This window comes from Phodopus roborovskii, unplaced genomic scaffold, assembly GCF_943737965.1.
Source record: "Phodopus roborovskii unplaced genomic scaffold, PHOROB, whole genome shotgun sequence".
In the NCBI taxonomy this organism is placed as follows: Eukaryota; Metazoa; Chordata; class Mammalia; order Rodentia; family Cricetidae; genus Phodopus; species Phodopus roborovskii.
This window is the reverse complement of record NW_026125043.1, coordinates 33,064-105,152: the sequence shown is the minus strand read 5'-3', so window position 1 is coordinate 105,152 and position 72,089 is coordinate 33,064. Positions and strand designations below refer to the sequence as shown.

General features: G+C 40.5%; 1 protein-coding gene across 1 annotated transcript; it reads right to left on the bottom strand.

Moving 5' to 3' along the window:
* Positions 1 to 13,792: 13,792 nt before the first annotated feature.
* On the bottom strand, positions 13,793 to 33,115 carry LOC127217025 (alcohol dehydrogenase 6). The gene is made up of 9 exons (XM_051177908.1): positions 33,078 to 33,115; positions 29,636 to 29,777; positions 27,762 to 27,903; positions 21,262 to 21,349; positions 20,942 to 21,158; positions 18,430 to 18,690; positions 17,210 to 17,345; positions 14,874 to 15,012; positions 13,793 to 13,931 (listed from the first exon to the last, which is right to left on the bottom strand). Exons 1-9 carry the CDS (start codon positions 33,113 to 33,115, stop codon positions 13,907 to 13,909), a joined length of 1,188 nt encoding a protein of 395 aa, XP_051033865.1. The 3' UTR covers positions 13,793 to 13,906.
* Between the last annotated feature and the right edge of the window lie 38,974 nt (positions 33,116 to 72,089).

Genomic DNA, 72,089 nt, shown 5'->3' with positions numbered 1-72,089 from the left:
AATTATTGTGCCTGCCTTGAGATTACAGTAAGTATTAACATGGATAGGCAGTAGTGCACCTTCCCATGTGTTTGCAATTGTCTTTGATTTCTTTTTTCCTTCCTTCGTTCCTTCGTTCCTTCCTTCGTTCCTTCCTTCCTTCCTTCCTTCCTTCCTTCCTTCCTTCCTCCCCCACCCCTTTTCCCCCGGGGCAGGTCTCACTCACTGCGTAGCCCCTGGTAGTCTTGGAACTCACTATGTAGACCAGAGTTGCTTTGAACTCACAGAGATCTATTTGCCTATCTTTTCCTCCTGAGTGCTGAGATTAAAGGCATGTATAACTATGCCAGGTTTTCAACAGCTTCTGTGAAAGTAAGTGTAAATTGAAGTTCCCAGAGCAAAGCCACTGATGTGATGTAGGGTCTTCAAATATGAGGACTAGGATTTGACTCCTAGAACTCATGTTCTAGACTCATGCTGGCCATGGTAGCATTTGCTTGTGATCTCAGCACCGGAGTGGCAGAGACAGAAAAATCCCTGGGATTCACTGGCCAGCTAGTGTGGTCTACCTGGTGAGTCTAGCCCAATGGGAGACCCTATCTCCAAGGTCAAGGAGAATAGTGTTTCAGAAGATGACATTTGAGGTGGTCCTCTATTCACCAGCTGCACACACATGGGCCCTCACCAGGTATATACATGTTCACACATGCATTAAAATAATGATATTGTTGTTCATAACAAAGAGGGGTGAATTTTTGACCTCTGACTTGGGGCAGGGCATAGCAGTAGTAGCAGGACTTAGAAGAAGAGCTCAGGGAAACTGTGGAACAGGCCTGAATGAGCTGTGATGGGGAAAAGGAAGCAGGGATTCTGTGAAGAGGGCTGGGACCAGGGAAAATCAAACCCTTTGCTTGCTTGGAAACACTATCAACACATGAGTTGTGTGGTGTGTCAAGATTCTGCTACATGTCAATATTTCATTTTCATAAATCAATAGATGTGCAGAGGGGCTAAGAAAATGTGAAGGAATGGAAAACATTTTGAAGAGCCAAGAGGCAAGCTCTTCAGAGAATGTCTCCTTTAGTTCTTGCCTTATTTTCTGAAGTCACACCTCTGTAACTGACTCCTCCGTACCTGTCCCAGTCATCCTCTGTTGCAGTATGCCAGTACCCTTGAGAAAGCCAAGCTGGGGAAGTGTCACTCACTGGATCTACCTGTTCCTTGAAGATCATTGCTCTAAGTCCATGTTGCTTGGTTTGCAGTTCTGGTGACTTCCCAAAGCTCCAGGCAATATAGGAGTAGGTTTTCAGGGTAATATTAGGAGTCTAATATTAAATCCTACCTATTAGCCTATGTATCTATGTATCTATGCATCTATGTATATATGTATGTATGTATGATCTATCTATCTATCTATCTATCTATCTATCTATCTATCTATCTATCTATCTATCTATCTAGTGCAGTACAGTTTGTGGAAGGGCAGAGCTATGTTCCTGATCCAAAAGTTCTAGGATTGTGTCTTCTATGTTGGTTCTTCTGGGTAATGTTTCTTGCAATATGAAGACAAATTTTTTTTCGTTTTGTTTTTTTTTTGTTTTCATCCATAGACTAATTTTGTCCCTTGTCATACATACAAGTATACATACACTTAAAAGATTCACAAGAGTAACCATTAATTCTTAGGAAATGTATGATATAAAGCAACATGGAAGAAAAGAGGGTCAGTTTACTCTGTAAGTAGTATGAAGCCACTATGTGGCTTCCATAATTCTGTAAGTCATTCTATTCATGCTAAATGTTTTTCTCCCTAGTGCCATCCAGAATGTTGAAAATGGAACTATTGACTCTCAGTGGCAGATCTCTGGTCCCCAGAGAATAGGCTTTGAAGTGCCTATTTTGGCAAGGACTCTATTTAGAGTGACTAGCTGGGGACCTTTGCTCCTGTTGTCTCAGTCTCAAGGGAAAAGAAAATCTTGTCTCTCTTGTGGGTCAGTTTTATAATGGGATGAGTACCTATTTTAAGTTTTTTTTTCTGTTTAGATAATTAACTTACATGGAATTAGATAATTAACTTACATGCTTGCTTTTGTTTAGTGAGCCATACCTATCTCTCTGGAGTATGAGGCATTTCATATATAAAATACAGCAATGCAGGTAACATATTTGTTCATTGGAGCAAGGGCTAGATTTGAAGTCTGTTTGATTACAAAGTTCACATCTATTACCAAGCTACTGCTTTGGCAGCTTTAAGTATTTGATAAAAATTGGACTCTGTAATTTTCCTCTCTTTTATTACTGGTGAATAGATTTCTGAACTCTGGGACATTATTCACGTCACTTTTATTATTTAAGTTAATAATTGCCTGGTGATGTTAGTATATTGGTCTTGCTTAGAACTCTGGAATAAAGATGAAATGTATCATTTATAGATCAGCGTTTACAGCTATTTTAATATTGAAATATCAAGTAAATATAATTTTCCCAATCATTCAAATTTTAGATTTTCCATTACCTTTTCTAATTTATCAGACTGGATCCAGGCTTTTTGTGCTATCAGCCCCCTGTGCCTTTCTTTCATAGTCCTCAGCTCAAATTTGACATGCTCAGTGCTACCCCTGTTTTATCTAGTGATTTCTCTTGATAGAATATTGTTTGCAGAATTTAAATGGAACCACAAGAATTTCTGTATCACTTCGTGAACAACACAAACTATTTGCTTATTGCAGGCCATAGCAAGAAACATAAACCAATACATCTGAGTTGCCTGGAAGCAGGATCAGCATCATGGGCTGTTCTTCCAGGGAAAAAAAGGTCATAGTGTGGAAGACCACAGAAAGACATACACAAGCACTAAATATCACACACATGTCATTTAGTGTTAGTGAAATACAAAGTGAGCAGTGACAGCTGAACATTTTTTGCAACCTGTGAAAGTTAAAAAACAAAACCCAGCTTGTAGAACATATAGCTAGCTGTGGATGTGAGCCTTGTGTCCAAGTCTCTTCCATCCATGTAGCACTTAATTGGTATCTAAAATTAATTTCAATATTTAAAATCTGCCTTTCAGTCCAAAATAAGTCTATTTTTAAATTCTGGCTTTTCTAATGTTTATTGCTTTTTGTGATTAACTATCTGTGTGCATGCATTTGTTACCAGTTATTCTCATGATACTCAAAGCTTTATGAAGGTAAGGATATGTCTGCTTTGTTAATATCATGCACATGATGCATGCTTAACAACAGGGCCCAGTCTTCATGAGTTGTAGAAGTTGTTTACGGAATGTTGAATGAGTGGGGTCAGATGGAAGGTCTTCAGTGAGAGGCTAGATCTGGCCTCTGTAGCAGGCCTGGGAATGGTGTTTAAAATGTCCCTTCCTTATTGCTGAAACTCTACACACTGGTTGCAGGACACAGCAATCATGCTGGAACTGGGCTGCAAGTGTCTTCCTTGATGGTTCACTTTCACCTTGAAAGTGTAGCATATCCTCCTGCAAGTCTCCAGTGTTGAGCTGGAGACCCTGAATGTTACATTATTAACTTTCTGTGCCTTTGTGTGCATTAGTGGCTGTGACCAGGCAGCCAGTTGCTTTCTGATTGGATTGACACCCACTCCAAAAGAGGGATTTCATGTGTGGTATGTAAAATAAACCTGCTGAAAGCCAGTATTTCTTACTGGGGAAGCTCCTACTGTTTTATCAAGTAGACATTCTGTGCCTGTCAGATGCCTTCTAAATAACTATCTTCATGCCTAGAGTTGCTCATCACTCTTTAGTCCATGGGCTCTGGTTTGCTATTCATCCTCTGTGCTTGTGCTAGTCAGTTTTCCTTTAGAATTATAACAACCAGGTAAGATAATAACTTTTTAAAATGAGGAAAGGTTGGTAGTCATGGTAGAGCATGGGAGTAATCTCAGTTCTCAAAAAGCAGAGGAAAGAAGACTAAGAATTTGGGGCTACTTGGTGGTATATAGTAATGTCCTAGGTGTGGGGGAGGGTTGACCAAAAGGTTTATTTTTGCTCATCACTGAAAGTTGACTGCTCTGTTGCTTTTGGGCCTATGCTGGTTGTAAATAGTGGGAGAAACCTTTCATGGTAAAAACTTAAAAGGAGAGAGGAAGAGCCAGGCACACGGCCATCCGTTCAAGGCTGTACTCTTACTCACCTGAGACCTCTCCCTCTCATTGTGCCTCATCTCTTGAATGTTCACGGGCAGGGGTCAAGCCTCTAACACACGCTCTTTTGGGAGACACTTTCCCATAGTTGCATTGTCTACTTAGATAGTTAGACCCATCTTGCTTCTGATGGCGAGCGTTGCTTCCTGGCCTCTGTTATTCAGACTGGAATCATCCCAGGAGTCTACAGAGTTTGCTTACTTGTGTCTGGCTAGTTCTAGACAAAGCTGAGCTTCTTAGTGAGCCCAGTGCCCTCTCCCCTGCCTCCTCCTGAGTCAAGACATATTTCTTACCGTCTCTGAAAGAGCTGGCCTCTTTCAAGTCTCCCAAGGAATTTAGTCATGTGCTGGGCTTTAGTTCTTCTTACAGACCATTGCCCTGTGCCTGTCTCTCAGGGGCCTCTTGACCTCTTCCTTGGTCCTGTCAAAGTGTCTCTACCTTTCAGCCCCTATTGCCTACAGGCTAGTGTTTTTATCTCAGACTTCAGGGAGCCATCTTAGTAGGACGGAAGTCACATTAGCTCTTAGGGCATTAAGTCCTCAGTTACAGGTTAGCATTCCTAGTTCAACAACCTCCCCCTTATATTCTTCTATGCTGGCCTACTGTGCTTATCAGGTCTTATAAGCCACATCTGTACTTACTTTGCTTCGAAAATTATTTTCTTAGTCCAGTTAAGACTTGACCTTTGTTTTTATTTAGTGGCCTAGAAACCATGAGGGGATGTAGGGGTCTTCTACAAGGAAAGCAAGCATGTCCTATGAGTCATTTGGCTTAGGATGGCTCCTCGTGGTCACTAGGCCAGGAGAGACTGCAATCCCATAACAAGGAGGAGAGAATCATTGTATTTTTTTTATTGGGCATATATTGTTTGCACAAAATAGTGCTTTTTATTGTGACATTTTTATGCATGTGCACAAAGTCCCTTCATCACTGTCTCTGGTCCCCTTGTCTCCTGATAATCACTTCCTCCCCAAATAGTCTACTTTCATGTCCTTTTTAAAGATTTCTTTTTGTTATTGTAAATTGTGTGTATGTGTGTATCTCTGTGTGGGTGTGTGCATGTGAGTGCCAATGTCCATGGAGGCCAGAGGCAATTGAGCCCCTGAAGCTGGAGTTACAGGCAGTTATAAGCTATGTTTTTTGAATGCTGAGAATGGAACTTGAGTCCTCTGCAAGATCTGAGCCATGTCTCCAGCCCCATCATGTTTTTAATAATTTTAAGTCATGAGAGAAAACATGTTATTGGTTTTTCTGTGCCAGTCTTTCCAGTTTATCCATTTTCCTTGAAATGACACAATTTTATTCTTATGGCTGATAGGAATGCCACACATTTTATTTCATCAGCCGCCCAATGGTAGATATGTAGGTTGATCCTGTAGCTCAGTTGTTGCGAATGGTGCATGTGGTGGTTCGATTGGCAATGACCTGCATAGCCTCATATATTTGATTGCTTAGTTACTAATTAGCAGAACTGTTTGGGATGGAGTGGGGGGGGTGGCCTTGTTGGAGGAGGTGTGTCACTGTGGGCTTTGAAGTTTCAAAAGCCCATGCTGGCCCGTGTCTCTCTCTCCCCACCTGCTTCCTGAAGATCAGGATGTAAAACTGATGTTCTTGGGCCATGCCTGTTGGTTTTCTGCCATGATGATCATGGACTAACCTGAAGCTGTGAGAAAGCCTCCAGTTAAATGATGTCTTGTGTAAGAGTGGCTTTAATCATGGCGTCCCTTCACAGCAGTAGAACAGTACTGAGGCCAGTGCAGCAATAAACAAGGGCCTTAGGGTCCCTATAGTAGGCTGACTTTGACTCCTTTAGGTATGCACTCAAAGGGCCACTAGTTTAAGCTAGGAAGGTTCAGGACAGTCTGGAATTCAAGGTTCTCGTGATATTCTCATTTCAGTCTTAAGAGCCATCTCTTTTTCAGTAAGACTTTGACTTTAGTCTAGAGGTTTACGGGGACTACAGATGGAAACATCTCTGCAGATTGGATAATCTCAGGGCCAAATCCTAGTCTTGATTGTCAGCCCAAATCCCTTCCTCATGGTGGGAGATACAGGAAGCTTAAGTGCTACTGTAGAGTCCTGATGGCACTCAGCCATGTGAGCTCCCGGGATTGGCTGCCTCAAGCCTACACATCTTTGCCTTCAGCACAAGACACCTGGTAATTACCTAAACTCACTTCCTTATAACTGTCATGGTTGTCTTGCCTCCTATATGTTGGTGATATTGAGCCAGGTAGCACATATCCTGTGATCAGTGTCCCATCCCAGGTCACCACAAGGGAGACTAGACTCCACAGGAATATGCTATAGCAGCATGTGGGGGTGGGGGTTGTGGTTATGCCCCACCCCTGCATTAACATCTCTGCATCAGCAACGCACTGCTTGACAGACCGAGACACAGATGTGCTCTCAGTTTCTGTTGGTCGGGAGTCTGGGGGGCAGGCAAGCTTAGCTCAGGAGGTCCCTGCTTGCACGTGCTGATCAGAGCTGCAGTCATTATAAGGATCATTGCAGAATCTGCTTCCAACTTCCACCACAGCTCCAGGCTCACTGGGTTTTCTCCACAGGGCTGCTACCCAAGGTGCATCACTCTGCACACACTCTTTCCCTGTTGGGCAGAACCCATCTCATCCATTGAGGCTCAGCTACTTTTCCCTGGGTTTTCTGTCATCTCATAGGCAGGAAGAATTTTACCTTTGGTTTGCTGGCTGCATATCCCCCTGTATTAATGCTTTTTGTACTGACCTTTGACTATGTGCCTGTCTTTCCTTAGCTGTCAGGCCGTCCCAGTCTCTCATAGCACATAGACTAATAACTTGTTAGTACTGTAATCAGTTAACTGTCAGAGCTCATTGAAAAGACAAGGAGAAGCTGGTGGATCATGTCAGTCAACCCCGTGCTGGGCTGTCTGGCCTTTGGAGGAAGATGGAGAGAAATAGTAGGCAGTAGTAAACGTGTTTTGAAGGTACAGTGTAGGTTGATGACAAATGCCACCACTAGGAGGCATGCTAGCATTAATTTACAATATCTAATAGAAAACTGAGGATGTGTGGAAGGAATCTCAGCATGTTGTCAGAACTTCCCAGAAAGACATTAATAAAGCCCAGATTTTAAAGCTACTTTGAATCTCTTTTTACAACTTTTCCATCTTTTTGAGGCTTCCAGTGGAGAGACTAGGTTACATTCAGTTGAGTTGTTGGCCAAGGGCTCCAGTGGAAATCCCCAAACAACCCAGGCTATACACCAAGACAAAATGTTGCTCTCTGCAAACCGACAGTGGGGTCCCCACTGTTTATAACACCCCCATAACTTGTTGGAGAAGTTGAGCTGGTGCCTGAATGGAGCCCTAACCCTATATTCTAGACTCTTTGGCGAGGGAAGGGTACTGTGCAGGTTTCCCAGCTATGAGTCTGGGGGTCCATGAGCTCCCCTTTGTTCAGGTCAGCAGTCTGTGGGTTTCTGAAGCCTTGTCTTGTCCCCATTTTCTTATCACTCCTCCCTCTCTGAAACTGGATTCCAGGAGTTTGGCTCAGTGTTTATCTGTGGGTATCTGCTTCTGTTTCCATCAGCTACCAGCTGAGGGCTCTATGATGGCATATAAGTTAGTTATCAATCTCATTATCAGGGAAGGGCATTTAAGAAGCCTCTCCATTATTGCTCAGATTGTTGAGGTCATCCTTGTAGGTCTCTGGACATTTCTCTAGAATCAATTTTCTCTTCAAACCTATAATGGCTCCCTCTGTCCCCCCCCCCCTTTTTACTCGCATCTATTCGTCCCCTGACTCAATCTTCTTGGTCCCACATGCTTTCCTCTCCTCCCCTTTTCTTTCTCCTATCTCCCTCTCCACTCACTGCCCCCCTCCCAATATGCTCAGGAGCTCTTGTTCCTTTCCCCTTCTGTGTGGAACCTTGTATGAATCTCTTAGGTTTTTCCTTGTAACCTAGTTTCTCTGGTGGTATGAATTATAGGCTGGTGATTCTTTGCTCTATGTCTAAAATCCATATATGAGCAAGTACATACCATGTTCCTCTTTTTGTGACTGGGTTACCTCATTCAGGATGGCTTCTTCTAGTTCCATCCATGTGCCTGTGAATTTCAACATTCCATTGTGTTTTTTTCCCCATTGAGAATATTCCATTGTGTAAATATACCACATTTTTATCCATTCTTCAGTTGAGGAGCATCTAGGTTGCTTCCCAGTTATTGCTATTACAAATAAATATTGCTATGAACATAGTTGAACAGATGTCTTTGTTGCATGGATGTGAATCCTTTGGGTATATGCCTAAGAGGGGGGTTGCTGGGTCCTGTGGTAGACTGATTCCCATTTTCCTGAGGACCAGCCATACTGATCTCCAAAATGGCTGTGCGAATTTGCACTCCCACCAGCAGTGGAGGGGTGTTCCCCTTTCTCCACATCCTCTCCAACATAAGCTGTCATTGGTGTTTCTAATTTTAGCCATTCTGGAGTAAGATGGTATCGCAGAGTTGTTTTGATTTGCATTTCCCTGATGGATAAGGATGTTGTAGCTCAGTATTTTTATGGGACACCTGACTGTGAGAACAAGTGGGTCTTCAACCCTGTGCCTGCTCTTAGGACTCTTTTCCTGTCCAACTTCTTCCTCTTCCTCTTCTTCTTCCTCTTCTTCTTTATCTTCTTCTTCTGGTTTCTCGAGACTGGGTTTCTCTGTATTGTTTTGGAGACTGTCCTGGAACTAGCTTTGTAGACCAGGTCACAGATAACCACCTGCCTCTGCCTCCCGTGTGCTGGGATTAAAGGTGTGCTCCACCAATACCCGGCTGCCATGTCCAACTTCTATATGATAGTTTTACCTTCATTGTATTATGTTTTATTTATTTATTTTTTTTATCATGTTTGGTTGTTATCTCTTGGAAGCCTGTTTGGGGATCCAGAGGATAGAGGAGGTGGGGAGAAACTGGGAGGAGTAGAGGGAGGGGAAACTATAGCCAGGATATATTTATATTCAATAAAAGGAAAACAATATTTCCAGCAGCTTGTAGTACATTAGTATAAAGAATTCCTTGTGAATATAATATGCAGGAACTGATGGCTTCATTTCCAAGTTATTAGGGAACATTTCCAAAACATAAATGCAATTCCACAGCCCAGCATTTGCCTACTCACTGTATTTCAGAGGAGAACCTCTATATTTTATATATACTTTATTATGATTTGAGTGATAGCTAACAATATAACTGTTCTTTCATATAAAAAGTGGAAGAGATTCAAAACTTTGAATGATTTATGCAGGGTGTATTTAGAAGCTGGATACCTACTTATAGTGAAGGTCTGGGATGAGGTAAGATCATAAACCACCCTGTGTAGTCACTGTCCAGGGTCTGGAATTAGGTAAGCTTTGGGACAGGCCACAAACCACTCCATGCAGTCACTGCCCAGGGAAGTACTATGCCTAGAAAATTGCAAATATGTGTTTTACTTGTTGGTTGGGACAGGGCCATTCAATGTGGCTGAAGTGATGGGGCTTAGAGGCAGGACACAGATTTATAGGCCCCTACCCTGGAAGTTGAGTGTGGCCTTCAGCTAGCAACAGTGGTGAATAGCTATGTACTGATGTAGAGAGCCATTACTTGTGTAACATTTTTGATCAGGTATTGATCAGAATGAATACAGAGATGCTGTTTTTGTGATAAAATTAGAAGTTTTCAATGAGCCCCACCATGAACAGGTACTTAAAGAAGGCATAAGGGAAACAGAGAGTGGGATAGCCCACACCTGTAACCTCAGTACAGTGAAGGTTATGGCAGGAGAATTTTAGGTCAAGGACAACCTGGGCTGCACAGTGAAAGTTTGCCTCAAAAGGAGAGGAGAAAGTTGTTAAGAGGTATTCAAAGTAGCTTGTAAATTGGGCTTCATTAACTCCTTTCTTGGAGATTCCAGTTTTCCAACATGATGAGGTTCCTCCAAGTTCTCACTGTTGCTAAGTTTGTCTCAGGGTCAGAGTAGGCAGGAAGCTGGTTTGAAATGGAAAGCAGGGACAGAGTGAGTGTAGCTTTCTAGTTTAGATGTGGGAAGATGGAGAAGATGTTTCTATCACTCAGAGTCGATACGTCTGATGGTACTTCCCTCCCTAAAGTGCAAGGAGCAAGCATCTCAAAGGTCAAGGTTTCTTATCAAAGCAACAGAAGTAACTAAGACAGGGAGCTTTATTTCATTTTAAAAATTAATGTATTTCCATTTCTATTATTTAAAAAAAATTTAGTTTTGTTTTAGGTGCGTGGGTGTTTTGCCTGCATGTATGTCTGGGTACTGCGTGCATTCAGTGTCCACGGAGGCCAGAAGAGGGCACTGGGTCCCCTGAACTGGAGTTATAGATGGTTGTGAGCTGCCATGTAGGTGTTTGGAACTGAACCTTGGTTCCCAGAAAGAGCAGCAAGGGCTCATAACCACTGAGAAATTTCTTAAGCATCTTCAATTTATTTTTAACTGATGCATAAAAGCATAAAGTTACACATAATCACAGAGCATATATATGCTTTAGGATGTTACATCACTGTAAACATTCTCCTGAAAAGTCGTTTCTCTATGAGAATGACACTGAAAACCCTTTCTTTTGGAATTACTTGAAATACACAATGTGTTATCTGCCTTCACTTTACAGCTGTTAACAGCACAGCAGCACTTCCCGCTGTCCTTACTGCAGCTCCATCCTGTGACCGCATGCTGACTCTTTACTTGGGCAATGGCTTCCCTTGCTCTACAGAGCCCTTCTTGGACTGCTGTATCCCATTTGTCTAATTGCTTTCTTTCCTGTGTCTGTGGGGTGTGGTCCAACAATTCCTTGTCCATCTCAAGGTCCAGAACTGTTGCCCTATGTTTTCTTTTTCTTTTTTTCTTTTGATAGACTCCATATTATATTTTTTATTACTGGACAAATCATTCCCAATTTAAGCATGACCAAATCTGCAGCTTAATAATCTTGATATCCATCCACCTGGCAGATAGATCATGTTGATCATGATTCAGTACAAACTCTGTCTTGCCATTGTGTGAATCCTTCCTTACAGGCCCAGCTTGGTTCTCCTCCAGTGTAAGGAGTATGGCTTTTCTGCCTACCGCCACTCTTGTCCCGCCACCACGCCTGCCCCAATTAATACACAGAGACTCTGTATTTGATATAATGCTGTTGGCCTGGTTACTTGTTTCTTATCAGCTAGCTCTGTCTTAATTATTAACCCATTTCTGCTGATCTATGTATTTCTCTTGCAGGCCGGCATACTGCTTTCTCCCGACTCTCCATTTTGGCTCCTCCTTACTACTTCCTCTTTCCTCCTTGTCTCCTAGTCCCTCCTATCTTCCTTTCCTATTGGCCAACAGTGCTTTATTCATTAACCACTATGAGAAACATACATAATGGCATCTCCCATCACTCCAGTGTCTTCTCTTGGAGTTGTACCTGATTTTGTTTCCGGTTTTCATCTGAATCCACTGAGGAATAGGACAATTTTGCTTTTGTTTCTTGGCCAGGAATCGCTTGATTCTGAAAGTCCTGTGAGAAGACATGGTGAGAATCTGAGTTAGGCGTGTGCTGCACGATGGTGGAGAGGACTGCCCTATGTTTTCTTATAGTAGTTTAGTAGTTTTAGTCCTGATACTGAAGACTTCAGTGTTCTTAGAGTTGATTTTCATCCTGGCTCAAGAGAAGGGGCAGTATAGCTTTATTTTATTTTTTTTAACATGTGAGAAAAAAGAACTTATTTTCCATCAAACTCCCTAGGATCATCAATTGAAAAGAGCCTTCTTCATCCAGAGCATCTTCTTGGCCACCCCTTATCTGCTCACTGCACATGCTTTCGTTTTTCTGGGCACTCTGTCTGTCTCTGTGGGTCTGTGGTTCTGGTTTTTGCTGCCATACCATGCTGCTGTGTTACTAGGACTCAGTAGCATGTTTTGGAGTATAATGGCCCCTGTTTTGTACTTTTTACTTAGAACTATTTTGTCTACTTGCTTTTTCTGGGTTTCATACAGATGTGAAGGTTATTTTTAACTGTGAGGAATATTATAAGAATTATGGCAAGATTGCATTGAATCTGTAGATATTTTTGTGTGGTATAGATATTTTAAAAATTTAAAAGAATATTTAACATAATTTCTTTATTCCTTCTTGGGAATTTCACATCATGTACCTCAATTTGTATCTGCTTATCTGCTTCTTACTCCTGTAGTGTCCCCCACAAATGAAAATTAAAAAATCCAAACCAAACCAAACCAAATTAAAAAAAAAAAAAAAACAAGACCAACCCCCCCCCCCAAAAAAAAAACCAAACCAAAAAAACCAACCAATAAACCCTCTTTACTCCTCTGTCTTTCCTGACTCTCCAACACTTCTGCATTCCTCCTAGTGACATTGGGAGCCATGGTGTGTACACAGTCTACCTTTTGTGTAATCAGCTTTACTTGCAAATATTCATTGCAATGACTTTTGGTCTGATTTCAAGGCCTCTGGTTTCTGGTACAGCATCATGAGTGGATGCTCACCTAAATTCCTCCCAGATATCCTGAAGCCATCTGAGTCATGGAGATCATGTGGGTATCTTTCCATGGGACTACTCTCTTCATGGGAACTACTACCCCTAGATGGGGTAGATGTTAGGGAGGACCAATCCAAGGCCCAGCTGTAGGCCTGGGTGGTAGTTGAGCCACTAGGGCCACCCTGCCTCAGGCAGAGAGCACTGGATCCATGCCATCAGGGTCACTTTGCCCTAGCCTGTGGTGAGGGGTGGGACCAAGTGTGGGGGAAGGGGAACAGCTCTCCAGTGAGGATTAGGGCCTTGCTGCAGTTTCCATTGAGGGGCAGGGCCAGCTTTTCCAGGGCCAGAAAGGGTGGGCTGGCTCAGCATGGCCCTCTGATTTCATCATCCATGATTCCTATGACCCCCTGTGGGTAGTATAGACATTTACACAATATTCTTCTAATTCATGAATTCATGAAGAATGTTTTTTCGTTGTTTGTATATATTTAAATATGCATATATATTTAAGACATGATCTTATCATGATCAAGTTATGTAGCACTTGCTATGTGAGCAGTCTTGCCCTGGATTCACATAGGTTGGCCCTCCTTGGCCACCAAGGTGCTTGGATTAAAGAAGCACACCATTACACTCTGCAATGTTTTATAGTTTTTATTGTGGAGATCTTTAACCTTTGGTTAAATTTGTTCCCTAGTTAATTAATTTATCTGTGAAATCAGTCTCGCAGTGATTGTGAGATTTCTTCTTTTATTTCCATATCAGGCAACTTGCTATTGTCATATAACAACACTATTGATTCTTGTGTGTTGGTTTTGCGACCTAAAAGTTTGCTCAGTTGTTTATCAGTTTCAGTAGCTTCTCTGGTGGGAATTCTGATTCTTGTGGACAATATACAGAGATTCATGTGTAGATCCATGCAGTGTGGGGAAGATGAGTGGGTGAGGAAATGTGGGTCCAGACGTAGAGGCAGCTGTGCCACTGGAGCATCTTGGTATGCCTTCATCTGCAGAATGTGCTATTGGGTGGTTCAAATCAACCTCAGTATGGCTGTAAATGGGAGGCTGGTCCTGTATGGCACTGGGTCGTGGCATTTGATGGTGTGGTCAGGTGAGAAGCCTGATACAAGATTTTTGTGAGTGAGTAGAAAGGCAAGGAAGTAGAAAGCGTTGTGTGGTTGATTCTTCTAAATCACAATAATACAGAATGCAAGTTAGTGATGAAATGCTTCAGGTCTTGTAATTAAGGTAACAGGACACAGCGGATACTACAAAAAAGGAAAAAGAAAAACAAAACATCAATCAATTTCTGGAGCAACATATGCTTTGGATTAAAATCCTTGTGCTTTAGATCTATAAGCTAGAGTGTCTTCCCTTGAGATTGGATAAAAAATGGGCAGGTTAACAAACTTCGAGAAAACTGAACAAAATAGCATGCAGTTCTCAGGGTACTAAAGGAGGTGAGGAGTTTTAAACTGTGAAAAATGCTGATTCCATTTATGGTTAATTTCTCTTGGGGAGATTAAAGAGGTGTTAGAATTAGTAATCTTATAGACAGGCCCCACACAGAAATAAAACTGTGACAATGACAAAAATGGCCTCTTTGTAAAATGGGCTCAATATTTCTTTCCATGTTCTTATTATTCTGGAGAGGAGTGGGGAATAGACATGAGCCAAGGTGTGCATAAGGAAGGCAGAGGACAGAGGACAGCCTTGTGGAGCCAGTTCCCTCCAACCACATTTAAGTAGATGCCGGGATTAGATGTTCATCCTGTGGCAGGTGCTTTTCTTCTCTTTTCTTTTCTCTTTCTTTCTTTCTTTCTTTCTTTCTTTCTTTCTTTCTTTCTTCCTTCCTTCCTTCCTTCCTTCTTTCCTTCCTTTCTTTCTTTCTTTTTCTTTCTTTTTCTTTTTTCTTTTTGCTTGCAGAGGCATTGAGGCATTTCTTTAGCTCTGTAAACTATGTTCCTAAACTTGGACCACACCTTCAGGGGATGGCATCTTTAGTTCTGTGTTGTGTAAAGTATAATGCTAAAGATATTTGCTACCTTAGTATTTGAAGGATCACATATTTTATAAATCAGCAATAAAGCAAAATTTGGAGGGCAAGGGGAGGCTTTGAACTCCTGAGAGATCTTTTGTCTGTGCAGCATCTGTAGCAATGACAACCTCTCTGTCCCCATACACACACCCAGATTAGAAAGGACTTTTACCATTGCCCATTTTTCATTAGCTGAATTGCTTCATTGACCTTGTCAAGAGTCAGGGTATGGGTAATCAGTGGATCTAGGTTAAACTTCTTTGCCATACAGTCTGAAACCAGCTTAGGTATTTCATCCTTGGTTTTCCAGCCTGGAGATACAAAAAAGCACACAGGTTTATGAAAGATTCTACTCATGAGGTTTTATTATAAAAGAAAGGCCATGTGGGGATGGGGTGTGGATTTGACAATACCATATACATGCATTTGAAATTCTCAAATCATAAGAAAAGAGATTAAGGAAAAAGGGAAGGAAGGAAAATAGGAAGGATGACAGGAAGAAAGAAAGGTCATGTTAAACTACTAGCTGTTTTGCTCTCCCATCAATTTGTCCCATCAGGACAGATGCTATTCCAACCAGATAGCCCACACTCATGGTTGTACTCTTCCCAAGAACCTCTGTGCCTTGGACATAGAAGACATAATCAAAGCCAACAGAAAGTACATCACATCTTGCAATGTCCCTGGTGTTAGGTTATAATCTCTGTAGATCAGTGAATTCAAACCAAATATATAACAAAGGCCATAGTCTTGGGATGCAGAAATGAATGAAAAGGTTAGAAGGAGGGGCTGGGGAAGTGCTCCAGTTGGGAGAATACGTGGCTGTGTGCATGAGGCTCTAGTTTTTATCTTCAGCACTGCACGCTCTAAAAGCATAGAAATGGCTTCCCCCTCCATGTGTGTGCGCGTACACATGTGGTGCATGTGTGTATTTGTGTGTTTTGACATGCAGCTTTATAGACAAGTCAAACAATCTATGGTACCTTGGCCAGTGAGTCACAACCAATGTTTTCTGGCCTCCTGTATGGAAGAGGAAAGCATAGTGTAGCTGCAGGGTGTGATCTGTATCCTGCCTAGTGCCTTCCACTCATAACTTTGTGATGGGATTTTGTTAGCTGCTTGATTTTCTCTGAAGAAAAAAAAAAAGATATGACTGGAGAGGTGGCTCAGTAGTTAAGAATCCTGGATGCTCTTCCAGAGGACATGGGTACCATTCCTTATGCTCATGGGTCAGTTTACAACTGTCTGTAACTTTAGTTTCAAGGTATCTGACACCCTCTTCTGGCCTCCATGGGTACCAGCCATGTATGTGGTATAGACAAATATGCCACACATATAAAAATAAATAATAATTAAAAATAAAGATGTGCTCAATAGCACAGTCTTATAAAAGAGAGAGAGAAAAAAGATTATTTTCATTATTACTACCTACTACCGTGTGTGTGTGTGTGTGTGTGTGTGTGTGTGTGTGTGTGTGTGTGTGTAGTACAGGTGCTATAGGAGGCCAGAGATACTGAATCTCCTGAAGCTAGTGTCATATCATGTGGATGCTAAGAACTCTGGTCCTTTGCAAAACAGGCATGCTTAGAACTGCTGAGCCATCTTTGCAATCCTCATGCTTGCCTTTCTTCATTCCATTGGGTTCTCTAGTTTTTCTACCTATTCTTAAAACTGCCCCAACCTCTTCCAACTGAACTCTATATGTAACCACAAATTCTAACTATTGTTATTTGCTGCAGCCTTGTTTATTTTTCTTTTGTTTTTATTGGTGATCTAATGAAGTATTTTTGTAGGTATGCCAAAATACTTGCTGCAATTTATTATTTTAGTGGGAGACTATTAAGAAGCTGTACACCAGCTAAATTATATAAATGTCCACTGGGATTCCTTCAGGTATATTTTCAACTATTAGTAGTCATTGTCAAAGCAGTATAATATCTTATTCCAGAGAAATGAGCTGTCACTATCTCAACTCGAACATATGAAAAATGATGGATTAATAATTTTCAAGGAATACTATCAAAGGGAGGGTGCTTTAGTAACAGACAAATGCAAATACTCTTATCCAGAGAAATAAATCATTTCATGGAATGCTTTACTTTCCATCATTTAAAATATAAAAACTTTAGAAGACTTAAACTTAAAGCTGGGGCACAGTGATTGATTTCAATACTGTTGAAGTTTGGGAAGCTTTGAATCTAGGACTTCGGCAATTGACATGGAATATTCTGTTACTGAGCTATATCCCCAGCACCTAGACACTTCTGCATTGTTTGCTTGTTTTACAAGTCAATAAAAAAACTCATCTTTTTCCTTTCCCCCTCCTAGCATGAAATAAAGCTTATGAAAGGACAGAGGGCATAGCCAGGACCCAGTTCTTAACTTGGGTTTTCAACAAGAGCTGCAATCTAGAATTGATTGATGCATTTTTTTAGGCACCTCTGAGCCATTTTTCTATTTCTTCCTTCTAGCTCCTCATTCTTAGTATTTAGTTTCTTCTGGACATACCTCCCAAAACTGATCCTTTCAGAGTTCGTCCTGAGAAGAACAACTGGCTACTAATGTTGATTTGAACCCAAGATGCAATTGATCCAACAATCACGCAGACACCATGGTCCTTGTGGCAGGAGGCCAGGGCAGTTTCCTGTTGTAAAGCAATGTAAGACAGAAAAAAAGATAAAATCACCTACTTAAGAGTTTGACCCACTCTTAGTCAGCTCCATGCGAAATGAACTTTGACTTCAATTATGATCAGTATTATGAAGATGTTCTACAACATAGGTAAGATATTGTTTCTGCCTAGAATAGTACTTGGCATTTTAGGATTCAACAAATTGGGTAAAGATGGAGATCATTATAGACCATTGTGGTAATAAAAATGACAGTAATTTTTCTAAGGACTGTGATGTGGGCTGTTGGTTTGAGTTGATGTTTTTCTTTTAGATATCAGAAGGGTCAGTCACATAATTGTTTCATATGGCATGCTAACAAAGTGATCACTGCTATCTTCCATTAGTTATTTTCAAAGGCTATTTCTCAGAACAAGGCTGGGATAAAAGCTCTTCTGTCTATAAGAAATTCTGAATTATGGGAAAAAGACCCAGGTTGGAAGGGACTCCTCTTGGCTTTCTATGTAACTTCTTGGAAGATGGATCCATGCAGCCATAATGCATCATTCCTTCAAGACCAAAAGAAAGCTCCCCTCAGAGTTTGGTGTGACTGCCTTTCATGTTTATCTTCATATGTTAAGCTTGTTCAGGCAGAAAAACCACCACTCTTTTCTTTATTTTTTGGAAATGACCCATTTAGTCAAATGAGGCCATTCTTTTCTTGGTTCGGAAGCTCACATCTAACATGAAAGATTTCTACTGAAAGTAAAGAGCTCATTGTTCTATATGACAATAGTGGAGCCTTATCTCACTTAAGTTTTCTGGCTTGAAAATTATAGTCATTTCAGGCTATCTGTGGTCATGTAATTTCTGACTGGGGCTCCTTTATGCTTAATTGAAGGAAAAGTATTTTGGAAAGAGGGGTAAACAAACTCAATAGCAGACTTGTAGATTCAGTTGGGAAATAAATGGACAGAATCATATAGTGAGCATGTCATGGACCACAAGGAAAATTAAATAGAGGAATGTAGAAGGAATTGTAAGATGTTCATTCATTTAAAATACGAAACAACAACTGGTATAACATACTGGTAATTTTTACTTCCAAAGATCACATACCACTGTTTCTGGGTTTCCAGTGACCTCAAAGCAGAAGTCTACTCCACCATTCATCATATCAAATAAGACTTTCTGAATGGGTTTCTCAAAGTCTCGAGGGTCTATGCACTCAGTGGCACCCACTGTCTTGGCCTTTGCAAACCTGTCTTTGTTGGTGTCTACACCGATGATCCTGGCTGCTCCAGCTGTTTTACAGCCAATGATGACAGACAGACCGACACCTCCAAGGCCAAACACAGCACAGGTGGAGCCTGGGGTCACCTGGACACAAAGGCAAAGGAACAAGAACATAAACTTTTCCTTCTGGGTAGAGAGTGATGTCAAGTCTCATGTTAGGAAGAAAGCTTCTACCAGTGAACTGCTCCACAGTCCTCTGTGTCCTCATTGACTTGGGGAGGACAAGACAGTTGCTTTTTATGAGACAGGAGGACAGGACATTTTCAAGTAAAATACATCTAGAAAATTTTAGTTTCTCAGGCTGTTTCTAGGTGTGTGATACTTTAACCACAGGAACAAAAACCTACCTACAAGGACAGTTTCAAGTTCCAGGATGGAATTAGCATGAATGGAAGTAATGTAATGAAATTTCACTGAATCTTAAGATTCATTTGGATAAAGTATTTCTTTAATTATAAACAGTTTTTAATTATTTCAAATACCTCCATCTTCTTGCAGACTTCCCTTTCTCTTTTCCACTGAAAACTCCAAGTCATTTCAGAGCCACTGCTCATGGAGGTTTCCTTTCCTTTCCTTTCCTTTCCTTTCCTTTCCTTTCCTTTCCTTTCCTTTCCTTTCCTTTCCTTTCCTTTCCTTTCCTTTCCTTTCCTTTCCTGTCCTGTCCTGTCCTGTCCTGTCCTGTCCTGTCCTGTCCTGTCCTGTCCTTTCCTTTCCTGTCCTGTCCTGTCCTTTCCTTTCCTTCATTCCCTTCTCCTTCCTTCCTTCCTTCCTTCCTTCCTTCCTTCCTTCCTTCCTTCCTTCCTTCCTTTGCAGCATGTACTGTAGCACCAATTTAAATTGAACCCCTTCCAACCTGGTATAGTTTGCATCTTGCATTGAACATGCTCTAAAGACACATGTGATAAAGGCCTACTCCTCAGCCCTTGACAATATAAGTAAGTAGCAGAAGGAGCCCAGTGGAAGGAAAACATCATGGGCATATTCCCTCAGGGGACTTGAGGACACCAGCCCTCCTTTCTTTTTGTCTCCCATTTAAAATCTTTCTGATTCTGGGTACCATGAGATGATCATCTTTGTCCCACTCTGCATTCCATGTCCTGACTTACTGCCCCAAGATATCTCCCAAGACCACATCACAGGCTAAAATCTCTGAGGTAGTGAGCTAAAACAAACCTTCCTTCTTTGCAATGTGATTATTATGGGGATCTTGTCATAGACACAAAGCTGACTAAGACATATCCCATCTCTGTGTGTAACCCTGAGACTAAAGGACAGTGGACAATGCAAAGACTTAAATGTCAAAAGCCCCTTAAAAAATTGAGATGGGATGGTTAGCATGATATTCCAAAGCAGTTTATCTGTAGCCCATTTGATCAGAATGAAATTCCCTGGCCAGTGTAATCACCTCTCTATTGGTTCTCTTATACTTTTAAATTTTTATTTGTTGTGATGGTTTGAAAGAAAATGGTCCCCAAAGGAAGTGGTACTATTAGGAGGTATGGCCTTGTTGGAGTGGGTGTGTCTTGTTGGAGGAAGTGTGTCACTGTGGGGCATGGGCTATGAGGCTTTGCTGTTTCATATAGCTCATATATACCATCTCCAGTGAGACGGTATGTCCTGTTGTTTGTGGGTATAGATGGAAGAACTCTCAGTTTCTTCTCCAGCACCACGTCTTCCTGTGTGCTGCTTTGCTTCATACCATGATGACAATGTACCTAACCTGTTGAACTATAGGCAAGCCACCCCAATTAAATATTTTCTTTCATAAGAGTTACCTTGGGGCCTGGAGAGATGGCTCAGCCATTAAAGGCTAGGCTCACAGCCCAAAATATAAGAGTTGTTTCGGACATGGTGTCTCTTCACAGCAATAGAAACCTTAACTAAGACATTTGGTATACTTAGATTGAATCCAGGGCCTTGTGCACACTAGGTTGCAGACTATGTTCTGTCCTTGAAGTACATTTTCAGTCTCTCCCTTTCTCTTTTTAACATTTACTACTAAGTGACATACTATTAAATTAGAATGTAAACTTGATGAGTTTTTAGCAGCAGCATAGTGAAAACTTTTACCATTGTTTGTTAAATTAAACAAACTGGAATATGGAAAGATATAGTCATATTATAATTGTGTCGTATTTAAAGCCTGTATACCTATAGTCATAGATGGCAGGAAGTGCATGGGGAGGCAATCAAATAATTTAAGAAACTTAACAGTGCTTAGAGGTAAGTCTGTTTGCTTTTGCAGGTAGATTACCAGGTGGTATCCCGATGTGAGAGGGGTTTCACCTCCTTATCCTATTAGTTCTATTTAAAAATGGGTGCAAATGCCCCTCACCTTGGCAGAGTTGATTGCAGCACCGAAGCCAGTGGCAAATCCACAGCCAATTATGCACACCTTCTCCAGAAGAGCACCTTCGTCAATCTTGGCGACTGAGATTTCCTTTATGACTATGTATTCAGAGAAGGTGCCTGTAGTAATATATTGATACACTATCTTCCCTTTGCAGGTAATTCTGCTGTTGCCTTCAGACGTCAGATGTGTTCCTGACAGTCTTTAGAGGTGAAAGGAAACAAACTTTATGTTGCATTAAAAAGTTGAAATCTCTTCCAGTAAAACTGAATTAGACATTCAAAAAGATAGTTATGATGACTTACCTAACTTCTTTACAAATATTGTTCTTGGAATTGAGGCAGGTGTTACATTCTCCACATTGTGGTAAGCATAAGATGATGACTTTATCACCTAAAAAGCAAAGTAATTGATCAGGGTGCTGGTGTTGAGAAGTCTGATTTCTTAGACCATCAATAGCAAGGCTCCAAAAAGATGTCATAATGAAGAACTGTTTCCATGTTTAATTGTGTTTGATCACAAACATGTTTTCAGCATCCTGTTCAGCCCCAGGCCATGGCTGAATCTCTAGAAGCTGGCCCCATATTTGGAATACCCAGGCAAAGACTTTCATTGTGTGTCTTGTGGTGGTTTGAAAGAAAATGGCCCCCAAAGGGAGTGGCACTATTAGGAGGTGTGGCCTTATTGGAGTAGGTGTGGTCTCATTGGAGGAAGTGTGTCATTATGGAGGTGGGCTTTGAGGTCTCATGTGCTTCAGTTATGCCCAGTGAAACAGACCACTTTCTGTTGCCTGCAAATCAAGATAGGACACTGGGCTACTTCTCCAGCACCATGCCCGCCTGTATGTCACCATGTCGCACCATGATGATACTAGACTAAACCCCTGAAAGCTACACCAATCAAATGTTTTTCCTTTTTAAGAGTTGCTGTAGTCATGGTGTCTCTTCACATCGTAAGAAACGCTAAGACAGCATTCAACTACATCTTATGTACTCTACATTAACTTCCACTGTGGGACTACAGTCAAAATAGATACAGTGCTCAAAGAATGAGGCTCAGGATTGGGGAAAGATTGCCAACAAGTCGTATTCTGAGTTGTCCTTCATCTCTCTCTTTGTGGCTTGGAGAACAAACATATTCCTATTTTTAAATTGCTTTTTAGGAGGAGAAGATCACAATGTCTTGCTTGGGACCAGTTTATTGACTGATTCATTGTATGATACTGCCAAGTATAGAAATTTATTGTAAATTTTAATTTAAAGGCTTTGTTAGAATTTAGGCTCTTCTACTTTGATTTTAGGTTTAGCAGTTCAAAGACTTCTACAGTGAAAACTTCAAAGCTGAGAAGAAAGAAATTGAGGAGGGCATTAAAAAAGGGAAGAGACTCCCATGCTCATGGATTAGCAGATTGATATTGTGAAAGTTGCCGTTGTATAAAATTTACAGATTCATGTAATCCCTATGAATATTCCCATAACATCCTTCACAGAAATAGAACAACAACAACAAAAACCCCTAAAATATATATGGAAGTTCCAGGATAGCCTAAGCAATCCTGACCAAAAAGAACAATGCTGTATAAATTATCATACCATATTTAAGTTTGTATTACAGAGCTATAATACTAGCAAAAATCAGACAGGTAGGTCAGTCGAACAGAATAGAAGACCCAAACATAAGTGCATATACTTATAGCCATTTGATAGGTGGCAAAACTACACTGGGGAAAAACAATTGCTTCCACATATAGTGATGAGAAAACTGGATATCTATATACAGAAGATTGAAATTAGACCAATATCTATTACTCCTCAAAGGGTGGGGGGAGAAAAAAAAAACTCCAAATGGATCAGAGACTTCAACGTGAAATCTGCAATGCTGAAACTTCTAGAAGTAAACTTAGGGAGTGCTCTACAAGATATCAGTGTAGGAAAGGAATTTCTGAATAGGCCTACACTTGCTCAGCAATTAAGGCCAAGAATTGACAAATGGGGCCTCATAAAACCAAAAGGCTTCTGTATAACAAAGAGAACCATCAATTGAGTGAAGAGGAAGCCCAGAGTGAGAAAGAGTTTTTGCCAGATTTATATTTAATAGAAATTTAATATCCAGAATAGACAAAGATCTCAAAGAACAAAGGATCAAGGAAATAATCCAATTTGAAAAGAGGGGCCAATGACCTAGACAGAGAGTTCTTAGAAGTGAAAATGGCCAAGAAATATCTAAAAAATTGGTCAACAATCTTAGAAATGAGGGAAATGCAAATTAAAACCACTTTGAAACTTCATCTTATCCTAGTCAGAATAGCTTAGGATCAAGAAAACAATGGGCAACAAATGTTGGCGAAGATGTCTGCAGAGGTGACACCTTAGTCACTGTTGGTGGCATTGCACACTAGAATCCACTCTGGATTTGTAGCCATTCTTCAAATTAGCATGCAGAATTATATTTTAAAAAACCCTCAAAATTTGTTTATTGTATGACCCAGCTAGGTCTTCATTATAAGCCCAAAGAACTCAATATTCTACTCCACAGATAATGCTGAGCTATATGAATTGCCCCCATATGGAGAGCAGTGACAAAATGAAAATTGCCTATATGTTCTTCAGGTGATGCAAATATAATAAAATCACGATCCTGATACTCAATGGTATTGTTTTCAACTGCAAAGAAAATGAATTCATACAATTTACAGGAAACTGGATGGAGCTGGAGAATATTGTGGATAAGGTAATCTAGAAAGACAAATGCCAATGTTGTCTTATGTTTGTGAATTTATAATTTGTATTTGAATATAAATCTTGGAGTAACCTCAGAAGTCAGGAAAGCAAAAGGAACCATGGGCAATGAAGAGAGGCGTTCTAGAGAGGAGGCTATAGGACAAAGATGCTATGAAGGAGGAAAGGGAAGAAATGGGGGGTAAGGACTAAACTGGGGAGGGAAAAGTAGGGTAGTACAAGGGAGAAAGAACGAGGAAAGATGAATAACACTAAAAATATTTTTGAAAAGACACGATGAAACATTATTTTATGAGCTTAAAAATGAACACATAGGCCCTTGGCTCTGCTGGGCCCACTGCTTGGGGTGAGCTTTGGGCCAGAGAGCAGATCCAATATTACTTCCACCTCCTTGGAAATTCCTGGGTTGGTTCTGAGCATACTGGATCTGCCCTATCCACCTGGGACCACTTTGAGGCTGCCCTCATCTGATCTTTGGGCCCCATCGTCTGCCCTCTGCCAGAGACCTCCAAGAGAGCTGGGATCATCCAGACTTACAGACATCAAACTCCTGACCCACCTACACCCACCAGGAGTGCAGGGTAGAGAGAGAGACAGACTCCACCTGCACTTTTGTGAAGAAGCAATGGGAAGACGGCAATACAAGAAAACACACAACAATAGAAAGACCAGAATCTAGAAACTCTACACCAACTAGACCTGAACACACCAAAGCAGATGAAGCAGAAGAGAATGACTTAAAAAATAATTTCATAAAAATAATAGAGGCCCTCAAAGATGATATGAGAAAGTGCCTTAAAGAAATGAAAGAAGAAACAAAAACTTAGAAGAAATAGAGGAAAAGTAGAGGAAAAGACCAAGCCCCCCCCCATGCAGAAAAGAACAAATCTCTTAAAGAAAGTAAGGAAAGCCAAGAAAAAAACAATCAAACAGATGAAGGAAACAATTCAAACAGTTCAAGAACTGAAAACTGAAATAGAGACAATAAAGAAAACACAAACTGAGGGAATGCTGGAAATAGAAAAACTGGGTAAACGATCAGGAACTACAGATGCAAGCATAACCAAGAAAATACAAGAGATTGAAGAGAGAATCTCAGGTATTGAAGATAAACTAGAGGAAATAGATTCATTGACCAAAGAAAACATTACATCCAACAAATACTTAATACAAAACATCAAGGAAATATGGGACAATGTGAAAAGCCCAAAGCTGAGAATAATAGGCATAGAAGGCAAAAAGCCCAGCTCAAAAGTGCAGAAAACATATTCAACAAAATCATTGAAGAAAACTTTCTCAATCTAAAGAAGGACATGCCTATGAAAATACAAGAAGCATACCGAACACCAAATAGACTGGACCAAAGAAAAAGACCCCTCGAGACATAATAATTAAAACACCTAACATATAGAATAAAGAAAGAATATTAAGAGCAGCGAAGGGAAAAGGCCAGGTAACATATAAAGGAAGACCTATCAAAATTACACCTAACTTTTCCATGGAAACTCTCAAAGTCAGAAGGATCTGGATACATGTTCTACAGATACTAAGAGTCCACAGACGCCAGCTATAATACCCAGCAAATCTCTCAATCATTATAGATGGAGAAAAGAAGATATTCAATGACAAAGCCAGATTTTTCACAATACATATCCACAAATCCAGCCCTACAAAAAGTTCTGGAAGGAAAACTTTAACCCAAGGAAGGTAACTACACTCACAAACACATAGGCAATAGATAATCCCACTTTACCAGAACCCAAAAGAAAAAGCAGGGCAAATATACTCACAATACCACCACCAACAACCAATCTAAAACAAACAAACAAGACTTAACAATCAATGGTCCTTACTTTCCCTCAACATTAATGGTTTTCACTCACCTATAAAAAGACACAGGCTAACAGAATGGATATGAAGACAGAATCCATCTTCTGTGTACAAGAAACAGATCTAAGCCTCAAAGACAGACATTACCTCAGGGTAAAGGGTTGGGAAAAGATCTTCCAATCAAATAGATCCAAGAAGTAAGCAGGTGTAGCTATCCTAATATCTAACAAGTTAGACTTCAAACCAAAATCAAGCAAAAGAGATGAAGGTAATTTCATATTCATCATAGTAGAAATCCATCAGTACAAAGTCTCAATTCTGAACATCTGTGCTCCAAATACAAAGGCACCCACATTTATAAAAGAAATGCTACTACAACTCAAAGCTCACATAAAATCTCACACACTCATAGTGGGAGACTTTAACATCCCACTCTCACCACTAGACAGGACCACCAGACAGAAACTTAACAAAGAAACAAACGAACTAACAGAAGTTATGTCCCAATTGGATTTAACAGACATCTATTCCATCCAAACACAAAAGAATATACCTTCTTCTCAGTTCCACATAGAACCTTTTCTAAAATTAACCACATACTAGGCAACACAAGAAACCTCAAAAGATACAAAAATTGCAAGTGTTCCCTATATCTTATCAGATCACCATGCTTTAAAGTTGGAATTCAACAACAACACAAATTGCAGAAACCCTACAAACTCATGGAAACTCATGGTGCAATTGCACCATTCCTGTGTCAAGGAAGAAATAAAGAAAGAAATTAAAGACTTCCTAGAATTCAATGAGAATGAAGACACAACGTACCTGAACTTATGAACATTTTGAAAACAGTGCTACAAGGAAAGTTCATTGCACTAAGTGCCCATAGGAAGAAAACAGAGGATAGTCACAATAGAGAACTAATAGCACAACTGAAAACTCTAGAATAAAAAGAAGCAAACTCACCACTGAAGAGTACATGCCAGTAAATAAACAATGTGAGGGATGAAATCAATAAAGTAGAAGCTAGGAAAACAATACAAAGAATCAATGTAACAAAGAATTGGTTTTTCGAGAAAATCAACTATACAGAAAAAAACCTTTATCCAAACTAACCAAAAAGCAGAGAGAGAACATGCAAATCAACAAAATCAGAAATGAAAAGAGGAACATGACAACAGACACTGAAGAAATCCAGAGAATTTTCAGTGGAACCAGGAGGTATCCCTGGTTCACAGAAGGACTTTGGGAGCACATTCCCCATGGAGGATGCTTTCTTAGCCTAGAGACACAAGTAAGGGCCTATGCCCTACTCCAAGTGACTTGACAGATTTTGTTGATGCCTCCTGGAAGGCATCACCCTCCCTGTGTAGTGTGGCATGGAATGGGATGGGAAGGGGGGGGTTGGAAGACATGGGAGGGAGAAGGAATTGGGATTGATATGTAAAATAAGAAAAAATAGTAAGTGTTTCAAAAGGTTAAAAATGCATTACCAATTGACCACAGATATGTACCCCAGAGAAATAAAAGCAAATGTGCATGGCAAAAAAGAAGAAAAAAAACCAACACATAATAAATACGTATATACACACACACTTATATACATATATGCACATATACACACAAATACATATCTATATGCAATTGATGCATATCTATACACACATCTAAATATGCATTTATACAGTTTATACATAACTATATGTATATCTATATAGCTATATACACTTACATATCTACACATTTATATGTACATATACACATAGCTATACAAACACCCACACACCCACACAAATGAGATTTCCAAACATCAGGTGATAGTGCTCCCTCCAGTAGCCACTGTCAAAATCCCAATGTCAGTGAATGTTGTTGGTCCAGGGGATCCAAGAGACCCAACCAAACAATATGGGCCATTGCCCTCACTTTATTTATATAATTCAGTAGTGTACCCCAGTTGACTCATTTCTTGTCATTGATGTCTCCTCACCTGTGTCTTCATTAGCTCTAGATTTGGTGCCTTCTGCTTCAAATTATAAATGTGAAGACTAAATCCCATTAGAATTGCCCTGTAATTTAGAGGCAGCTATGACCCCCCCACACCTGAGAAGTGAGTGGGCAGTGCTTCACGTTTCTTTTTGTTTGCTTCCTTATGACACATTTAAGGGATGCCCTTAAATTGGTTTTCTGCTGTGGGATCCCAAACCAGCCATTTCTCGATGCCCTTTGTTGCGTCTTACCCGTTTTCACTGTGCTTACTCCTTCTCCCACACTCTCGACTAGTCCAGTTCCTTCATGGCCCATAATGATGGGGCAAAACTGGGCAAGTTCTTCTGACCCCAGACTTTTTATATCCGTGCCACAGATTCCTGAGGCCACCATCTGCGTGGGAAGCAGAGAGCTGAGACTTATCTGTCATTGAAGGAGCTTTAGATCTGTTGCTCTGGGAAGGTTTCCAGTGCATTGGCTTCTATTCAGCTCTCATCATTGACCATTGTCAATAATTACTTATGAAAAGGAACCGTGTTTTTCTTCAACTGTTTTCCAAGATATAATGCCGACTCACAGTTTAATGGACTCAGAAGAGAAGCTGGGGAAGTACACTGTGGGCATTCTCCACCAATGCTATACATTATCATGGCCCAAACAACTCACTGAGGGAAGAATCTGTACTGAGCTATGGTTCCAGTGGTAGCTTTGAGTATGGAGGGGGGGGGGACATGGCAGCAGACAGCCAGAGCAAGAAATGGGAAGAACACATCTTTAACAAAAAAAAAAAAAAAAAAAAAAAAAACCAACCAACCAACCAACCAACCAACCAAACAAACAAACAAACAAAACCCACAAAAAAAAAAAAAAAAAAAAAAAAAAACCGTACCAGAGCGCATACAAGATGTAAGGTAAGGCTAGGAGCTCCCAAAAGCTGTCCCTGCTTCCTCTGGCAAGGCTGCATTTCTTCGTAACCCTTCACAAATAGCAATGTCAACTGAGTGCCAAGTGTTCACATACTTGGTTCTAAGGTGGGAGTCCAGTTGAAATCACCCCAGAGTAATGCTGAAGATCTCACCTGGCCCTTTCTTGAGGGTGGAATTGTAGAAGAAGACAACTAATTGTAGAATTAAAAGGTTGGGACATAAGACAGAAAAGAGTAACGTTACCTATTTAACTATAGTTTTAGTTTATTTTGCAAAATGCACTTAAAAGGTGTGTTAACAATTCCATTCCACTTTATTGTAAGTCACTGCTGTGTTGTGCTTGTGACCCAACTGTAGGAAGTGCATTGAAACCTCACGGACCCAGAATTGCACCAAACAACCTGTTTTTGTGTTCATTGTTTTCTTCTGGTTCTGACGCTGGAGCTGGCAATGTCCTGTTAATCTTCAGCAGATAGATTTTCTCCATTTATGTACCATTGGATAAGAATGGCTAACAGCACCACCCCTACACAGCCCTTCTACCGCTTGCCATCACCCACCTGGCTCTATATTTGGGCTCAAATACACAGGTGAGAGAGTCAACCTGTAGCTTGTCAGAAAATGGTTGGGTGTCTTGAGTCTAAAGTAGTTGTATGAGCTGTAACCTTGTTGGAGTATACTCGATAGGGATTGGTAAATACTGCCCACCGCACTCAGTAGAGAATAGATACTAGAGAAGGTTCCTTGAAAAGAAGGTATGGTTTGTGTAGGTAGGGTAACTTAGAACTATCTCCTCATAGCCTATCCATAAATAATACATGCTCTTAATGGAAATAATCTAATGACCTTGAGACACAAGTCAGATGAGCTGCATTCTAACTCTCTGGGAACCAGTTAGAGTCATCTGGGGATATGTGCCACCCCAAGCCTTCAGTCCATAACTTGAGAATCTCAGGGATGAGGTGCAGTTAGTGTTTTTCAAGCTCCTCAGTTATTCCAAGCATGTATTCAAGCTTGAAAAACACCATTGAATGAGTTTCCTTATTCTACTTAGTATGAATAAACACTAATTCTGCCTAACCTTTTCTAGACAGAAGAAAATGTAGTATTCTTTTTGAGGAGGGATTCTGAAAAGGATGAATAATTGCAGTAAACAGCTTTGGTTTGGTTTTGATGTGGAAATGTGGATTTTGTGTTACCTTTACTCGAACTTCCTTTGCCTTTGGTGGGGCCACTTCTATTTCCTCAATGTTCAGTGGGGCCCCAGGCTTCCAGAGTACAGCAGCTTTGCATCTGATCACCTGGTATAGCAGATGAGGGGAGAAAGGGAGACATAGTAGTCTGAAAGGTGGGAGATTCTTATATTAGTCATTACTAGAAAGTACTTAATTCGACTATACTCAAGAGGAAAATAGAAAAATGGGAAAATCTAAATATATACTGAAATTGGTGAACTCTTACATCAGTATAGTTTTTCGTGTGCTTTTAGCTTCTATTTTTAAATTGGTCTAACAAATAGCACATATTTATAGGAAAGCACAATATGAAAGATGGGTAGTTCTATCTATCTATCTATCCATCCATCATACATCTATCTGTCTATCATCTCTATCTCTCTGAAACACAGTTTTGCTATGTATCCCAGGCTGTCCTTGAACTTGTGATCCCCTGCCTCCACCTCCTCGAGCTGCCATTACAGGCACATGCCACCACTCCTGGTTAGATGCCATGCATTTGCTTTTATTATGAATGAAATTGCCCATGAGTTACCCCAGGTTTTTGATGCTATTACAGTGTGGGGTTTCTTATGATCCCAGGCATGAGGGATCTTGGAGTAAAGCAGTGAGTTCTGGAGCAAGAGTGAAGACCATCTGGTGGTGACAATCAGTAAACGATAATGTAATCATTGGAGATTGGTGTGAAGAGTTTGCCAATGCAACGTCAGTTCTTAGGGTTCTGCTATTAGCCCATTATCCTTACTATAAATTATCTTCCATTTTTATGTGTTCAGTCACTACTTTTATGTAGATGATTTTTACAAACTACCTGTGGGGCAAATTTCTCTCAAGGATTTAGACAACATTTGTATGCTGTTGGAATATCTTCCGTGTACTGCAAACTCAACATTTTTAAATACAAACAAGCAATTCTTTCTCACATCTGTACCCTAGAGGACACAGTACACAATCTGCTTTCCCTGTTTCTAAAATGAAATCCAATCATTCATTCAAGACAGAAACCTGGCAAGTAGCCTTAATTTCTCTCTGTCCTTTGTTATTCACAGACATTTTCTGGAATCCTTTCTTGCCACCTCCCTGTGAGGTCAGGACCCTTACAGTGTCTTTCACATGAACCACTGGGAAAGCTTTCTTCTCCACTGGCTGGTGTTATCATCTTCAGATGCACCCTCCATGTCACTGCATCACCATCTCCCAGGCTAATGCACTAGAAGTGATTCTTCTGACAATGACTTAACAGCATCCATTGACATCACAGTCTTCTCCTTGTCTCTCTGCCTACCTACTTCCTGTCCTTTCTGCCTCAGCCTTGTCTTCTTGGAGACGATCAAACGGGAGGTGTTTTGTCCCGTTCCTTCTTCCCCTGTGGTTTCACTTGATTACCGTCTTGTCCTCTATCACCTGGCGAGTCTCTATTTCTCAGGTCAGTTTCTCCCTTGGTGCCACCTGCTCTGGGAAGCCAGTGTTGGCTTGACATTTTCTTGGGCTGCCATCTTCCAGATCTCTTTTGCAGTCCTTATACCCCTTTAGCTAACTGTCTGTGCCTGTGAGGAGTCCTTAGGAAGGGCTTTGTCTTTGAATGGGGAAATCTGAAATAGAGCTTGTATGCTCCTTACTGCAGTGACGATAAAACCAAGAAGGGACAAGCAGATGACTGAAGTAAGAGGGAAGGGAAAGGGGCAGATGTGAAGGTCAGGTGTCCTGCAGGGACCTAGGGAACTGACACAACCCTGGCATGGCACACAGCGAGAGGCGACACCTGCCTTGCCTGCAGTGCTCATGGTGGCTTCCTCTGTTCTTGTTATAGATGGGACTATCTGGTGCCAGGAGGTTCTGGTGGCGATATTTTCACTGTGGAAACAGTGAGTGTGTCGGTCTGTGAGCACTGGCAGCTCGTGGGTCAGGGATCTGAGCTTTCTATATAGTCAAGTCAGATAATTATTAAACCATATCCTGTCAAATCTCGGGAAATGTGTACTTTCTTGTTACTTGAAGGAGACTCCTGTGAACCTATGTGGTTGGTTTCCTCAGGCAAAGATCACAGAAGGTGAAATTGAATAGTCTCCCAGGATGGTCTCTTTTTAGTATCTAGTCTGTTGAGATTTTAACTTGAACTTTGAAATGTCCATGTTTTAAAATTCTGTATCCATAAAATGATTTTTTTTGTTATGTAGAGACAATTACCTTGCCTCAAGACAAGCAACCTTGGATTTCTGAACACAGTTGCAGCTGGGTATGGGGATGATTAGACAGTTTCTCTAGCAGTTTTATGTGGATCCTCAGAGGAAATAAACCATCCTGTGTAAGGGGCCTAACAACTAGAGTCATGCAATGAAATGTACATCTTTGTGTACGCTGGCTGTTTTGATTGAGATTCAAGGATCTTCATGAAGTCTAGAGATGAACATATTCCCAGTAAGAGGCTACTCAGTGCTTTTCTCTCACAACTGTGTGATCATATGATTTTCCTTAGTTATGTTTTTAATGTATGTTATATTGATTGTTACTTATTGTATTTGTTGCATGTTTGAAACAAATCCTACTTGGATTAGTTTCTTTTATACAAAAGGGACTATGAATAACTCTATAATATTGTTGAATCCACTTTGCTCATGTTTGGCTACACATTTTTATGTTTACAGTCATGAGAGATGCTTGTCTTGCTTGCTTTTATACTTTTTTGCTTTATTATGTGTTTGGTTTTAGTGTCATAGTAATATTGATTTTATGGGTACAAAAAAAGAGGACATAGCTAATATCCACTTCTTGAGTTTTAAAGATTGAAACAAAAACTGTAATCTAGAATTGATTGGTATCTTTTTTTTTTTAACTGACAGACACAACATACCTGATCCAAGACCCCTTTAACATTTTTTGGAGGCTCTTCTGGCATTTTTTTCCTAAGGCCCACTGACTCATATATGTGAGTATAAATCAGACCAAATGCTGGAAGGATAGGAAGGCGTGACTGTTGAGTTGCCGGCTCCTTCCCCTCATCCTAGAATGGGGCTGGTAATTTACCTCCCTTCTCTAACAAGGAGCGTTCCCTCCAGTCTTCTGACTCTCCAGGAAGCCAGTTAAACAAGCTGGTGACCAGAGACTTGTGAACAGATAGTAAAACTGCACTATTAACCTAAGGCCTGGAAATTTTCTTTTTAAAGCAATTTTATTAAACAACTTTGTTTCCCATCCTTGTCTCTTCTGCAGGCTTGACTGTGAGACCTGCTAACTACTGTTTGAACTAATACTATATTGTGGTTAAATCTCCTTTGCCTCCCTCTTTAGTCACTATATAAGAGAGATATAATTATATGTACCCTGACAGCTATGTAGGACCCTGCTTCAGTGGCGGAGACCATGCAATTCCTGCCTCTATTTCTTTATTTTGCAATTTGGGCTCTACCTGTGGAGCTCATAGGTACCATCTCTTCTCATATCCATGCTAACCTAACTAAAATGCCTTTTGAAAGAAAAGTGTGTCATATCCCACAGTTCATTTGTGAGATATGTGGGTCACACAGGGACTTGTGCCCGATGGGAGATGGGTGCTTCATACCAGAGACCCGAGGTCACCTGATCAGAAAGCAAGCATTGTTTGCTGCCATTTTGGCTGGTGATGTCATCCAGATGGAAGCAACCATGTGACTTGACCTCATCTTGCTAATGTTATCATAAAGAAGGCAAATGCTCTGTGACTTCATTACCATCTTGGTTAATGTAATCATGTGGTCTAAGCCAAAGCGGTGATACCTATACAACTTCCTGGTTCCATTAAACCCTCTGGTAATCATAGTATCTATTTTTTTAATTAAAAAATTTTTATTATGTATTAGACATTTAGAACTCAGAAGGGGACAGCATTAGGTTGTTTCTTTCTCCTTCCTTTGTTACAATAACTGGAAGGCAAAAGTAAGAACTAGGGTGCCCAGAATTCCATAGGGCTGAAACAGAAGAAAACATGGGAGAAACAAAGGAGGACTGAGGTGGGAAGGACACTCAGTCTCAGAGGTAAGTGGGCCCGGAGATACCAGGCACAAAGAGCCCATGTGTCATGTTCAGTGCAGGTGGACAGTATGGGTAAACAAAGGAGGACTGAGGTGGGAAGGACACTCTGTCTCAGAGGTAAGTGGGCCCGGAGATGCCAGGCACAAAGAGCCCATGTGTCATGTTCAGTGCAGGTGGACAGTATGGGTAAACCTGAGTGACATCCAGATCCCACAAGCCAGAATCACAGCCAACCACCAGCAGCTAACTGGTAACCTAAAAGAGGAAGATCTTTTTGTACGGGATTGTGACACAGTGTCCCAGGGACATCACTTGGTTGTCCTGAATCATTTTTCAAGCCTGAGTTTGACAACAGGACATGTGGCAATCTCCTTTAATCACTGACCATGAACGGTCAGAGTGCAGAACATGACAGCTGTGAGGGCTGCTCTTTCCAGAGACAGTGCTCTATGCTTGGTAAATACAGCTTTTTACAGATTTGGCCTCAATACTTAAGAATATAGGACTGTTTTCTTTTACCCTGCAGATGGACACTGAAGGGTTGAAGTAAGTTAAGTAAGTTAAGGTCTTGTCTTTTGTCTGTGCAATGTCAGGAATAGAATCATTAGTGAGAATGCTGTGCAAATAATCTCTCTTATGTACTCTGTCTGAGAAGTGTAGTTCCTTGAACTGTTAAAAAAAATGAATCATTTTAATTCTGGTTAATCTCTTTATTTTGGATATTTAAGACCATGTAGGTGGCCAAAATTAACCATTTTCTTTTTCCTGCCAAAGGCAGTGGAAGATTTGGTCCTCAGGCATGACTTGGGCCTCCTACTCATCTAGTCTTTCTTTTGTCATTTAGTTCATTTATGTGAAGAGGAGTCAAATGTCTTGCTTGACCAATGTTTCACCAGGAAGTGTAGAGGCAATTTTTCCTGTGTTGAGCATCTTCTTGGCAGATTGGACACTGGTAAGAGACTACTCAGTTACATATTCAAGGCCTTCCAAGACAAGAGACCAGGTGACTCCCCACAGTACAGTACATTTTCAAAATGTATCACAGTCCCTTGGAACTTAGTTGACCTTGAAGGACAAGGGTGAAAATATCCTCTCTTTTAATCCTGTGACCACATCAGTGAACTTTCCAAGTGTAGTTATTGAACATCCAGAAGGTCAGTTGTACAAGTCTTTGTTATTAATTAATGTGTAATGTTACGGGGAAGTTTGGTTAGAAATTAAACTGTCGTCATTGGGTTAATGGGCATTTCTGCTACTGGGGACCTGTTAGAGGAGAAAGGCCCATTCTAAACCTACTAACCTGTGACCGTCTGAGATCTCCATATGGTAAAAAATGTGGGAAGTGAGAATTACACAGTCAGTTTATCAGTAGAATGTGAGTTAAATAAGAATTATTCTTTTTCTAAGAATTGAGTAAAAGTGTATGAAAAGAAACTAAACATCTAAGATTTTGCATTTCTACATTAATCTTTTTCATTCCACATTACATTTTAAATTTCAAGTATAAGTAAAATTGAAAGAAAGTCTATAACCCTTTGTCCTCAATACTACCTCTGTACTGTTAATATAAATTTCTTTGATCATTTGAACACCTACTTCTTAGTTGCTTTTTGAAATATTTGATTATGGTTTAAGTTGTTACTGTTTTGTTTTTGTTTTTTTTTGAGTCAGGGTTTCTCTGTGTAACAGTCCTGGCTATCCTGCATCTCACTTTGTAGATCAGGCTGGCTTTAAATTCACAGACAACCACTTGCCTCTGCCTCCCGAGAAGTGGGATTAAAGGTGTGCATAACCACTGCCCAGCTAAATTGTTACTTTTTATGTTACAAACATAATATACATTCATTACAAGAAACTTCAAAATACAAGTAAAAAGAAAATCCATCTTTACTTTTACCGCTTTTTTTCTCCTTATGTTGAAAAGCCTTTGGGTGTCCTCTGTGAAGTCATATACATAGCATTTTGCAATCTACTTTGTTCAATTCTTTCCCATGCTTTAAATTTCTCTACTTTGATAGTTAGAGTGTAGGTAATTTATTTTCTTTCTGCTGGCCCCCCCATTTAAATAACATGTGAGTACTTTAGTAGACACTTAAGCAAATGCAGAGTTGTTTTCCTTAGAACACATTTCTAGCTTATGAACTACTCCAGTCCCTTTAGTTGATTTTAAATCGCTGTGCCTTGAGTTTAGCCCAGAAGGAAGCATCTTCAGCCAACGTGTAAAGACACAACAGAAACAGATGCAGATGTAGGTTGCTTACTTACTTTTCCCTTGGTGCCCATTTTCCTTGCTTGGGAAGCTTGCTTTGGAAGTGTCTTTCTGACTGGCCTTTCACCTCTACCCAGAATGCTCTGTGTCCTGTGCTGAAAACTCTGAGTAAATAGCATTCCTGTTGGCTGCTTCTCCTATCACAACCCTGCCTGACTCCTGTGACATTTGTCCTGTCATAGTCATCCACAAACCCATTGCTCCCAGCTGACACCAAGAGATTTTTTAAAAATTAGCTCTTTTCTTATCTTTTATTACGATATATTGAATAGAGAAAGTGCATTAATTATATAAGGCTCAGTAACAAATGACTACTAAGTAGAGGTATTTCAATTGTTCTGCAAACTTCCCTTTTACCATTTCTTTTCTTTTATACTCTGATAATTTCCTGGCACATTTGTGGTTTTGCTACTTATTTATGCTTCTCTATCTAATAGTTTAGTGTATTAATAAGTGTGCAAATAGACTCATAGTGTGTGTGCCCTTCTGTGTGATTCTCTCTTAGTTGTGTTTGTTAATCACATACAGTGCTTTTCATCATAGTTTATTTTCCTTACTGGTGAACATTCTACTGTATGAACCCATCATAATTCATGTATTCCCTTTCTCTATGCATGTTTTTCTAGTCATGGTGAGTTGGTGGCTACATGAAAGTTCTCTTCATGAGCCCTGCTGCACATGTGCTCATTTGCTTAGGGACATCCAGGATGGATGCAGACAGCATGTACTAACAGGGAGTCACTGACTGTTGGAAACTGAAACACCTTTATTATGGGTGCTAAGAAGACCCTGGCTCCAAGGCTGCTGAAGTCCCTCTGGCAGGGAGTTCTGTAGTCACTGTTGGGGAACAACTCTGTGGATGCAGGGGCCTGGCAAACAGTCCCAGTGGCTGTGGGTCTCACAGTGTCCTCCATAGACAGCAGTGTTGTAGCCCCTGGGGACCAGTGCCTAGCACCTGCCTGACCTGGGCCTGTGACTGCCGGTGTGGTGGGCCAGACACACCATGATGGAATGTCTCCAACTGACTACCAACTCAATTTTAAAAAAAGAATGGTATTTTATCTCTAAAATTTCAACCTTAGAACAATGCAAAAAATCATGTACCCATCACTCCAGATGGTGAGTGGAAGAGTTTGCCATCTCCCAAGTGCCTCCTGCTGTATCTTCTTTAAAGTTCTGCTCTACAGCTGACTAGTTTTCCATCTTCTGACTTCATCCCCATTGGCAACTCTCAGATGTGCACCTGTGATGGTCCAAGTGACTCAAGTTTACAAACTGGACCTATGAGTGACAGGATGTGGAGAGTCATGCTTACAGTCACCCGACTTAAATTTGATACTGTGGTGGTACATAAAGGCATGTACTTCTTTATGATCGTTGTGTCACTGACCACCATTGAGGATAGGCAGTTTGGTGTTCTAGAGTCAGATCACAGTGCTTACTCATTAATTAATGAGAGACTTGTAAAGATCATAGTTATTCAGTTTTCATTTCTTTTTTTAAAATTATTTATTTATTTTTATTTAATTTTATATAACAAAGTCCAATTAAATGAAAACAAACATTTATACACAATATTTGGGAATTTGGGCGTCGTTCTTTCCAAACTACTTCCTGCTGGTAAGGGGCGCTGTCTTGGGGGATTCGAAGAAGATTCAGATATCCTAGCTGTAGTCTGCAGGGCTGTTTTGTCCAGCTGTTTGGAATGTAGGATCAGCTTGTACTCTGTTTCAGGCGGTCTGGCGTGATCAAACCACATTAGTCTGGAAGGAATCCACATCTTTTCATTTTCTGTGGAAACAAAAATAGAAATACTTTTCCCCAGTAACTTGTTCTTCAACTTAAATTTTGGAGTCAAAGCGTTTTTTTTTTTTTTTTTTTTTTAATTTATTATTTTACATGTCGATCCCAGTTCCCTCTCACTCCCTCCCTCCTTCCCTCCCTTTTACCCTCTCTGCCCTCTCACATGCACTCTAAACACCCTCCCCTCCCAATCCCCCACCACAATACCATATGTAGGGGAATGCCATCCAGTTCATGTAGATCTGACAGGTCCTATGAAGTAGGGACTAGGGCTTCTCTCTTACCTCTAGAATAAGGCAGTTATCCCTCCATGGGGGATATGTTTGCAAAGTCCTTTTGTGCACCAGGGATACATCCTGGCTCCACTGTCTGAGGTCCCTTAGACTCCTCAGTCCTTCTGGCTGAGACCCATATTCAGGGGGGCCTGAGTCAGTCCTATGCTGGCTTCCCAGCTATCAGTCTAGTGGCCCTTAGCTCCTCCTTGTTCAGGTAAGCTGTCTCTATGTACTTCTACCGCATGGTCTTGTCCTCTCCATCTGCTTCTGGCTTCTAGTTCAACTCAGTGTTTATGTATGGGTGTTTGCTCCTGTTTTCAACAGGCATTAGTTGAGGGCTCCATGGAGAAGTTAGTTGTTGATCTCACTCTCCGGGAAGGGCATTTATGATAGCCTTTCCACGGGAGCTAAGATTGTTAGTTGGGAGCAGTCTTGTAGTTCCCTCGATCTTTCTTTGTGTTCAACTTTATCTTCAAACCAATATTGGCTCCCTCTTTTATGTTCTCTCTCTCTGTCTCTGTCTCTGTCTCTGTCTCTCTCTCTCTCTCTTTCCTATTTTCCATTCCTAACCAGGCTCAATCCTCCTGGTCCCACATGCCTTCCTCTCCTCCCTCTCATTTTCTCCTACTTCTCTCTCAATTAGCTGTCCTCCCCCACTTTACCTGAGGTCTGGGGGAATTGTCCCTTCCCAGTTCTGTGAGGGACTTTATATGAATCTCTTAGAATACAACTTGTATCCTAGTTCCTCTGGTGATGTGAATTATAGGCTGGTGATCATTTGATCTAGTTCTAAAATCCATATATGAGTGAGTACATACTGTGTTTCTCTTTTTGTGACTGGGTTACCTCATTCAGGATGGTTTCTTCAAGTGCCATCCACTTGCCTGCGAATTTCAAGATACCATTATTTTTTTTCTGCAGAGTAATATTCCATTGTGTAGATGTGCCACATCTTCATTAACCATTCTTCAATTGAGGGGCATCTAGGTTGCTTCCAGGTTCTTGCTATTACAAATAGTGCTGCTATGAACAAAGTTGAACAGATGGCTTTGTTGCATTGATGTGAATCCTTTGGGTATATGCCTAAGAGGGGGATTGCCGGGTCCTGTGGTAAACTAATTCCCATTTCCCTGAGGAACCGCCATACTGATCTCCAAAATGGCTGTATGAGTTTGCACTCCCACCAGCAGTGGAGGAGTGTTCCCCTTTCTCCACATCCTCTCCAACATAAGTCATCACTGGTGTTTCTAATTTTAGCCATTCTGGCAGGGGTAAGATGGTATCTCAAAGTTGTTTTGATTTGCATTTCCCTGATAGCTAAGGATGTGGAGCATTTTCTTAAGTGTCTTTCAGCCTTTTTGATTTCCTCCATTGAGAATTCTTTCTTCAGTTCTGTACCCCATTTTTTAATAGGGTTATTTGGTGTTTTGTTGACTAGTTTCTTGAGTTCTTTGTATATTTTGGAGATCAGCCCTTTGTCGGATATAGGATTAGTGAAAATCTTTTCCCAGTCAGTGGGCTGCCGTTTGGTCTTGTCAACTGTGTCCTTTGCCTTACAGAAGCTTCTAAGTTTGAAGAGGTCCCATTTATTAACTGTTTCTTTCAGTGTCTGTGCCCCTGGAGTTATGTTCAAGAAGCGGTCTCCTATACCAATTTGTTCAAGGGTACCTCCTACTTTCTCTTCTAAGAGGTTCAATGTGGCTGGATTGATGTTGAGGTCTTTGATCCATTTGGACTTGAGTTTTGTGCATGGCGACAGACATGGGTCTATCTGCAGTCTTCTATACACCCTCATCCAATTGTGCCAGCACCATTTGTTGAAGATGCTGTCTTTGCCCCATTGTATAATTTTAGCTGTTTTGTCGAAAATCAGGTGTTCATAGGTGCGTGGATTAATATCAGGATTTTCAATTCGATTCCATTGGTCTACCTGTCTATTTTTATGCCAATACCAGGCTGTTTTCAGAACTATAGCTCTGTAGTAGAGCTTAAAGTCAGGAATGGTGATGCCTCCTGAAGTTCTTTTATTGTATAGGGTTGTTTTGGCTATCCTGGGTCTTTTGTTTTTCCATATAAAGTTGATTATTATCCTTTCAAGGTCGGTGAAGAATTGTGGTGGGATTTTAATGGGGATTGCATTGAATCTGTAGATTGCTTTTGGCAAGATTGCCATTTTTACTATGTTTATCCTACCTAACCAAGAGCATGGGAGGTCTTTCCATTTTCTGGTATCTTCTTTAATTTCTTTCTTTAGAGTCACAAAGTTCTTATTATATAGATCTTTTACTTGTTTGGTAAGCGTTACACCAAGATACTTTATGTTGCTTGTGGCTATTGTAAAGGGTGATGTTTCTCTGATTTCTTTCTCTGCCTCTTTGTCGTCTGAAAAAAATAGGGCTACTGATTTTTTTGAGTTTATCTTGTATCCTGCTAGTTTGCTGAAGGTGTTTATCAACTGTAGGAGTTCCCTGGTAGAGTTTATTGGGTCGCTTATGTAAACTATCATATCATCTGCAAATAGAGACAGTTTGACTTCTTCCTTTCCAATTTGGATGCCCTTGATCTCCTTTTGTTGTCTTATAGCATTAGCTAGAACTTCTAGTACGATATTGAAGAGATATGGAGAGAGAGGACAGCCTTGTCTTGTTCCTGATTTTAGAGGAATTGGCTTAAGTTTCTCTCCATTCAGTTTGATGTTGGCAGTTGGTTTGCTGTATATTGCTCTTATTATGTTTAGGTATGTTCCTGTTATCCCTGACCTCTCTAATACCTTTATCATGAAAGGGTGTTGAATTTTATCGAAGGCTTTTTCTGCATCTAGGGAGATAATCATATGGTTTTTCTTTTTCCGTTTGTTTATATGGTGGATCACGTTGATAGATTTTCGTATGTTAAACCATCCCTGCAATCCAGGTATGAAGCCTACTTGATCATGGTGGATGATTTCTCTGATGTATTTTTGAATTCGGTTTGCCATTATTTTATTGAGTATTTTTGCATCGATGTTCATCAGGGATATTGGTCTGTAGTTTTCTTTCTTAGTTGTGTCTTTGTGAGGTTTGGGTACCAAAGTTATTGTGGCCTCATAAAAAGAGTTTGGCAATAAACCTTCTGTTTCTATCTTGTGGAACAGTTTGAGGAGTAGTGGTATTAGTTCTTCCTTGAATGTCTGGTAGAATTCTGCACTGAATCCATCTGGCCCTGGACTTTTTTTCATTGGAAGGGTTTCGATGACTGCTTCTATTTCATTTCGGGTTATAGGTCTATTTAAGTTGTTTGTCTGTTCTTGATTTAATTTTGGTAAGTGATAGTTATCCAGAAACTTGTCCATTTCCTTTGAATTTTCAATTTTTGTGGAATACAGATTTTCGAAGTATGACCTGAAAATTGTCTGGATTTCCTCTGTGTCTGTTTTTATGTTCCACATTTCGTTTCTGATTTTGTTAATTTGCATGTTCTGTCTCTGCTTTTTCGTTAATTTGGATAAAGGTTTATCTATCTTGTTGATTTTCTCAAAAAACCAACTCTTTGTTGCATTGATTTTTTGTATTGGTTTCCTGGTTTCTATTTTGATGATTTCAGCCCTCAAGTTGATTATTTCCTGGCGTCTGCTCCTGCGGGGTGAATTCGCTTCTCTCCGTTCTAAGGTTTTCAGTTGGGCTGTTAATTCATTTATGTGACTATCCTCTGTTTTCTTCATATGGGCACTTAGTGCAATGAACTTCCCTCGTAGCACTGCTTTCAAGGTGTCCCATAAGTTCAGGTATGTTGTATCCTCATTCTCGTTGAATATTAGAAAGTCTTTAATTTCTTTCTTTATTTCTTCTTTGACCCAGGAGTGGTGCAATTGCACATTGTTAAGTTTCCATGAGTTTGCAGGTTTTCTGCTATTTGTGTTGTTGTTGAATTCTAATTTTAAAGCATGGTGGTCCGATAAGATACAGGGGACTATTCCTATTCTCTTGTATCTGTTGAGGTTTGTTATGTCTCCTAGTATGTGGTCGATTTTAGAGAAGGTTCCATGTGGAGCAGAGAAGAAGGTATATTCTTTTGTCTTTGGATGGAATGTTCTATAGATGTCTGTTAACCCCAGTTGAGACATAACTTCTGTTAATTCTTTTGTTTCTTTGTTGAGTTTCTGATTTGTGGTCCTGTCTAGTGTTGAGAGTGGTGTATTGAAGTCTCCCACTATAAGTGTGTGAGGTTTTATATGAGCTTTGAGTTTTAGTAGTGTTTCTTTTACGAATGTGGGTGATTTTGTATTAGGGGCATAGATGTTCAGAATTGAGACTTTGTGTTGATGGATTTCTCCTGAGATGAATATGAAATGACCGTCTTCATCTCTTTTGACTAGTTTTGGTTTGAAGTCTAACTTGTTAGATATTAGGATAGCTATGCCTGCTTGCTTCTTATTTCCATTTGATTGGAAAATCTTTTCCCAACCCTTTACCCTGAGGTAATGTTTATCTTTCGAGCTAAGATGTGTTTCTTGTATGCAGCAGAAGGATGGATTCTGTCTTCGTATCCATTCTGTTAGCCTGTGTCTTTTTATAGGTGAGTTAAGACCATTAATGTTGAGGGTGAGTAAGGTCCATTCATTGTTGATGCTTGTTTGGTTTAGGTTTGTTGTTGGCAGTGGTATTGTGAATATATTTGTTCTGCTTCACCCTAGGTTTCTGGTGTAGTTGGATTATCTGTTGCCTACATTTTTGTGGGGCGTAGTTACCTTCCTTGGGTTGGAATTTTCCTTCCAATACTTTCTGTAGGGCTGGATTTGTAGATACATATTGGGAAAATCTGGTTTTGTCATTGAATTTCTTGTTCTCTCCATCTATATTGACTGAGAGTTTTGCTGGATATAGTAGCCTAGGCTGGCATCCGTGTTCTCTTAATACTTTTAGAACATCTATCCAGGACCTTCTGGCCTTGAGGGTTTCCATGGAGAAGTCAGGTGTAATTTTGATAGGTCTGCCTTTATATGTTACCTGTCCTTTTTCCTTCGCTGCTCTTAATATTCTTTCTTTATTCTGTATGCTAGGTGTTTTGATTATTATGTGTTGAGGGGTCTTTTTTCTTTGGTCCAGCCTATTTGGGGTTCGGTATGCTTCTTGTACTTTCATGGGCATGTCCTTCTTCAGATTTGGAAAGTTTTCCTCGATGATTTTGTTGAATATGTTTTCAGCACCTTTGAGCTGGGCTTCCTCACCTTCCTCTATGCCTATTATTCTTAGGTTTGGCCTTTTCATGGTGTCCCACATTTCCTGGATGTTGTGTGTTAAGGATTTGTTGGATTTATGGTTTTCTTTGGTCGATGAATCTATTTCTTCTAGTTTATCTTCTGCGCCTGAGATTCTCTCCTCCATCTCTTGAATTGTATTGGTTATGCTTGTGTCCGTGGTTTCCGATTTTTTGCCCAGCTTTTCAATTTCCATTTTTCCTTCTATTTGTGTTGCCTTTATTTTCTCAATTTTGGTTTTCAAGTCTTGAACCGTTTCCTTCACCTGGTTAATTGTTTTTTCTTGGCTTTCTGTACTTTCCTTAAGGAATTTGTTCATTTCTTCCACTTTTTTGTTTGTTTTTTCCTCCATTTCTTTAAGGGATTTTCTCATATCTTCTTTGAGGGCCTCTATCATTTTTATGATGGTGATTTTTAAGTCGTACCCTTCTGCTTCCTCTGCTTTGTTGTTGTGTTCCATTCTAGTTGGTGTAGATTCCCTAGATTCTGGTGGTGTCATGTTTGTCTTTCTGTTGTTAGGTGTTCTCTTGTATTGCCTTCTTCCCATAATTTCTTCCAGTAGGTGTTGGTGGTGTCTCTTCCCTCTCTCTATGGTCCTTCCCCGATGGACTTATGTGGATCAAAGATTCAATGTCTGTAGTTCTGTGTGGTCCAAGCTCTCTAGGAGGTTTCTCTCTGGCCAATAGCCGGCAGAAGAGCCAGTTTTCATTTCTTATAGTACTTTTTAAATTCTTTATTATGTTTAATTTGTGTATGTATGTGTGTGTTGGCTGAAGTGGTCAAGATTGAAGGCGATTGCCTATATCTGTTGAGCCATCTCACTGTCCTGGCTTTACATATTTTACATTTGGATTCATGAAATCTCTGTATTCTATGTTTTAAAAGTTTTAAATAGTTTTCCATGATCAATTTCAGTGTGGTTCTCTTTAGCTATGTCAGTTTTCTTCATGTTTCCATAGTTCTCTTTACTTCAGTAGTTTAATTTTGAGTTAAGTTATTAATATATGTTCTCTATTACACTTTCTTAGTACACACCCTTCAATTTGTAATTTGCTGTGTTCCATTTTTACCTATTTAAACTTAAAAAAAATGTTTTGTGGTTGTCCTTGCAAGCATCATGGCTAGCCAGTAAACTGGCAAAGAAACAATCTATTTGGGTGAAGTTGAGAATAAAATTCAGGTCAGTATGATTTTAGCTAGTGCCGGATAAAAACTTCTGCAGTCTAACCAAGTGGGTTATTTTTTCTTACATGTGCAAACTCAATAAATCTTTAGAAGAATTTACCACCTGATCATCATTACAATGCTTTAGGCTTGACTACTGGAAACTCTCTTGCAAAGTGCATATCTTTAGCAAAGTACCTGTGACCTTTACCATAAGGATGGGTTTTAATAATGGATAAACAGTGCTGGGAATAAGGGCCTAGGGAGGAAGGATTCTTAAGAATACAATAGGTTCTGTAGATATGCCAAGTACATGGCACCTCTTTCATAAGGATGAGTTCTATTCTCTGAGAGACAATGCTCACGAGTAAGGACTAAACATTGCTCAGGATTTTGGAGGATTCAGTTGAAGGCTGGCTTTGTAGAATAGCAAGAGATCACCAGGTTGTTAGCATTCACTCTAGCCTTGTGGGTGAACAGGAGTCCTTTCCTTTCCTTGAAGAAAACGTCTACATGTTTAACCATTCAGGTTTCTGTAGTGCAGTAGTTCTCAACCTGTGGTGGTCACATATCAAATACCCTGCAGCAGATACTTGCATTACAATTCATAACAGTAAAAAATTGAAGTGAGGAAGTAGCAACAAAAATAATTTTATGGTGGGGGGGGGGTCAAGGCAACATGAGGAACTGCATTAAAGTGTCACATCATTAGGAATGTTGAGAGCCACTGGTATAGTGCTTTCTGTAGGCTGTGTCCTTTGCATTCCTAGTAGTCTCCTTTTAAATAAAACAAACCAAATCTCCTAAACACCTATCCTTTTATAAAATTCCTCTGTAGCAGTGAACTTTGCTGGCTGTAATCATCTGTTTTCATGTTCATTATACTACAGTCCTTCCTTCATTCCTTTGTTCCTTCCTCTCTTCGTTCCTTCCTCCCTGCCTTCCTTTCTCCATCCCACTCATTCTCTCCATCCAATCCTCCATCCTCCCCTTCCCTCCCCTCCTCCTTCCTGCTTATCAAACTTCCTTGGTGCTTTAGCCTGGACATGCTAATTGCTTGTAGACATCTCTGTTTTAAGTGCTTATGTTCACAAAGCAAACCATCTCATTTTTTTCAAACTTGAAAATGACTCTCTCTTACCGTAGCTTTGACATGAGTGTCTGTTCTTTTACTCAGGGTTCCAAGGTTCCCTTGGCCATATTCTCTACAGCACTGACAAGCTTTGTGCACCCCCTTTCATTTCCTTCTTCCCACTGTTACTAATCTGCAGATAGGCCTCTCATTATTCCTTGTTTGCACTGTTGCAGTAATCTTGGTACAGAGTCTCTGGTTGGCACAGCTCTGTCTGCAGTCCTGTTTCAACACAAGATCCATATTCCTATTACTTTCTTTAAAATAGAAGGTTTTCTCTGTCTTTCTCTAATTTAAAAAAAAAGTATACCTTTTCTGATCGAAAAGCATCCAGAGCTCTCTAAATCTTTCCAAGCCAATGACAATACTCACTCAGGTGTTCAAGGACACTTATCTACACACTAAAACTACATTGACCCTTGCTCTTCAGGTCCCTGATGTGGGTTTTTCTCCCCCAGTGTTCTCTACCCTCCTCTGACTCTCTTCCTACTGTGCTGTTATGTGTGGAGCTGCCCCACAGCTGTCTCCTACTAAACCCTGAGCTATCCTTCAGGCATATAGGCTTTGTCTTCCCCAGCTCTTTAGGCACACTGGGATAGTCACATGAACCCCAACTGATTTCATGATCTGTTGAGGTGCTACACATATGTTTAACACAAATGTCCGTCTACTACAAGAAGGAGCTTCTCTAATGTGGGGTTAGTGAGGCACTGATCTAATGACATAGCAGTATGCCATTAGTATTGAGATGAAGTGTATTTACATGAAGTGTATTTTCTAGAGTACTTTAGAGTCTTTGAAAACACCAGGTACTTGTTAAAGAATGGTCAAGTTGGATATTTTCTTTGGAAGCACAATCAACAGTAACACAGATCCAGCATTAATACACGTTTCCATACGCTTTTGGTCTTTCTTTTGTGCTGTATGTCACCCAGTTTCTTTGAAACTAAGTGTAAACCGAAGTCCTCAGAACAAAGCCATAGTTATGTGGAAGGGTCTGGAAGGCAACTGGCTAGTTAGAACTCATGATGGTCCAGAGTTGAAATGTTGGCTCTGCAGGTCTACAGTCCCTTTAGCTCACCACTACATTGGTGTGACCTGACATCCTACTTTACAAGTAGGACACTTGTTCCCACCATCTCCACAGGTAAGGATGCCATCATAGGGTATGAATACCATAGCAGAGCTCTGCTTTGCTCTGACTTGTGCTCCTACAATCCCTACCAGTGTACTTGAAACACCCCTTGATCTAGGACTCGATTTTGTTCTGTATTCACTTCCACATGGACCATCTTATTCTGGGAAGATGAATCAGTGTTCCCCCGCCATCACTTCTTATATTTAGCTTGAAGCAAAGTATTTCTTATTACCCTCAAGGTGAGAGCAATAAAAAGGGAAAGATTCATCTTCAGGGAAACAGTATCTTTCTTAGGATTTTGGATGGTATCAGAAAAGCAAGTCATACTTTTTGAGTTAGAACTCAGAAAAGTGGGATGGTTTTACTTCAAACATCTGTACACAACTGTCTCCAAGGAGGAGTTTATGGAGACATAAACACCTCATTTCATTAATGGGCCCATTTCCTTAGTATGTATTTAGGAAAATCAACTTTCCTAAGGAGTTGTCCGGAAATCAACAGCCTAAGTGGAAACATATTTACCCCTCCTTAACAGATAAATTTTTTTTAAATTATTATTTTATTTAATTTTATATAACAAAGTCCAATTAAATGAAAACAAACATTTATACACAATATTTGGGAATTTGGGCGTCGTTCTTTCCAAACTACTTCCTGCTGGTAAGGGGCGCTGTTATGGGGGATTCGAAGAAGATTCAGATATCCTGGCTGTAGTCTGTAGGGCTGTTTTGTCCAGCTGTTTTGAATGTAGGGTCACCTTGTACTATGTTTCAGGCAGTCTGGCATGATCAAACCACATTAGTCTGGAAGGAATCCACATCTTTCATTTTCTGTGGAAACAAAAATAGAAATACTTTTCCCCAGTAACTTGTCCTTCAACTTAAATTTTGGAGTCAAAGCATTTTATTTTTTTTTAGATTTAATTTATTATTTTACATGTTGATCCCAGTTCCCTCTCCCTCCCTCCCTCCTTCCCCCCCTTTTACCCTCTCTGCCCTCTCACATGCACTCTAACCACCCTCCCCTCCCATCCCCCCCACCCCAATTCCATATGTAGGGGAATGCCATCCAGTTGGGGTCATGTAGATCTGACAGGTCCTGTGAATTAGGGACTAGGGCTTCTCTCCTGTCTCTAGATTAAGGCAGTTATCCCTCCAAGGGGGATATGTTCTCAAAGTCCTTTTGTGCACCAGGGATACTTCCTGGCTCCACTGTCTGAGGTCTCTTAGACTGCTCAGTCCTTCTGGCTGAGACCCATATTCAGGGGGGCCTTAGTCAGTCCCATGCTGGCTTCCCAGCTATCAGTCTAGTGGCAGTTAGCTCCTCCTTGTTCAGGTAAGCTGTCTGTATGTGTTTCTGCCGCATGGTCTTGTCCTCTCCATCTGCATCTGGGTTCTAGTTCAACTCAGTGTTTATGTATGAGTGTTTGATCCTGTTTTCAACAGGCATTAGTTGAGGGCTCCATGGAGAAGTTAGTTGTTGATCTCACCCTCCGGGCTTAACAGATAAATTTATTTATTCATTGTATGTATTGCACATGCATATTTATTTTATGCACCATGATGAATGAGTGGAAGTCATAGGAAAACTAGCAAGGGTCAGTTCTCTCCTTCCAACACATGTAGATTGAACTCAGTTCCTCAGGCTTGGTGACAAGCATCCGTTATTGTGAAGTGAATCTCTTGGTGCATTATATTCTAGTTTTTCCCATCTTCTACAAAATGTTTTCTTCCATGAATACATGACATAGCCCCAAGTCACATAAAGAATTCTATGTCGTGTCTCATCCATGTCTTTTAATTTTATAGAAAATTGTGAAGTTTCTTAGATTCTCCTAACCTTTTATGCATTGACATTTTAAAAGAAAGCACAACATTATCTTTTTAAAGAGTTCATTACTACATTTATTAGTTTTTATGTTTAAGAAATACCTAATGACTTCTTAAAATTCAAAATAACAGGAGAAACTTCACCTGGATGTTTACATACACACACACACACACACACACACACACACACACACACACACACACACATATATACACATATATATATGTATATATTCCCCCCCTACTCCACAAAGAGGGTGATGCCTTCCAGGAGTGATCAACAAAATCTGTCAAGTCACTTGGAGTAGGGCCTAGGTCCTTTCTTCTGTCTCTAGGCTAAGGGAGCATCCCTCTATGGGGAATGTATTCCCAAAGTCCTTCTGGGAACCAGGGATACATTCTGATTCCATTGTTAGAGGTCCCTTAGAATGCCCAGGCCTTCTAACTGAGACCCACATTCAGAAGGTCTGAGTGGTCCAATGCTGGTTTCCCAGCTGTCAGTCTGAGGGTGAAGAGCTCCCCCTTGTTCAGGTAAGCTGTCCCTATGGGTTTCTGTAGCCTTGTCTTGACTCCTTTTCTTATCACTCTTCCCTCTCGGCAACTGGATTCCAGGAGTTCAGCTCAGTATCTAGCTGTGGGTGTCTGCTTCTGTTTACATCAGTTACTAGATGAGGGCTCTATGATGGCATATAAGTTAATCATCAATCTCATTATTAGAGAAGGGCATTCAAGTAGCCTCTGAACTGTTGCTCAGATTGTTAGTTGGAGTCATCCTTGTAGGTCTCTGGACATTTCTCTTGAGTCAGTTTTCTCTTCAAACCTACAATGTCTCCCTTTATAATGGTATCTCTTTCTTTGCTATCGTCTATTCATCTTCCAACTCAATCTTCTTGGTCCCACATGTTCTCCTTTCCTCCCATTCTCTTTCTCCTAACTCTTTCTCCACTCACTGCCCATTCCCAATAGGCTCAGGAGATCATGTTACTTTCCCTCTTGTAAGGGACGTTGTCTGAATCTCTTAGGTTCCTCCTTGTATCCTAGTTACTCTGCCGGTGTGAATTATATGCTGGTGATCCTTTGCTCTATGTCTAAAATCCATATATGAATGAGTACATGCCATGTTCCTCTTTTTGTGACTGGGATACCTCACTCAGGATGGTTTCTTCTAGTTCCATTTGCCTGAGAATGTCAAGATTCCATTTTCCCCCCATTGTGTATTATTCCATTGTGTAAATGTACCACATCTTCTTTATCCATTCTTCACTCGAGGGCCATCTAGGCTGTTTCCACATTCTTGCTATTACAAATAATGCTGCTATGAACATAGTTGAACAGATGTCTTTGTTGCATGGATGTGGATCATTTGGGCATATGCCTAAGAGTGGAATTGCTGGATCCTGTGGTAGACTAATTCCCATTTTCCTGACAAACCACCATACTGATCTCCAAAATGGCTGTACAAATTTGCACACCCACCAGCATTGGAGGAGTGTTCCCCTTTCTCCACATCCTCTCCAGCATAAGCTGTCATTGGTGTTTCTGATTTTAGCCATTCTGACAGGAGTAAGATGGTATCTCAGTGTTGTTTTTATTAGCATTCCTCTGGTGGCTAAGGATGTTGAGCATGTTCTTAAGAGTCAGCCATTTTGCATTTCTCTATTGAAAATTCTCTATTCAGTTCTGTATCTCTTTTTAATAGGATTATTTGTTGTTTTGGTGACTAGTTTTTTGAATTCTTTGTATATTTTGGAGATCAGCCCTCTGTCATATTGTGGGGTTGGTGAAGATCTTTTCCCAGTCTGTGGTCGGCTGTGTCCTTTGCCTTACAGAAGTTTCTCAGGTTCAGGAGGTCACATTTATTGTCAATCTCAGTGTCTTTGCTACTGGTGTTATGTTAAGGAAGCAGTCTCCTGTACCAATTTGTTCAAGGGAACCTCCCACTTTCTCTTCTAAGGGAATCAGTGTGGCTGGATTTATGTTGTGGTCTTTGATCCATTTGGACTTTAGTGCATGGTGATAGACATAGGTCTATCTGCAGTCTTCTACACACCATTATTCAGTTGTGCCAGCACCATTTGATGAAGATGCTTTCCTCCTTCCATTGTATAATTTTAGCTGTTTTGTCAAAAATCAGGTGTTCATAGTTTGTGGCTTAATATCAGGATTTTCAATTCGATTCCATGGGTCTACCTGTCTATTTTTGTGCCAATACCAAGCTGTCTTCCAGACTATAGCTCTATAATAGAGCTTGAAGTTAGGGATGGTGATGCCTCCTCCTGAAGTTCCTCTATTGTACATAATTGTTTTGGCTATCTTGAGTCTTTGTTTCTCCAAATAAGTTAAGTTGATTATTTTACTTTCAAGGTCAAGGAAGAATTGTGCAGGGATTTTGATGGGGAATGCGTTAAATCTGTAGATTGCTTTTTGGCAAGATTGCCATTTTTACTATGTTTATCCTACCTATCCAAGAGCATGGGAGAGCTTTCTCTTTTTCTGGTATCTTCTTTAATTCCTTTCTTTAAAGACACAAAGGTCTTGCTATATAGGTCTTTCAATTGTTTGGTAAGTGTAACCCCAACATACTTTATGTTGTTTGTGGATATTGTAAAGGGTGATGTTTCTCTGATTTCTTTCTCAGCCCCTTTGTCCTCTGTATATAATACGGCTACTGAATTTTTTGAGTTTATCTTGAATCCTGCTAGTTTGCTGAAGGTGTTTATCAGCTGTAGGAGTTCCCCTGTAGAGTTTTTTGGGTTGCTTATGTAAACTATCATATCATCTGCAAATAGTGAATGTTTGACTTCTTCCTTTCCAATTTGTATTCCCTTGATCTCCTTTTGTTATTGCTTTAGCTTCAAGTACAATATTAAAGAGATATGGAGAGAGTGGGCAGCCTTGTCTTGTTCCTGATTTTAGAGGAATTGGCTTAAGCTTCTCTCCATTTAGTTTGATGTTGGCTGTTGGTTTACTGTATATTACTTTTATTATGTTTAGGTATGTTCCTGCTATCCCTTTTCTCTCCAAGACTTTTATCATGAAAGGGTGTTGAATTTTGTCAAAGGCTTTTTCAGCACCTAGTGGGATGATCATGTGGTTTTTCTTTTTCAATTTGTTTATATGGTGGATCACATTGATAGATTTTCATATGTTGCAACATCCCTGCATCCCTGGGATGAAGCCTCCATGGTCATGGTGGATGATTTCTCTGATGTGTTCTTGGATTAGATTTTCCAGTATTTTATTGAGTATTACATCAATGTTCATGAGGAATATTTGTCTGTAGTTCTTTTTCTTAGTTGTCTCTTTGTGTGGCTTTGGTACCAACCAAGGTAATTGTAGCCTCATAAAAAGAGTTTGGTAATGAACCTTCTGCTTCTAGTGTGTGGAACAATATGAGGAGTATTGATATTAGCTCTTCTTTGAATTTCTGGTAGAATTTTGCTCAGAAGCCATCAGACCCCGGGCTTTTTTTAGTTGGGAGACTTTTGATGACTGCTTCTATTTCATTGAGGGTTATAGGTCTATTTAAGTTGCTTATCTGTTCTTGATTTGATTTTCGTAAGTGATTGATATCCAGAAAATTTTCCATTTTCTTTGAATTTTCAAATTTTGTGGAGTACAGCATTTCAAAGTATGACCTGAAAATTTTCTGGATTTCCTCAGTGTCTGTTGTTATGTCCCCCCTTTCATTTCTGATTTTGTTGATTTGCATGGTCTCTCTCTGCTTTTTGGTTAGTTTGGATAAAGGTTTTTTTCTGTCTAGTTGATTTTCTCGAAAAACCAATTCTTTGTTACATTGATTCTTTGTATTGTTTTCCTAGCTTCTACTTTATTGATTTCATCCCTCACATTGTTTACTTACTGGCATGTACTCTTCAGTGGTGAGTTTGCTTCTTTTTATTCTAGAATTTTCAGTTGTGCTATTTGTTCTCTATTGTGACTATCCTCTGTTTTTTTTTTTTTTCCATATGGGCACTTAGTGCAAAGAACTTTCCTCGTAGTACTGTTTTCAAAGTGTTTCATAAGTTCGGGTATGTTGTGTCTTCATTCTTGTTGAATCCTAGGAAGTCTTTAATTTCTTTCTTTATATATTCCCAGGAATGGTGTTATTGCACTTTGTTCAATTTCCATGAGTTTGTAGGGTTTCTACAATTTGTGTTGTTGTTGAATTCCTACTTTAAAGCATGGTGGACTGATAAGATACAGGGGGCTATTGCAGAGGGTTGTTAAGTTGCCTAGTATGTGGTAGATTTTAGAGAAGGTTCCATGTGGTACTGAGAAGAAGGTATATTCTGTTGTGTTTGGATGGAATGTTCTATAGAGGACTGTTAAACTCAAATGAGACATAACTTTTGTTAGTTCTTTTGTTTCTTTGTTAAGTTTCTGTCTGGTGGTCCTGTCTAGGGGTAAGAGTGGGGGTGTTGAAGTCTCCTACTATGAGTTTATAAGGTTTTATGTGAGTTTTGAGTTTTTGTTGCATTCTTTTACGAATGTGGAATATTCATATTTGTGTATTTGGGGCATAGATGTTCAGAATTGAGACTTTGTACTGATAGATTTCTCCCATGATGAATATGAAATGACCTTCTTCATCTCTTTTTGATTGATTTTGGTTTGAAGTCTAACTTGTTAGATATTAGGATAGCTACACCTGCTTGCTTCTTGGGTCCATTTGATTGGAAGATCTTTTCCCAACCCTTTACCCTGAGGTAATGTTGTCTTTAAAGCTTAGATGTGTTTCTTGTATGAAGAAGAAAGATGAATTCTGTCTTCATATCCATTATGTTAGCCTCTGTCTTTTTATAGTTGAGGTAAGACCATTAATGTTGAGTTAAAGTAAGGACAATTGATTGTTAATTCTTGTTTGTTTTAGATTGGTTGTTGGTGGTGGTATTGTGAGTATATTTGCCCTGCTTTTTCTTTTGGGTTCTGGTAAAGTGGGATTGTCTATTGTCTATGTGTTTGTGAGTGTAGTTACCTTCCTTGGGTTAAAGTTTTCCTTCCAGAACTTTTTGTAGGGCTGGATTTGTGGATATGTATTGTGAAAATTTGTCAATGAATATCTTGTTTTCTCCATCTATAGTGATTTAGAGTTTTGCTGGGTATAGTAGCCTGGTAGCCTGGGCTGGCATCTGTGGACTCCTAGTATTTATAGAATATCTATCCAGGTTCTTCTGTACTTGAGAGTTTCCATGGAGAAGTCATGTATAATTTTGATAGGTTTTTTTTTATGTTCCCTGGCCTTTTTCCTTTGCTGCCCTTAATATTCTTTCTTTATTCTGTATGTTAGGTGTTTTGATTATTATGTGGCCAGAGGAATTTTTTTTTTTTTTGGTGTTCGGTATGCTTCTTGTACTTTCATGGGCCTGTCCTTCTTCAGATTGGGAAAGTTTTCTTCAATGATTTTGTTGAATATGGTTTCTGCACCTTTGAGCTGGGCTTCTTTGCCTTCTTCTATGCCTATTATTCTTAGGTTTGGCCTTTTCACGGTGTCCCACATTTCCTGGATATTTTGTGTTAAGGATTTGTTGGATTTAAGATTTTCTTTGGTGGATGAATCTGTTTCCTCTAGTTTATCTTCAGTGCCCGAGATTCTCTTTGATCTCTTGTATTCTGTTGGTTATGCATGCATCTGTAGTTCCTGATCATTTGCCCAGTTTTTCTAATTTCAGCATTCCCTCAGTGTGTGTGTGTGTGTGTGTGTGTGTGTGTGTGTTTCTCTATTTCAGTTTTTAGTTCTTGACCTGTTTGAATTGTTTCATTCATCTGTTGATTGTTTTTTCTTGACTTTCCTTAAGTTCTTTAATAGTTTGCTCCTATGTTGCATTTTTTGCTTGGTCTTTTCCTCTGTTTCTTCCAATTTTTTGTTTGTTTCTTTCTTCCATTTCTTTAAGGGTTTTTATCATATCATCTTTGAGGGCCTCTATCATTTTCATGGTTATTTTTTAAGTCATTCTCTTCTGCTTCATCTGCTTTGGCGAGTTAAGGTCTAGTTGTTGTAGAGTCCCTAGATTCTGGTGGTGTTATTCTGGTCTTTCTATCGTTGTGTACTTTCCTGTATTGTTGTCTTCCCATCACTTCTTCCAGTGGGTGAAGGTGGCATCTCTCTCTCTTTCTCTCTACCTTGTTCTTGGGGTGGGTGTAGGTGAGTCAGGAGTTAAATGTCTGCAACTCTGGATGACCCAAGTTTTCTTGGAGGTGTCTTCTTTGGCTGAGGGTGGGCGATGGGCTCTAAAGATCAGGTGAGTGTGGCTTCAAGGTGGCCCCATGTAAATAGGTGGGTCCAGTGCGACCAGAGCAGATCCAGGAACTTCCATGGAGGTGGAGGTGGTGTTGGATCTGCACTCTGGCCTAATGCTCACCTGGAGCAGTGTGCCCAGCAGGACAAAGGGTGAGGGGAAATCAGCGCAAGCATTATCTTCATCTAAATTTCTCTTCAAAATAGGTATTTATTTCCAATAACTTTAAGACCTTTCATATTTTTTAAGAATCATGAGCATTTTGATGATTCAGTAAACAAACACAGCTTGTTTTTCATGAGATGTCTTTCTTATATATATTTCCATTTCAGCAGGAAGAAATGATGTTAGGGTGTCTGGCTATAGCTTGTAACATTTAACCAAGGCCAATTCAAAGATTCACACTGGTATAGAAGGTATGTTTTATAAAGCTTATGGACAGTGGCTACATGAAAGAGGGGCTATAGAAGAAAGATATAACCGGGCTGGGGAGATCTCGGTCTGTAAAAGGATTGCAGTACAAGTGTGAGAGCTGGGTTTGATCTAGGGCTTTGCTGGGCATGGTGTCATTTGAATGTGACCTGATCACTGGACAGTGAGAGAAAAACGTTCCCTGGAGTTCACTGGCCAGCTAGCCTGTTCTACTTAGTGAGTCTAGCCCAAAGGGAGACCCTATCTGAAGGTCAAGGAGGTGAACAGTATTCCAGAAGATGACATTTGATGTTGTTCTCTGTCCTCCAGTTGCACATGTGTGCCCACACCACTTCCCCCACCAGGCACACACACACACACACACACACACACACACACATTAATATAATGGTATCATTGCTCATGAAAAACAGGGGTGAACTTTTGGCCTCTGGCTTGGGGGCAGTCGTAGCAGGACTTCAGAGAAGAGCTCAGGGAAACTGTGGAACAGGCCTGAATGAGCTGTGATGGGGAAAAGGAAAGCAGCGATTCTGTGAAGGGCTGGGACCAGGGAAAATCAAACCCTTTGCTGCTTCGAAACACTATCAACACATGGGTTCTGTGGTATGTCAAGATTCTGCTACATGTCAATATTTCATTTTCATAAATCAATAGGTGTGCAGAGGGGCTAGGAAAATGTGAAGGAATGGAAAACATTTTGAAGAGCCAAGAGGCAAGCTCTTCAGAGAATGTCTCCTTTAGTTCTTGCCTTATTTTCTGAAGTCACACCTCTGTAACTGACTCCTCTGTACCTGTCCCAGTCATCCTCTGTAGCAGTATGCCAGTACCCTTGAGAAAGCCAAGCTGGGAAGTGTCACTCACTGGATCTACCTGTTCCTTGAAGATCATTGCTCCATGTTGCTTGGTTTGCAGTTCTGGTGACTTCCCCAAAGCTCCAGGCAATATAGGAGTAGAATTTCAGGGTAAGATTAGGAGTCTAATATTAAATCCTACCTATTAGCCTATGTATCTATCTATGTATATCTCTATCTCTATCATCTATTGTCTGTCATCTATTTACCTTATATCTATCTAGCACAGTATAGTTTGTGGAGTGGCAGCTCTATGTTCCTGATCCAAAAGCTCTAGGATTGTGTCTTCTATATTTGTTCTTCTGGGTAATGTTTCTTCCAATTTGAAGTCTAATCTCTTTTTGGCTTTCATCCATAGATGATTTTGTCACTTGTCATACATACATAGTGTACATACATTTAGTGATTAACAAGGGTAATCACTAATTCTTAGAGAATGTATGACATAAAACTACATGGAAGAAAAAGTTAATTTTAAAATGGGATTGGTTTGTGTTATAAATTGTTTGCTGCAAAATATAGCAAAGTAGATTATGTGTTTGCTCATTGGATCAGGGCCGATTTGAAGTCTGTTTGATTACAAAGTTCATATTTATCATCAAGCTGCTGTTTTGGCAGTTTCAGGTGTTTGATAAAATTCGGACTCTGTACTTTTCCTTCTGTTGCTTTTGTTATAGTCTGAAACCATAGCTCCAAATTAAACACTTTCTTTTATTGGTTGTCTTGGTCATTGTAATTATTTGCGTTTTGAGGGGAAAGTTATCTCTAATGCAAATGTCACAGCTCTTGAGGAAATGTATCCTGGAGATAAGGAGCCAAATAATGCTACAAAGTCTCACTGCAAAGAAACCTCACACAAGAGTCTCATTGGGAAAAACACAGGAGCAGGAGGCAGGCTTATATAGGGCTTTTTGGGGGCAGAACTTTTCATGGTGGAGATTTCTAGGGTGAGGATTGGTGGGCTTCAAGTCCTGAGCTTGGGGTGAGCTCAGGACCTGATGGGATTTCAAGCTTCAGAATTGAGCTCAGGCTTTTGCATTCATGGTCTCAATCACAAAACAGAAAATTAACTAATCAGAGATCAACTTTGTAAATAGCCTGTACACAGCACATGTCTTCATTTTTCTGAGCACTCTGTTTGGTTCTTTTGGTCCGTGGTTCTGTTTTTTCTTTTCTGCCAAGCCATGTCACTAGGACTCAGAGTGTATTTTAGAGTATAAGGGCTCCTTTTTTGTACTTTTTTGCTAGGGACTAGTCTATTTACGTTTTTATTTTTTTGTGGTTTCATGCAGATTTTAAGGCTGTTCTCCTAGTTTTGTGAGGGATATGATTAGTATTTTGTTAAGATTGTATTGAATCTTTGAATGCCATGGGCATTTTTTACCAACATGAGTTCATGAACAAAATGTTTTTCCATTTTTTTGATGTCTTCACTTTATATCACCAGCGTTTTCTTGCCACCCCCCTGTGCGGTCAGGACCCTTACAGTGCCTTTCACATGAACCTCTGGGAAAGCTTTCTTCTCCACTGGCTGGTGTTATCATCTTCAGATGCACCCTCCATGTCACTGCATCACCATCTCCCAGGCTAATGCACTAGAAGTGATTCTTCTGACAATGACTTAACAGCATCCATTGACATCACAGTCTTCTCCTTGTCTCTCTGCCTACCTACTTCCTGTCCTTTCTGCCTCAGCCTTGTCTTCTTGGAGACGATCAAACGGGAGGTGTTTTGTCCCGTTCCTTCCCCTGTGGTTTCACTTGATTACCGTCTTGTCCTCTATCACCTGGCGAGTCTCTATTTCTCAGGTCAGTTTCTCCCTTGGTGCCACCTGCTCTGGGAAGCCAGTGTTGGCTTGACATTTTCTTGGGCTGCCATCTTCCAGATCTCTTTTGCAGTCCTTATACCCCTTTAGCTAACTGTCTGTGCCTGTGAGGAGTCCTTAGGAAGGGCTTTGTCTTTGAATGGGGAAATCTGAAATAGAGCTTGTATGCTCCTTACTGCAGTGACGATAAAACCAAGAAGGGACAAGCAGATGACTGAAGTAAGAGGGAAGGGAAAGGGGCAGATGTGAAGGTCAGGTGTCCTGCAGGGACCTAGGGAACTGACACAACCCTGGCATGGCACACAGCGAGAGGCGACACCTGCCTTGCCTGCAGTGCTCATGGTGGCTTCCTCTGTTCTTGTTATAGATGGGACTATCTGGTGCCAGGAGGTTCTGGTGGCGATATTTTCACTGTGGAAACAGTGAGTGTGTCGGTCTGTGAGCACTGGCAGCTCGTGGGTTAGGGATCTGAGCTTTCTATATAGTCAAGTCAGATAATTATTGAACCATATCCTGTCAAATCTCGGGAAATGTGTACTTGTTACTTGAAAGAGACTCCTGTGAACCTATGTGGTAGATTTCCTCATTACTGGACATATTTTAGTTCCCTTCTAACCTTATCTGTAGGACCAATCTAGGTTAAGGAGTGTGACCTTCTAAGACACAAATAAGCCTTTGTCTGCTTGAAACTTTTGGAGTTTATGTCAGGACAATGGCCAGGTCCTTCGTCAGTAGCTATTGTTTGTTTAGGTTACTATTTCAGATGCATCAGGGTCCTGTTCCCCTCTGCATGAGCTAGAGGTTACTTTAGCTTACACAATAGAAAACAGGCCATTATTTAGCTCCTGTGAAAAGAGAGAAAGCCCTATGTGTTAGAATGCAAGGCTCTTACCTTGATGTGTTCTACATGATGTTTGTAGGAAACTCATGTTGATCTTTTAGAATAATAATAGCTGAACTCTAAGACAGGGGTGGGGAGCCTATCCTACTTCCCCCCATTATCGAGCATCCATAGTCTCATTACTTTTGCCATAGAACTAGATACATCTCTCTGTGTCCTTTTTCTGGCTAGTGGCCAAGGATACCTGACTGAGATTTTCTCTGCTCCAAGATGGAGCATGGAATATGTGATGTGGGGAGGGAAAATGCTGTAACACTTCTACAGCCTCACTGTTAAAAAGTGCTAATGGATTATATAATGTTTAGAGAGTCATTCTCTCTCTCTTGCCTTACACTGACTAATCAGGGTGGTGGTTCCTGAAGGAAGGGATACGAGTGGAAAATTCTTAAAAACAATGCCATTTGTCATAATAATTGGATCTTCCTTTCATAAATATATCTCTGTAGTACATAAGGTTTGGTAGCTTTACCCCACAATAATGCTTTCAAAATTGGAGTCAGTCATCTCAAGTCTAATTACTGCTTTTAAACTCTTTTTTTAAAACAATATTCTGTATTCTTCATTTTCATTTAAACAACAATCATAGCTTCTTTCCCAGGGTAGAGTCCATCTTGAGAAACTGTTTACTAGGCTGAAGAGATGGCTCAGTGCTTAAAGAGCACTGGCTGTTCTTCCAGAGGAATGAGAGCTAGTGCTCTCTTCTGGCATGCAGACAAACCTGCAGACAGAGCACCTCACATATAATAAATAAACCTTAAAAAAAGGAGAAACTGTCGATGTGTACCATAAGGCTCCAGAGGAAGGAGGGGTGGTGGGTCAGGCTTACCTGATCTCTCCTAAGCCACTTCCTTCCCCACTTCCAAATCTTTGTATGGAGCCTTAGAATCCTTAATTTTTTGATTTCATTTTACATTCCAAGATCACTTCTCACTCCTGATACTTTAATGAAGTCAAGGTCTAACCCTCTGAAACTCTAAGATACCCATTAAATGTTTTCCTTTATAAGAGTTCCATGGCCATGCAGTCTCTTTTTACAGCACGAGAACTAAGACATCAAGTGAAAAGAATCGGGTGTTTAAGGTTACACAAAAGGTACAGATAAGGAAGTGGGGGGGGGGAATTAGCTATGTTGCATATCTTGATACAGTATGATTATTTTCATAAAATATTTTATTCTCTTTGGGAAAAGAAATCTGTTCTGTTACAGAATATCTGTTAATGACAGCTACATTTTAAAAAAAATTTTTCTTACTTTACATATCAATCCCAGTTCCCTCTCCCTCCCATCCTTCTATGCCCCCCCCCAACACGCACCCCTGTCTCATTCCCTATCCACTCCACAGGGAGGGTGAGGCCTTCCAGAAGGGATCATCAAAATCTGTCAAGTCATTTGGGGTAGGGCCTAGGCCCTCCCTCATGTCTCTAGGCTAAGGGAGTATCCCTCCATGGGGAATGTGCTTTCAAAGTCCTTTTGTGCACCAGGGATACATCCTGGTTTCACTGTCAGAGGTCTCTTAGACTGTCCAAGCCTTCTAACTGAGACCCACATTCAGGGGTTCTGGGTTTCCTAGTTATCAGTCTAGGGTTCATAAGCTCCCCCTTGTTCAGGTCAGCTGTCTCTGTGGGTTTCTCCAGTTGACTCCTTTGCTTATCACTTCTCCCTCTCTGCAACTGGATTCCAGGAGTTAGGCTCAGTGTTTAGCTGTGGGTGTCTGCTTCTGCTTCCATCAGCTACTGGATGAAGGCTCTAGGATGGCTTATAAGGGAGGTATCAATCTCATTATCAGGGAAGGGCATTTAAGGTAGCCTCTCCATTATTGCTCAGACTGTTAGTTGGGGTCATTCTTGTAGGTCTCAGGATATTTGTACAGAACCTATAATAGCTCCCTCTGTTATGGTATCTCTTTTCTGGCTTTCCTCTACTCCTCCTCCGACTCAATCTTCCTGCTTTCTCATGTTCTTCTCTCCTTTCCTCTTCTCCCCTTCTCTTTCTTCTAACTCTTTCTCCACTCACTGCCTCCCCAAGCCCCCTTCCAATATGCTCAGGTGAACTTGTCCCTTCCCCTTCTGTGTGGGTCCATGTATGTCTCTCTTAGGGTCCTCCTCGTTTCCTAGCTTCTCTGGTGTTGTGGATTGTAGGCTGGTTGATGGGAGATGTCATTCTGTAAATATGTTTCTCTTATTGGTCAATGAATAAAGCACTGTTAGCCAATAGGAAAGCAAGACAGGTGGGACTAGGAGACTAGGAGGAGAGAGGAAGTAGTAGGGAGGAGATTCAAGATGGAGGATGGAGAGAAGGCCAGCTCCTCTCTCCGGTAAGATAAGACCATGTGGAAGTACTTAGATTAATAGAAATGGGATGATATTTAAGACAGAGTTAGCCCATAAGAAACAAGTAGCTGTCCAACAGCTTTATTTCAAATATAGAGTCTCTGTGTGTTATTTGGGGCTGGTGCAGCAGTGGGACCAGAGCAGTGGAAAACCCTACTTATAACAGCTGGTAATTCTTTCCTCTATGTCTAAAATCCATATATGAGTGAGTGCATACCATGTTTGGTTTTTTTTGTGATTGGATTACCTCACCCAGGATGGTTTCTTCAAGTTCCATCCATTTGCCTGTGAATTTCAAGATTCCATTGTTTTTTTTCCCCACTGAGTACTCCATTGTGTAAATGTACCACATTTTCTCCATCCATTATTCAGTTGAGGGGCATTTAGGTTGCTTCTAGGTTCTGGCTATTACAAATAATGCTGTTATGAACATACCTGAATAGATGTTCTTATTGTATGAATGTTGTATGAATGCATCTTTTGGGTATATTGCTGGGTCCTATGGTAGACTGATTCCCATTTTCCTGAGAAATCACCAGACTGATTTCCAAAGTGGCTCTATGAGTTTGCACTCCCATCAGCAGTGGAGGAGTGTACTCCTTTCTTTACATCCTCTCCAGCATAAACTGTCTTTGGCGTTTTTCATTTTAACCATTCTGACAGGAGTAAGATAGTATTTCAGAGTTGTTTTGATTTGCATTTCCCTGATAACTAAGGATGTTGAGCACTTAAGTGTCTTTCAGCCATTTTTAATTCCTCTATTGAGAATTCTCTATTTACTTCTGTACCCTACTTTTTAATTGGATTATTTGGTGTTTTGGTGACTAGCTTCTTAAGTTCTTTGTATATTTTGGAAATCAGCCCTCTGTCAGATGTGGGGTTGGTGAATATCTTTTCCCATTCTGTGGGCTGCTTTTTTGTCTTGTTGACTATGTCCTTTGCCTTACCAAAGCTTTTTAATTTCAGGAGTAATTGTTGATTTCAGGATCTGTGCTACTGGAGTTATGTTCAGGAAGTGGTCTCCTGTACTAGTTTGTTCAAGGGTACCTCTCACTTTCTCTTCTGAAAGGTTCAATATGGCTGAATTTATGTTGAGGTCTTTGATCCATTTGAACTTAAGTTTGGTGCATGGTAATAGACATGGGTCTACCTGCAGTCTTCTACACACCATCATCCAGTTGTGCCAGCACCATTTGTTGAAGATACTTTTTTTCATTGTATAATTTTAGCTTCTTTGTCAAAAATCATGTGTCCATAGGTGTGTGGGTTGATATCTATTTACAACATGGTCCTTCTACCCATGTGTCTTTATTATTCTCTATTGCATCAAAATATTTCAAATATTTCAAAAGTGACAGTAGTTTGTGAGTGTCCTGTGGAGCTCCTTAAGGGAGAAAAAGTTTAGTTAATAGATTGATTTATCAGGTAATTCTAGAAAGGGGGACTAGTGTACTATGCTATATTTTTAAGTGGTTAGATAAAAAGCTAAAAGTTTATACTCAGTAAAAATCAGTAAAATTCAGTAAAGATACGGTAAAGATTGTCTTTTTTTTTACTCAGCAGCCACTTTTCTCCCAGCATGAATAGGGAGTTTTGGGTAACCAGGCAACCTAGTAAACAGAAGAATGTAAGCAAGCAGCTTTTGGTCTTCTATCTGCACTTTAGCTATGGTTTCCTGCTAAGAGAAGCTTACCTGTGTAAGTCAAAGAACGTAAGTTTTACAAGAAATGAAACCCAGCACCTTGCCTCAAGGCCAATACAGGCCTTCAGGAGAGTTCACTTTCTCCTGAGGATGAGCAAGTGGGCTGATTACTTTTGTTGTTATCTTCTCAGAGGAAACAGCAGGGAGAAGTAATTCTCTGAGCTGAGATCTTGGGTTAATAAAATTGGGATGAAGATAAATGCAAGAAGTTTGAGAGTCTTTTAGTGTGGGGTTAATTCAGGCTTTTCTTCTCTATTTACCAGTAAGGTAAAGTGAGGGGATGCTTATTTTTCCTACCCATCTAGGCAGTTATTAATCAACAGCTTTGGATGTGTTATAATCCTATATCTTATCCAACTGGGAATGTCTTAAATGGAATGCTTTTGCTTGGGCTGTAAACACTGGCCAAATGCCTGTCAATAAGGACAATTACAGGAGGGCAGATCTCTGTAATTATGTGGGAGAGCTTAACAAGGACCTGATACTGGGAAACAGTTCTCACACACAGCTAAAGTTTGTAAGCAGCAAACCAGGACCTGGTAGTGAAGAATAGGTTTCACACATAGCCAAGGAATGTAATCAGTATACTCCGAATGCATGGGAGAAATTGTGCCCAGTAAATGATCAGATAGTGCTAAACTGTGGGAAATAAATCTCAAGTTTGTTACAGGAAGGAATAAGCTACCAGAAGCATCTATAGAAAGAAACAGCCACTTTTATTCGTAAGATTATAAGGTGCTTTGCTCTGGTGGGTCATCTCAAGAAATGATGGCTGTACGATTACTGCGTGATCTTGCAGTTTGTAGCAGCTGAGTCCATTTTTATTGCTTATGTATATATGGTTTCAAGGCTGACCACTCGGCATTGAACAACCAATTCCTGGGAGAGGCCAGTTCTCCTCCAAGCAGTCAATAGTTGCCTGTAGTTCCTCGTATGGGAGTGGAGTCCTATGGAACTTTCCTTCTTTCACACTATCTTGTCTGTTGAAAGTGCTATTCTTCAGGTGTAGTTTATGCAGTCATTTCTAGTAGATACTGTTTCACAGCAGACTTCCAGATACGGTGGCTTTTTCAGTCTTTCTATCCATCTTCTCTGGAGATCCCTGAGCCATAGATACAGCAGCTATGATGTAGTGTATTCACTGGGGCTGGGATCCCCATGATCTCTTAGTTGCTCTGTGTGTTTTGTTCAGTTGTGGTTTTCCGTGTTGGTCTCCATTTGCTATAAAGAAAAGCTGCTGCTTCTTTTTCTTCTTCTTTTCCTTCTTCTTTTGTAAGGGAGTGGTAGCCACACTTATCTGTGAGTATAAGGATAAAATTATACTGGTCTAGCAAAGTGATAGTAGTTATTTTCTAAGGTCCATCATGTAACACATGCTGATGCACTGGTTAGTTTTATGTCAACTGGACACAAGCTAAGAGTCCTTTTAGAAGAGAGCACCTCAATTGAGAAAACACCTACACCAGATTGGCCTGTGGTGCATTTGATTGATTGATAGATAATAATAAAAGGCCCAGTCCATTGGGGGTGGGCCACCCCTAGGTAGGTGGTCCGGCAGGTGTATAAAAACGCAGGATGAGCAAGCCATGAGAAGCAAGCCAGTAAGCAACACTCCTCCATGGCTTCTGCATCAGCTTCTGCCTCTGGGTTCATGCCCTGTTTGAGTTCCTGCCCTCATCCATTCCCTCAGTGATGGACTGGGATACAGAACTTGTAACAAAACACCATGGCCAAAAAGAAAATTGGGGAAGATAGGCTTATTTGGCGTACTTACAGTTCCATATTTCTGTCCATCTGCAAAGGAAGTCAGGACATGAACTCAAGCAGGCCAGGATCCTAGAAACAGGAGCTGATGCAGAGGCCATGGAAGGGTGCTGTTTGCTGGCTTCCTTCCTGTGGCTTGCTCAGCCTTACAGAACTCAGGACCACCAGCCCAGAGATTGTGCCACTCACCATGGGATGAGCCTGCCCCCTTTGATCACTAATTGAGAAAATGCCTTGCAGCTGGATCTCATGGAGGTATTTCCTCAGCTAAGGCTCCCTCCTCTTTGATGACTCTAGTGTGTGTCAAGTTAAGGCACAATGGCATCCATTACACTCCCCACCTTGCTTTTGGTTACAGGGTTTTATTACAGCATTAGAAACCCTAACTAAGACACCCAGGAAGGTGGTGAGGTTTCCAGTACCAGGCATGAGTTCTCTCCTTTGAGTGGGCCTTATGTCTAACTAGACACCCATTGTTTGCCACCTACATGATAGTGCCCTCTTGTAATTGTAAGCATAACTTGTCATGCTTGTAATTGTCATGGTTCATAGGTGTCCCAGCTGTGTAGGACTAATTATTCCCCTCCCTTGGTAGCTTGCACAGGGTTTTCTGTAACCATGAAAGAGGCTTTCAGATTAGATCCAGCTCCAGTCATCTGAGTTATGTCCTAAGTGTGTGGTGGTTTCAGCAAGAGGAGTCCACCCTGAAGCCCCTTAGAGGCAACCGATAGCCATGCCTATATCTATATTGTTTTGAGAACCACTTGGACCAACCTAACCAATCCTTCAAAAGGAGGTTCTTATGGGGAACATTGTTAGCCTAAGTGGTTTAATTTCATTTAAGATACTTATACCTTAAAGATACCGTGATATCATTTCTTAAGATATTTATATCTTATCTTTATTAAAGATACCGATGTGTGTGTGCATGTATATATACACATATAATACCCTATACACACACACACACACACACACACACACATACACACACACACACACACACACATATATATATATATATATATATATATATATATATACATCTGCCTCCATCTTAGGCTTAAAAACCATCTTACAGTGCAATTTCTGTTTATGATTAACCCTATGTTTTTCAAGGATTACATTATGCCCCACCAGTAACCTTACTTACAAATGGTTCTATATTGCCTGTTCTAGAAATGGCAATCTTCTTTGTTTCAAAAAGTCAATAACCATCTTGCAACCCTACCTTTGTTTCAAAAGGGCTGTTATGGCTCCCTTGTTATGATCACCTTGTGATCATGTCTTTGTGTCAGGAGGTTGTGATGAATAACTTGTTATATTTATGTTTTGCTCCAGCAACCCTGCCTATTTTGCCCACCAAATTTGGAAATCCCTTTCCCATGAGCTACATGTGCAAGGTAGCCTGAGATGAGTACATGAAAAAAATCTTGTGCTATGTGATATAAAATATGCCCCATCCTTTGTACAGTACACATATAAAAACCATACAAAGAAAAGTAGACCTAGGAACTTCTCAGACATGTTAGACCAAGGAAAGGATGGAACTCCTTCATTTGAGTCCCATAAAGTTTTAGGGACCTATTGTTAAGATGACTGGCGTGGTGGCACACACCTTTAATCCTAGCACTTGGGAGGCAGAGGCAGGTGAATCTCTGAGTTTGAGGCCAGCCAGGTCTACAGAGTGAGTTCCAGCCCAGTTAAGACTGCATAGGAAAACCCTGTCTCAAAAAACAAAACCAAACAAAGAAAGAAAGAAAAAAAGAAAAAAAGATGAAGTTAGCCTTCACTGACCACCTAGTACATGCATTAAGAGGCTGAGAGTCAGGTAATGCAAAACTGTCTTGTGGTCTTCAGCTCAGCTCAGTCTTTGTGGTTGGTATGGTGTACTCAAACTCACTGCTCATCTACCTGTTCACCTGCTTGGATCTGCCACCCATCCATCTACTCACTTGTTCACCTGGACCTAGTTCTACCTTTTTGTTTCAGTTGCTGTTCTCAACTCTGAGCCTGAAGCCTGATTCTACAACAGCCCCAGTAGACTCTAGCACAATGATTCTCCACCTGTGGGTCATGACCTGTTTGGGGGATCAAATGACCCTTTGCAGGGGTTGCCTAAGACCATCTGCATATCAGATATATATTACGATCCACAACAATAGCAGTATTATAATTACAAAGTACCAATGAAAATCATTGTATGGTTGGGGTCTCAGCATTATGAAGACTGAGAACCATTGCTCTAGCAGAAGCAAAAGCTCAGGCTGGTTCATTGTCCGTGCAGGTTTATTTCTACTGGTTTCCCTGCTTCTTAGGACTTCTGGAATGTCTTGAAGTCTGCTGTGACCCCTTAACTCACAAAACCCAGTCTATAACCTGTATCTATCACACATATATAGAAATATTTGCTGTGTGATATAGGTGTTAATAGTAGATTGTGATTAAAGAACCTCTGCTCACCTTTGCCAGGTCTATCAAGAGAAGCTGATGTATCTGGCAAATTACTGCCATTGAAACTATGGTTCTTTGTGAGTTTATCATTACTCTATAAATTCTGCTTCATGCAAAGATGAACACATGCTCATCTATGTTTCTGACATAATGTGCCCAGGACTTTTTTTTTTTTCTGAAACAAATGAGCATATGGAATGGTAAACTCTAAATAGGTTTTAAATAAACACAGGCTGGCCCTTGTCCTATACAAATTAAAGCATAGTTAAAGTGGGACTGTAAGGGAGGACACATATCTTTTCAGTAACCATTTCCTGTTTCTTTTCCTTTGATGCTCAGCCTGAAATAGAGACATGAGTTTTGAAATTCTTAATTTTCTTTAATAGTGTAATTTGTTAAAATTGTGTATGTCCTTCCAATTTTGATCTGCATAGTTTGCAATTTCATCTTCAAGAAGTGCAAAAGCGTCCTGCTGAAGATGTAAATGAGCCGTCACTGTCAGGGTCTCAGAGCAAGAGGATGCAGCAGATGCTGAAACACAGAAGAGTAAATGCTGATGTGACTGACTGTGCTCACAGAGGTAGCACAAAGCAATTGCAGCATGCAAATGCATATTTTAGGAGAGAGAATCGCTCACCCATCTCTATTTCCCAGCTCTATTCTTGTTACTGCCCTTTCTCTTACAGACACTGAAAATATCTGTAATCAAGGCTAGCAGAGAGCTGTCAGTCATGAGATCTGAATGTAGCAATGAGAACCAAACAGTGCACCAGAGAGTCCTGAGCGGTTAGTTGCTTCAGTTATGGGCGCACTTTACTCTGTGATCTCTCAGCACTCTGCAGTGCTGCTCACTAGTCTGGTGGGAGCTGGTCTGGTGGGAACTGGTCTGGTGGGAACTGGTCTGGTGGGAACTGGTCTGGTGGGAACTGGTCTGGTGGGAACTGGTCTGGTAGGAACTGGAGTAGTGATTCCCCAGTACTTCTCGATTTTTAACTCGTGGGAGGCTGTGTGAAGACAATCACTGGACTTCCTTTTGAATGGAAATGTCAGTCTTTTTGGTGTTATTTTTCTCCTCATCACCTGTGGTGCTGTGCTTTTAATAACTGCCCAGTGACAGTCATCAGGAAGAGTAGTGTGCATTCTGCTTTATAGATTAGCAGTTCCCTAGTGTATAAAGTGTTCTACATCCACCATCCCAAAGTTCATGGTAGAGAATTTTGCTCATCATCCACCTGCTTATTTATTTGTTCTTGTAAGGAAAAACTTGTTCCTCAGCAATTCCCACACTTGAGGGTATTGCACTTGATGCTGGTGTTAGAAACAGAAATGTGATATTCAAGAGTTCATCAAACGGATTTACATTTACTGTCACATGTTATCACAAGGGTAGTGGAAAGTAAAATGGGAGCATGGACTTTTCATAAAATTTTGACTGAAAGTCACATGTATGTTACCAGGAAGTTTTGTGCTCTCTCTCTCTCTCTCTCATCCCATTCACACAAATACTTACCAGTACTTACCAGTTTCCCTCTCGTAACAATTTGAATGCTTCCCTGATATTTTCAAAAGGCAGCTTATGGGTTATAAGAGCATCTATGTTGAATTTTTTTGTACATAGTCAGTTACTAGTTTAGGGATTTCATTTCTGGTTTTATACCCTATATATGGAAAAGACAAAAGGATTAGGATGTTAAAAATATCAGAATTGACTGAAGGCTCTGGTGCACTGTCTAGTTGTACAATTATTGAAGCCATTCATTCATTGGTCCTTTTCCTAAGTGACAAAGCAAGCAGTTTGTTACATAGCAGAATTATGATTGCCAGGTGATGGGAGATGCCATTCTGTAAATGTTTCTCATACTGGTTAATGAATAAAGCACTGTTGGCCAATAGGAAAGCAAGATAGGTGGGACTAGGAGACAAGGAGGAAATAGGAAGTAGTAAGGAGGAGTCATGATGGAGAGCCTGGAGAGAACAGAACCGCCATTCCTCCGCTCTTGGTAAGACCACGTGGAAATACATAGAAATGGGTTAATAATTAAGACAGAGCTAGCTGATACGAAACTAGTAACAGGCCAACAGGATTATATCAAATACAGAGTCTCTGTGTGTTAATTGGGGCTGGTGCGGCGGCAGGACAAGACCAGAGGCGGCGGGCGGGAAAACCTATACACTTTACAAATGGCGCCCAATGTGGGGCACAAACCCATGACCCTGAGATTAAGAGTCTCAATGGTTAATGATCACAACCAATATCTTTTTAATGGTAAAAAAGGGATTATGGTATAGATATGAATACTTTGTTTTGGAATGGATTTTCATTTATTGATACAATTTAAGGTCAATTTTGTGATGTGTATATTTCTCCTTTTGTTTAGGTATTGTGTTTATATAGCTCATTTAGAAATGTAATGTATAATTTAATACAGATTATAGATAATTACCTATGATAGTCAAAGCTTAGAGTTAAGTTAGTTTTTCAAGATACACAGAGATGTATTTGAGATAGATAGGCATTCTTCAAACCTTTCAAAGACCTACAGAATATGGCATTTAAAATGGCTTAGGGTTTTTCTTGACAGTGAGACATAATTGTTCCTGGCAACATCACCTGCATCAGAAAGGAAGATGGACACTGAAGAAACTCGTTATGGAGTTTACTTCCAATATGGCAAGACTAGCCATTTGGACAAGATACTGCTCTTGTCTGGACTGTTTGACTTTGTGCTATATAAACTGGACATGCAGGACCCACAGAAAAGTGATTCCTGATTTAAGATGGACATTGCTATAGAATTCCTGCTTCATGGAAGAATCTGCCAGACAGTCTACAGGACACAGAGAAAAATGACTGACAAACTGCCAATACAAGAAGATAGTTTAAAGTTTCCTGCTTTGCTGAAGAGTCTGCTAGACACACTATGGCCTTTGGGCTGAAGATGGAAGATTACAGAAGAACTTCAGGTGACTGACAAGGCAAGATGTCTCTGTCATTTGTAGAGTTTATATACTATCCTTCTGTGGTCTTTGAAGGAGTTGAAGACAGATAGTTATGGTTATAGTTTTCCTTAGTTAAGCTTAAAGATAAGTTACATATAGGACTTTAACTCACAAAGATAAAATAGATGATGGAATATTTTCTTCAAATCTTGCTAAATGTTAATGGACTAAATAGTGTTAACTGTGATTCTTATTTGATAACTGTTATGTGATATATTTTGCTATTTTAAGGTTAAAACCCTTCTTTTTATTTAGACAGAAAAGAGGAGATGATGGGAGATGTCATTTTGTATATGTTTCTCATACTGGTTAATAAATAAAGCACTGTTGGCCAATAGGAAAGGAAGATAGGAGGGACTAGGAGACAAGGAGGAAATAGGAAGTAGGAAGGAGGAGCCAAGATGGAGAGTGGGAGAAAGCAGTATGCCGCCGGCTCCCCGGTAAGAGAAATACATAGATCAACAGAAATGGGTTAATAATTAAGGCAGAGCTTGCCGATAAGAAACAAGTAACCGGGCCAACAGATTATATCAAATACAGAGTCTCGATGTGCGTTAATTGGGGCTGGCGTGGCAGGACAAGACCAGGCGGCAGGCGGAAAAACTCTACACCTTACAGCCAGGGCTATAGAAGAGTCCTATTGCTGGGTGTTGGTGGCACACGCCTTTAAACCCAGCACTTGGGAGGCAGAGGCAGGCGGATCTCTGTGAGTTCGAGGCCAGCCTGGTCTACAGAACTAGTTCCAGGACAGGCTCCAAAGCCATAGAGAAACCCTGTCTCGGAGAGAAAAAAAAGAAAGAAAGAACCCTATTACCTATGCTCTCATGGCTATAACCATAACCTATATACTTAAAGCTTTCCTTTGTTTTCAGGGTACTGATGATTTCCTGTAACACCTACTAGCTGATTATTCTGGCTTTCCAGTCTCCTTTCATTTAAGGTTCTGAGTGTTAATGCAGATAAAAGTCAGCTGGAAGGTGAATATTATAGGAAATGGTTAGTGTCCTAGAAACAAAGGAGAGCTGTGTGCCGACGGGCTGTGTTCATAATTGCATTGAGTTTATTACTTCTGTTCTTCCCTTTCACAGAGGAAAAGGAAAATACTAGCACAGTCTCATTTGAGATCCTATACCCAAGGACACAAGGACCTCCCAAAAGGCCTCACCTCCTAAACAGCAACAGAACCTCTCAGTAGCACCATTCTGGGGATCTCTAACTTACAGGTCGGGGGATATTCAACATCCATACCACAGAAACAATACAGTATCTGATTATTGCATAATTGGTTGATATGCAGGGTTTCCACTAACCTAGAACCCTGTTAGCATGAAACTGAATAAAGGGCAACCTCTGCAGCAGATTCTTTCACCCACAATGAAATAATTCCTTTTTGTAGGGAACTAGGTTTATTAATTGATAAGTATGAGACAACTGGCTGTGAGGACCTGGCATGCTTTTCCAGAATGCCCTTATGCTGTTACACACACACACACACACACACACACACACGTGTACACACACGCACACACATTTGATGCTATAAATTAGGAGAAACACACAGCACAGCAAGAAGGCACACAGTGTTTAAGAATAAGATGTTTGCAAATTTCAACTTCAAGATTGGAGTAGCTGGTAAAAATGAAGGCAAAAAACTGAGGTCTGGAGGGCTGACAGCCAGGCACAAGGCTGGTCAAACCAGATACCTGGAGTCAAACACACTCAGTTTTCCAGCAGTTGTGTGGAATCCTAGGGTCCTTCTAAGAGTTTAAAAGAGCCTCTAAGGCAGCATAGTACCTGATGGTAAGAAAACACAAAACTTGCAGGATGTCAGCCTCATGAGAGGAAGGTGGCAAAGTCTCTTGCCTAGAGATGGGAAGAGAGGTTGGCATGATTGGCTCAGTGATGGCTCAGCAGGCAATTCTTACCCTGCTGTTTACTTCCCAGCTTCTGTCTTGCTGAGTGGGTACCGTTTCTGCTGTGGACAGTGCAGCCCTTTGTGCTGAACCACAAGGTTGTGCTTGATAGCCCCTAGCTGTCTATGGCACACAGTTGAGGGCATCTTGGC

Excerpts from the sequence above, each read along its gene's own strand:
- LOC127217025 (XM_051177908.1), bottom strand. The coding sequence starts at position 33,115 with ATGGATATGAGAAGAGATGGTACCTATGAGCTCCACAG. Across the intron at positions 21,350-27,761 it reads AGTAAGCACAGTGAAAACGG|GTGATAAAGTCATCATCTTA; the intron begins GTAAGACGCAAC and ends TTTGCTTTTTAG. Across the intron at positions 21,159-21,261 it reads AATATTTGTAAAGAAGTTAG|ACTGTCAGGAACACATCTGA; the intron begins GTAAGTCATCAT and ends TCACCTCTAAAG.